Consider the following 71,379-nt stretch of genomic DNA (forward strand, 5'->3'; position numbering starts at 1 on the left):
AAAATGTCATCATTCTTAGTGTCCATTCATCCATTTCTCGCTTTTTCTCCCCCCTCCCCCTTTGCCACTCTCCTACCCACAGTGCCACACTCTCCTTATGAAAGTGCAGTGTGTTGTTATGATCTTTCCTTCTTTCCTTCCTTCCTTCTTTCTTTGCATTAATTTATATTTTTAGCTCCTACTTAAGAGTGACAACATGCACTGTTTCTCTGTCTGTGCCTGGCTTGTTTGATTGAGCATAATTTTCTCGAAGCTCATGCATGCTTCCGTGAAATTTTTGAAACACTCTTGCGTACGTTGCTCATTGGTGACAGATATTATTATCCTTGGATTACAGCCCCGACTAGTGCCTGGACTGTGGTAGGTGCCCAATATTTGTCCTGTGAGTTAATTCATTATGAATGAAATACTGTCAGATTTTGTACTGAATTCACTCTTTCTTCTCTTTTGCTGACATTAATCTGGCTAGGGATTACAGGCAAGTTGTCAGGCTAGAGAAAATTCAAGATTATCAATCACCGTATGAATCTGTCACCTTCTCTTTCTTCCCTCCGCAAGAGGATCCCCAGCTCCATGTGTGCTTTTAATGTCTAAACTCATCCCCACTTCCCTTGCCCTTTGTCTCCCCTCCCAACGTCCCTTAAACTAGTTAATCGCCAGCACAACAAATCGTGGTGATAAAAGGTGATCATAAAAAGGGCTCTGTCAAAAACAAGGCAGAACGATAGAAAACACACAACGAGGACCAGAAGACATAACTATAGAGCGAAGGCACCCCTTGTTCAAAGTACGGCTGATATGCCTATTCCTTCACCTCAGCTTCCCCTAGCACAAATGAAAGGACGTGCCCTTACGTATCTCCAGCCACGTATTTCCAACCTATCCCAGTAAAGGTAGATGCCTTCTACCGATATTTATCTTTCAGCGAGAATGCGTCTTTGGGAAACAAGCAGGCTTCGCATTCTACCAAGCATACTCATTAGATCACTGGTCTCTCAAGCATGGCAATCTGAGAAAGTACACGAGGATGGTGCTCATGAATTGTAACAATGCACTGATTTGGTGGTGCCGTTTACCAGGTTTTAAACGGTTGTCTTGGGCTCCCGGAAGGACACTGGAGAGACGGCAGAAAGGCATTGGTTTGGGGAATAGGATGGAGGATGGAGGAGAACCGGGGCTCATGAGAAGGGCTGTGGGCTGAGGAAGGGCTTGTGCCCGCTAAAGACAGCGTAGGAATCTGTTGGGTGAGGAGGAATGAGGTCAATACAGAATAAAGGGAGGAGCGTGGGTGGGTCACCTCTCCTTGCCACTGCCTCTGGACCTGAATCGACAGGCGGCCTTCCTCTTCTTCCTTCCTAAGTGTTGGACCAGCCGCATGGAGGTCCAGAACAGGCCAGGCCCCCGCTCATCCTAGGGCCGTGCTCCAAAGGATGTCTGGGCAAGAAGTGGGGCCTTGGGGGGAGCCTGTTGAGAGGCTTGGCAGGATTGGAACCACTTTCACAGTCACCGAAGAACCCTTAGGGACCCCGGACACTAAATTTTGATTAGGAGCATGGGGACCCTGACTCCCTGAGGGTGACTATGATGAACCCAGCTCTGAGGTCCCACTCTTTCCTTGTCAGTTGCTTACATGGACGTAGAGATCCGAGAAAGCTGTGCACAGCGTCTCTGTGCCACTCACCCAACCAACACTTAGCATGAGGGCCTGATGTCCAGCCCTTATGACTGGAGGAGAGGAGGTCTCCTTCACCTAGTCAGCGAGGGCAGGCGAAAGTCAAGCTTTTCCATTGAACACACACTTCTGCTAGAGATCCAGCAAGCCTAGAAGGGATCTCAGAGTCCAAGCAGCGAAAAATCCACCCCCACACCCCAAATCACTTTCAGTGACCTTGATTCAAGAGAAGCAGAACAGATGCCCCAGGACAAAATGACATCCAAGGGACACAAGGCCACCTCCCTTCACCCGAATCAAAGAAAACCATGATCTCACAAGCATGGGGAAACCCAGTAGTGTGGTTATGAATTCAGGCAGTCAGCCTGCAATGCTGATAAATATTTCTCACTCACAGGATGAGGGTAGAATATCTCGTTATCTTAAGAATTTCATTGCCACCTGGGTCTCCAGATTTCCGTCTCTCCTAGGACATCCGAAGTTTGTCCTCAGAGCGGAAACACCACCGTACTTGCTCTCCTGACTTATGGTACTGTGAGTGAATGAATGGATGAGTGAATGGGTGCACGAGGTGGTAAAGAATGTGTTAGATCATGGAGATGAACAGTTGGCTCATAGATTGGACTCAGAGAGTCTCAGTGTTAGAGCGTAACTAAAGCGTGCCGTCTCGGTGTATGAGGTCCACACAGAGCATAGAGGTGCTGTGTTTTCTACTAATCCTCAGGACCAGGAAGATATCACGTGGAATGTGCCTAGGCCGTGTGCCCCAGGAGCCTTTCTCTCTCGCAGGCCGAGTCCAAAGAGGCTTCTGTAGGGCCTGATGATTACACGACCTGGAAGACGTTCTTCTAAAATTATACCAAATCGAGCGTTAAAGTGAATATTTGTTTAGAATGAGAAGAACATTTCTAACCTGCTCTAACCCATGACAACAGCAGCCATCACAATTCCCGAAATACGGTTTCTTTGGAAGTGCGTTTATATATGTTCTCAGAAATGCCCCGTTCAAACTGGTACGGTCTCAAATATGACGAAGCAGAATTTCAAGGCAACAGACACCATGGATTTATTGTGAATCCAGACAGGTACTTTGCAAATTTTAAAGCAACACGTGGCCATGTGAACACACAGCGTGGTCTCACAGGAGCAGTTGACTTCCTCTAAACTAGAAATGCACTCAGGTTCCTGTTAAGCCATCAATGTTTATTTTCACATCAAGTTTTCAAACTAAACTAGCTTTCCCAACATTTATTCTCAAAACACGCCTCGTATTAACGTAGTATAACTATCCATGGGCTTCAGAAGTTCTCCTTCCATTGAGTGCGTTTAATTAATTCTCTCCCAAAGAGGGTCACGTTTAGCCGAATGGAGGTTGTTTCTAGAATTCATTTTCACATTCCCGGCCCTGGCCCATCTACTGCTCAAGCCTCCTGGAATGACTTGCCGGTGTGCATGTGTGCTGATGGAACCTGTTGGAGCTAGCCGACGAATAAGCGTGAAGATGAAGCTCGGTTGGTTTGAGACAAATGACTACGTTTTGGGGGTACAGGATGCAGAACAAAGTGCTTGCTTTCCTCGAACTTATATGAGAGTAGATGGGCTACCACGTAGTCAGCCTGGCTCATAGGTGTAGAGTAGCTAGACTGTGAATATGATGAGGCTAGCTGCCGTCCACGTGGGGACAGATGGCTCTAGGAAGAGGATCCAGTCACCATCAGTTTAGAAGACAGCCGGGAGACCCTCCGTTTCAGGAAATCATTCGGCCATTGAGGGAGAGCTACTGTGGTAGATGGAATTTCAGGGAGACAGAGAGTCAAAGAAGGTCTTGCACAAGGCTGACAAAGGTTTAGTGCACGCAGGGATTTCATTCACTCACATGTGGACTAGGCGAAGGTGACCCGTTCACTTTCTGCTTCCTTTTTAGAACCGTTTTTGGAAGGGGTATGGGAATGTGGCGATAAGATAGAAGAAAAAGGGTCTGTCGCTGTAGGGGCACAGGAGGAGACCTAGTTAGCCGTCCTCATGGTTGCTGATCTCTTTCTCCTTTCCTTTATGACGTTTCTGTCAAATAGTTCTTTCTCGCGGTAGTGCACGGGGGGCCCTCGCAGATACTTCTCTTCTGCCCCCTGGTAATCCAGCCCATCAAGTGCTGCGATGGAACAAATGATTGCTTCTGGCAGGAGAACTTCCAGAACAAAATTTACTTTGTCGTCTCTTATGAGAGTCAGCATGGTGTTGTCCATTTGTGTATAGATTTCTTGTAGATGTTTCGTCAAAACATCCAACAGGTCCTCATCTTCCAGGTAGGTTTCAACGCAGAGCCTGTGCCTTGGTGAATTCAGAAATGATGTCAGCCACCTGGACTGTTTCCTGCCCTTCAAGATGTCCAGGAGGTGGTGGTCGGCCCCCCTTCTCTTCACGATGAAGTCCACCAGCTTGCGGTTGTCCCGGTCCCGAGCGGCCCTCATCCTGTCGGGGAGAATCCTCTTGCAGGGCCTCTTCCCGCCCAGGGAGGTCTCCTCCTCAGAGTCTTCCAGGTCGGCATAGTTCACCTTTGGAAAGTCAACCTCCAGCGGGCCCTCTTGGATGGCTTTCCTGAGTGGGTAGCTGACGTCGGCGGCATAATAGTCCAGGAAAGAGCCCACGAAGGAACCCCGGCCGATGGCTTGTGTGTAGTGGGAGATGAGGGAGAAACACCAGTTAACACCTTGCTCGTGCACTTTCCTGGCTCTCTGCAGGAGTCTGTCTTTCTCTCTGCAATCCAGGGGCTTCAGTCTTCAAAGAGGAACTCGGATGCCGCTCCTCTCCTGGCGCAGGTCTGCCTCAATCAAGAGCACCCGTGCGGTCTTCTCCGACGCACTGACACTCTTCACCACAGCCGGCCAGAATGGGTGGTCTTGAAATTTAAACCACACCATCGTTCCTCTTTCAACTGGAGGAGGCTCCTGTGTCAGAGCCATGCTGGCAGGTTGTCCACCTCGTTTACCACCAGCCATTTTAGCCTTGCGGATGGGATTCCTAGACATCGAGTCAGCAGGAGGTCGGCGTTCTTGCAGTCCTTCAGAACAAACTGCCGCTTTTAGCTTCCTAATTCTGTCTGCCAGACAGAGGGAGTCACGCGGCCTCATGGCAGGGGACCTGGAGGGGGCAGGGGACCCGGAAGAAGCCGCCGCCCCTTCCACGCCTGGCTTCGAGGCCCCCTCCCCAGAGTCCTCAGCATTCCTTGAGCGCGCAGAGCACGCGGAGTGAGTAGCCACGGTCTTCGGCCAGGTGTCCTGTGCCTCTGCGTTCAGAGCTATGGGCACAGTGGGGATGACACCCCGTGGCTGGGATGGGGCCACCTGTCCATCATTAGCACATGCACCCTCCTCCAGGACTGTGGGACGCCGGGATGTAACCGTGGAGGCTTGTGCCTTTGCCTTGCCCTCTTTCTCACCCTCGTGACCCGACAGTGTCGGGAAATCGTGGCACGCGCTGGACCTCCGTGATGCCTTTATTGGCCTTTCTGCTGGAGCAGGGGCAGAGGTCGTGTGCACCCGTGATTTGTCACCGCACAGGGCATCCTCACTCTCGGCACCAACTGGCAGTGATCCTGAGGCTTCTCTCTTCCCAGCACTCCTCCGAACGACCCCTTTGCGTTTACCATACTTTTTACGAGGGGGTCTACTTGCTGGCTGTTGTGCTACCTTCTGGGAAGTTGTACTGGTCTGCTGATCATCTGGTATTCTTCCTCGGCCCCGTTTTGTTCTCTCATCCAGCCTCTCCAGTACCACTTTCAGGACTCTTCTGCACTCCTTCTCCTCTCCCGCTGGGGCACCGACCTTCCACTGGGCCCCTGCCAAGGAGCCCATGGCTTCCATTTCAGACTTCGTTAGGGCTGTTTTGTCTGTGCTTTTCTCCTGGGAGCTTGTCCTGGTCTGCTGGTCATCTGGTTTTCTTCCTCGGCCCAGTTTTGTTCTCTCATCCAGCCTCTCCAGTACCACTTTCAGGACTCTTCTGCACCCCCTTTCCTCTCCCGCTGTGGCATTGAACTTCCACTGCGCCCCTGCCGACGAGCCCATGCCTTCCATTTCAGACTTCGTCAGGGCCGTTATGTCTGTGCTTTTCACCTGGGAGCTTGTACTGGTGTGCTGGTCATCTGGTTTTCTTCCTCGGCCCAGTTTTGTTCTCTCATCCAGCCTCTCCAGTACCACTTTCAGGACTCTTCTGCACCCCCTTTCCTCTCCCGCTGTGGCATTGAACTTCCACTGCGCCCCTGCCGAAGAGCCCATGCCTTCCATTTCAGACTTCGTCAGGGCCCTTACGTCTGTGCTTTTCACTTTAATCGTTTCTTCTCCTGAGAGGTGATGATGAGGGGCAGAGGTTTCTGGCTGTCATTCCCACTGCTGACTCAGGTCTTCCCTCAAAACCCCTGCTCTAATACGCCTCCTTTGCCTCCGGACTGCAAAGCGTTCCCAGCTTGCATTGGCTGTCCTCCTCCACCTGGTTCTCCGTGAGATGCTTGCACTCGTGTTTTCAGTGGAAAGACCTGGAGGAGACTGGAATGGGAAAAAGGAAAAGAAGAACCGTATGAGGAAAGGATTCCTTTTGTGAAACTAGAAGCGCCCTGCTCAAGGAGATTGATGAGATAAAACAAGGTATTAAAAGAGTGGGCCTTAGACAGAGGGGAAGATGAGTGTCAAGCATTTGGGGAAAAATATGGAAGGTGCCAGAAGAGTTCTATAACAGCCCGAAGCCACCGTGTAACCTAATTGTAACGACTGCATGCGGAAGAGCATCCGCATGCGGACGTGGGTGTCATGTCAGGGATCCTGTTTCACTCTCCTGGACCCTCTGCGGCTTCTGAGATCCTTGGGCTTCAACCTAGGAAAATGCTTCATTAGTTTTTTGCCTTCCTAGGGTGCCCATGCCTCCCTGTCCACCCCAAGAAGACCGAGGCCATCTCCTACATACCGATGCTGGGAGCCAGCCCCATGTCATGTTCAAGAGCATGACTCAGAATCCAGAGGTCTGTGAGGTCATCTTGATGATTCCTGGCTGTCACTGTTAATAGGGATTTCTGCAGGAACCGGTCATGGGTTGTGACCTGAACCTCTATACTCTGGTGCAAAACTCTTGTCTCCCAACACCAAAGATGTGATGCTCGTTATGAAGACACGTGTGTATAGAGTGAGGTGCAAAGACGATCGTACCCCGAAATGTCAACATTAGATGGCAGCGAGTGAATGGGGAAGTCTTACCGAAGGTCACGTGGACGGAGGCAGGTCCGGTTCTGTGAGCTGGGTCTCTTGTTTCTCACACTCCAATCGCTTGTCCGCACACCCTTTACCCCGCTGCGTGCTTCTGAAGGGCGCTGTTCTTTGTGATCAGGTGGGAACTAGTGCAGATACTCAGGACCTATGTAGTCTTTTCTCAAGCGAATCTGGAAAATTCAAAAGAGGAAGCAACGTGAGCCAATAAAGTGTGGATCTAATGATCCCGTTCCCTTCACCAACTCAGGGATGCATGCCTTTTTGAAACAGAGCTGATATCTGAATCCCATCCATAATGTAGATGCCATTTTTATTTTCCTCCTCTTGCATTCCAAAATATTTCCATGGTATGCTGCTTGGCGTATGCTAGTCTGTTCCTGCGTCACAACAGGGAGAACCACTGCTTTGGGGATCGCGGATGCCATGGACACATGGATTTAACATCAATCGTGTGTTTGTGACCATCTGTGTGAGTGTAACGAAAATGGGGATTTTGAAGTTATTGTGTCTTTCTGATTCTCAAATCGCATTGAATGAGCTTGTGAGAACATGACATGCATAGAAAGATGTGTAGAGGGGCTGGCACCTTACAGATGCTCACTATGAGGACGATGGTGTACGTGCTTCCAACGCACTACCTATGCATCCCTGTGCACGTGCAAGCACGTACTGTGTTACACTATAGTTGCTAACATGAGAGCATAATTGGATATATTTCCTAGTTAGTGCCCATTTCTGCTACGTCATTTCCAAGAGTCTCGTTACGCCAAAATTTTCCTGATATTTCCAAACTCTCATGGAATTTCTGACATTACAGGAATGTGTTCTGCAGAAGCAGCAATTGTTCTACCCGTCCTACTCTTCCTATCTTTCCACCGCCAATACTCCGTTCATATGTCCTAGTTTTCCCTATATGTCGTCCAAATTAGTGTCATGACTGCTTTCTGCACTTTACCTAGTGCACTATTGACTTCACATTCTATGTTCTGTGATGCGAAACTTCTCTCCTTAATAAATGCGTGTATGTATGTCTTTGTTCACGCACACTGGTCGACGTAACAGGAAAGGTGTCACGATGATGAAATACACGTACCTTGGAGACGACAATCAGCACACAGTCTTCCCTGAACGAGGGTGCTCACTCAAGGGTGCTGGGCTCTCAAGCCCAGGGTTCACCTGAGGACACACAACTACAGGAGGAAGGAATAAAAGGTGACTCGACCGCTTCGGGCTCCCCTCAGCTGGACCTGCTAGCCCCACTCAGAAAACAGGTGTGATAGAGCACCTTCAAGCGTGACCACCCACACCCCAAAACACAAGCACGTACTCTTTCTCCCACACGCTCACGCACGCTCACGGCCCCATACACGCAGATGTTAGAAACCCAAGATGCCTGGCGTGGAAGCCAACAATCCACCTCAATGTCTGTACCCGTCCCCCGTGTGCTTGCTTCCAGTAGGAATGCTACTTTGCGTTCCGTTTAGTTCCTCGTTTTGAAAGCACACACGGAAAAATCTAAAATGATCTTCAAAATTACCAAACAATGAGCATAATAAGCATCAGTAGTCCAATCACCCAGGAACTCTTGTTCCAATCACGTGAGTCCATGTGCTCCAGGATTTTTATGCATACAGATATATATTTATAGATATAGTTCTCTGAATCCCTTTACACCATATGCAACAAATATATCTCTATAAGACAGTTACAACACCTTAAGACTTGTACACCCCACGTGGATATGATTCATTACTCACATTTGGCAGCTCTTTTCCAGTGTGAAAACTTTTCAGAAAACACTTTCAACAGATAAAGAACGGCAATCCCAGTGATTTTTCTGATTACAAAAGCTGATGCTTCCTTAACAGACACAACCAGAAGGCAAGTGTGTTAAATCAAAACAGTGCATGTTCCTCTCACCAAACGCTATGGGCCATGGCAAGAAGAGCTTCTATCTAGGGTCTGCTTAGAGTCTTCTGGATAATTTACGTTCTGGTTTTGTCCTAACGGGAATACGACACTCTTCCCTCCCTCTGAAGGGACAGGTAGGTAAGTTAGGCAAGCAGACGCGTAAATAGATGGATGGTAGAAAGGTGGATGGTGTACAGTTAGATACATAGATACATAGAGGCAGAGAGACAGAAATCGACACAGAGGTTGATGGAGATACATAAAGACAGATGGATATAGGGATCGAAAAAGATGTATAATATGCAGTAGATAGAAGGGGGTAGGTAGATGTACGGAAGGATAAGGAATGATTAGAAGGAGACAGATAGATGATAGGTAGGAAAAAGATACATGGATACAGAGGTAGACATATATAAATATACTCGTGTCGAAAACTGACGGTTGAGAGATATAATGAATGGCAAAATAGACTGACAGATGAACAGCTAGACAGATATAGCTAACAACGGAGGTAGAGATAGATAATGATAGGGAGATGATAAACAGGTGATAGAGGCATAGAGATAAACAGAAAGATAGATGCATAGAGATACATAAATACACGTAGATGGCGATAATCAAATATTAAACTTCTCTTACCCCCCAGGAACATGTGAGAACAATAAAATCTCTATAGCAGCAGAATAAGTTTGTAAATTGATGCCAAGTTCTAGGAGGACGTGGTGTGAAAATGCGTCCAGTATTTTAGTCCAACATCAAAGCAAACACTGCCTGCAGAGGGAGAATACCCAGTTGACAATAAAAGAGAAATACTTTCTACATGGAGACTCCACAATCTGTAACGTCAAAGTCAAATTCAGATGACCAAGAAGTAGTGTTTCCAAAGAGAGTAGCGTACTCCTTTGGACCATCCCATTTCTTCTGTTGCATCTGTTCCTTAGCAGAGGAGTGAAAGAACAAGATAACAATGAGCATTGACTTCTCCAGTCAACAACCGTGATTTTGGGAAGGATTACCTTGGAAGCCCTGTCACTTGGGAAGTTCTGTTGCCTGCTTTCCCTAGTGAGGGTTTTATTTACATCTTAGGCGAAAACTAAAGAACAGAATCCTCAGCAAGTTGTCTCAAAGTGGTGCCCCTATCTCGACATGACCCCCATACTGTTCCCCAGAGGCAGGAATTCTCTCATCTTCACGTGATGCCCCCTCTACCATGACCAGATGTGTATTGGATCTTCTGTGCACCTACTGGGTTTGTGATGGCAAACCTACCTAAAGAGACGTATTTCCATAGAAGGATGAGCTGGCATATCCGTTTATAGTATAATAAAGGCACAATTTTGAAAACTTTTTTTTAAATAAAGAAAACACCGTTGTGCCTGTTGTGCCTCTTCTTGCACCTTTCCTTTGCCAGATTCACTCCGCAGCAAGTTTCACGCATTTTTCTTAGAAAGTCTTAGGTTTCATAGGATCGCAGTGCATGGGTGGAGTAACTGGGTGTGAATGAATGCCTTTCCATTTTTCTCTTATTTCGTTCGTTAATTTTATGCATAGCTGTCATGACTACGTGGAGAGTGAGGTTGTTTTGTAGTTAAGGGGTAAGTGTACCCATTACACACGGAAGAATCTTGAATAGCACTCAGTTTTGCTTCCCTCCCCCCTCCACAGGAATAAAAGAAATTAGACTCGTCGCATTCCACATGATGAGCCATGATCCTCAATACAAGTAGCCACATTCAAATGACCACCTCCCGGCCGTCTCCTCGGGAAGCGAACCCCCCGGCCAGGTCCTGGAAAGCCAAGCAAGGCCGCTACCTGGTCACCAGCTAAGACGCACCTGGAGACCCTCAGGGGACCGAGTGTCCTTCTTTATGGTCGGCCGGCAGGCAGGAGGCGCAGACCCGGACGGTCTCTTCCCCGCCAGACAGCTGGCACTTGGCCCACTGCCACAGTCCCAGCGCCCTCACCTGCCGGGCCCCGGTCGCAGACCCCAGGGGACCGACACCCAAGCCAGGACATTTCCTCAGATGTCCACCGGGACCTCCTCGCGCCCACGCCCTCATGCCCCTGGGCCAAGGGGCCTCGCCAACCCGCCAGTGTGTGCCTTACCTGAGGAAACCTCAGGCGACCGGACGCCTCAGGGGATTCCACAACAGCCCGCTGGCTAGGCGGCTCTGAGGGCCTGTGGGCTAGCGCCTGCGCGGTAACAGCCGGCTCGCTGATTGGTGGTGCGTGCGGGAGGTGGGGCCTGCTGAACCACGCCCCCTGCAGGCTCGCCCCCCCCAGCGGCAGGCTGCAGCAGTACCACCGTGCCCTGGCAGCGGGTGGCTTTCTAGGGCCTCTGTCTTCACCCAGGGCTCACTGCCCCAATGGGTGGCTCATGAAGGGAGAAGGGGAACTCCTCTTCCAGCTGATCTTCCCCAGGGCTTCGGGCAGCTGGCGGGGCTTCTGGGACACTGTGCTCTGCTGCCTGTAGGATTTCAACATCTCTCTGCCATCCCGCACTTGCCCTTTGATCCGCAACCAGGCGGCTTCCTGCAAAAGCTTCTCCCGGGCATCCTGGGCACCCGGTGGGAGCCAGGCGTCCGAGACGCCAGTCTTCTGCCGGGTGGCATCAGATCTCTGCTAGAAGGTGGCTGCACGTGGTGCCTGGCTGAGAAACCTCGGCTGGTTCCCAACTTGAGATCGGACTCTTCCAACTCCTCTTCTAGCCTTGAGCCTTCCCTTCGCAGCCGCCCAGCGCTTCTGCAAGACCTCGCCCAGGGAGCTGTGTGCCTTCTTGCACCTCCCAACCCACCCAGAGCAGCTTAGACTCTGCCGTACCCTGAAGTCCGTTCATTTCTTGGCTACTACCCAGAAGGTTGTCCATTTCAACTTATTTTCCAACTGTTCACATAGCTCCCCTCGATTTTCTGTTTTCATGCTTCGAATGACCGGCTGAAGGCTCTGGAGATCAGTCAATAAACGTGCTCAGCTGTATGAGGCTGGCTTCCCCACACAAAGGGAAACAGAAGCAACGGTGTATATGTGTCTGCGTGTGTGCACGTGTGTGCATGTGTGATACGTAAGATTACATGTCATATATGTTTAAGTGGTGTTATTTAATATATATGTATAAATAATGTATATATGTTTTAGGTGTTTTATTTTGAGGAAGTAACACATGCATTGTTGGGGGGGGGGTGGATGAATCCATGAGGATCTTTATACGAACTTCTAACTCCTGTGAAGCCTTGACAAGTTTCAAACAAACATTCCTAATTTCCTTATCCCACATACCCAAACCCTCACAAAACCTCTTAGCTCTTCCCTGGTTATTTGGTCATAAGACGTGCTGGGGAATGGGACTGGCTTCGGAGTTAGACAAACTCGGGCCCTGACAGTAGGTGGTCTGGAGCAGATTTCATCACCTCACAGGTTCTCAGAGTACTTTTCTGAACATAACGATAACCCCATCAAACTTTGAAAATTGTTGGGAGGATTCGATATATGAGGGATCTTCAAAAAGTTCACGCAAGGATTCTTGTTATGTTTTAGTTCTATTTTCCATGAACTCTTTCCTCGTTGACGTATAATTGATTATACAGATATTTGAGGAACTGAGGTTAATATCAATACCTGTGTACAATGTGTGATGATCAAATCAGGATAAATCATTACAAAATGTCATCATTCTTAGTGTCCATTCATCCATTTCTCGCTTTTTCTCCCCCCTCCCCCTTTGCCACTCTCCTACCCACAGTGCCACACTCTCCTTATGAAAGTGCAGTGTGTTGTTATGATCTTTCCTTCTTTCCTTCCTTCCTTCTTTCTTTGCATTAATTTATATTTTTAGCTCCTACTTAAGAGTGACAACATGCACTGTTTCTCTGTCTGTGCCTGGCTTGTTTGATTGAGCATAATTTTCTCGAAGCTCATGCATGCTTCCGTGAAATTTTTGAAACACTCTTGCGTACGTTGCTCATTGGTGACAGATATTATTATCCTTGGATTACAGCCCCGACTAGTGCCTGGACTGTGGTAGGTGCCCAATATTTGTCCTGTGAGTTAATTCATTATGAATGAAATACTGTCAGATTTTGTACTGAATTCACTCTTTCTTCTCTTTTGCTGACATTAATCTGGCTAGGGATTACAGGCAAGTTGTCAGGCTAGAGAAAATTCAAGATTATCAATCACCGTATGAATCTGTCACCTTCTCTTTCTTCCCTCCGCAAGAGGATCCCCAGCTCCATGTGTGCTTTTAATGTCTAAACTCATCCCCACTTCCCTTGCCCTTTGTCTCCCCTCCCAACGTCCCTTAAACTAGTTAATCGCCAGCACAACAAATCGTGGTGATAAAAGGTGATCATAAAAAGGGCTCTGTCAAAAACAAGGCAGAACGATAGAAAACACACAACGAGGACCAGAAGACATAACTATAGAGCGAAGGCACCCCTTGTTCAAAGTACGGCTGATATGCCTATTCCTTCACCTCAGCTTCCCCTAGCACAAATGAAAGGACGTGCCCTTACGTATCTCCAGCCACGTATTTCCAACCTATCCCAGTAAAGGTAGATGCCTTCTACCGATATTTATCTTTCAGCGAGAATGCGTCTTTGGGAAACAAGCAGGCTTCGCATTCTACCAAGCATACTCATTAGATCACTGGTCTCTCAAGCATGGCAATCTGAGAAAGTACACGAGGATGGTGCTCATGAATTGTAACAATGCACTGATTTGGTGGTGCCGTTTACCAGGTTTTAAACGGTTGTCTTGGGCTCCCGGAAGGACACTGGAGAGACGGCAGAAAGGCATTGGTTTGGGGAATAGGATGGAGGATGGAGGAGAACCGGGGCTCATGAGAAGGGCTGTGGGCTGAGGAAGGGCTTGTGCCCGCTAAAGACAGCGTAGGAATCTGTTGGGTGAGGAGGAATGAGGTCAATACAGAATAAAGGGAGGAGCGTGGGTGGGTCACCTCTCCTTGCCACTGCCTCTGGACCTGAATCGACAGGCGGCCTTCCTCTTCTTCCTTCCTAAGTGTTGGACCAGCCGCATGGAGGTCCAGAACAGGCCAGGCCCCCGCTCATCCTAGGGCCGTGCTCCAAAGGATGTCTGGGCAAGAAGTGGGGCCTTGGGGGGAGCCTGTTGAGAGGCTTGGCAGGATTGGAACCACTTTCACAGTCACCGAAGAACCCTTAGGGACCCCGGACACTAAATTTTGATTAGGAGCATGGGGACCCTGACTCCCTGAGGGTGACTATGATGAACCCAGCTCTGAGGTCCCACTCTTTCCTTGTCAGTTGCTTACATGGACGTAGAGATCCGAGAAAGCTGTGCACAGCGTCTCTGTGCCACTCACCCAACCAACACTTAGCATGAGGGCCTGATGTCCAGCCCTTATGACTGGAGGAGAGGAGGTCTCCTTCACCTTGTCAGCGAGGGCAGGGGAAAGTCAAGCTTTTCCATTGAACACACACTTCTGCTAGAGATCCAGCAAGCCTAGAAGGGATCTCAGAGTCCAAGCAGCGAAAAATCCACCCCCACACCCCAAATCACTTTCAGTGACCTTGATTCAAGAGAAGCAGAACAGATGCCCCAGGACAAAATGACATCCAAGGGACACAAGGCCACCTCCCTTCACCCGAATCAAAGAAAACCATGATCTCACAAGCATGGGGAAACCCAGTAGTGTGGTTATGAATTCAGGCAGTCAGCCTGCAATGCTGATAAATATTTCTCACTCACAGGATGAGGGTAGAATATCTCGTTATCTTAAGAATTTCATTGCCACCTGGGTCTCCAGATTTCCGTCTCTCCTAGGACATCCGAAGTTTGTCCTCAGAGCGGAAACACCACCGTACTTGCTCTCCTGACTTATGGTACTGTGAGTGAATGAATGGATGAGTGAATGGGTGCACGAGGTGGTAAAGAATGTGTTAGATCATGGAGATGAACAGTTGGCTCATAGATTGGACTCAGAGAGTCTCAGTGTTAGAGCGTAACTAAAGCGTGCCGTCTCGGTGTATGAGGTCCACACAGAGCATGGAGGTGCTGTGTTTTCTACTAATCCTCAGGACCAGGAAGATATCACGTGGAATGTGCCTAGGCCGTGTGCCCCAGGAGCCTTTCTCTCTCGCAGGCCGAGTCCAAAGAGGCTTCTGTAGGGCCTGATGATTACACGACCTGGAAGACGTTCTTCTAAAATTATACCAAATCGAGCGTTAAAGTGAATATTTGTTTAGAATGAGAAGAACATTTCTAACCTGCTCTAACCCATGACAACAGCAGCCATCACAATTCCCGAAATACGGTTTCTTTGGAAGTGCGTTTATATATGTTCTCAGAAATGCCCCGTTCAAACTGGTACGGTCTCAAATATGACGAAGCAGAATTTCAAGGCAACAGACACCATGGATTTATTGTGAATCCAGACAGGTACTTTGCAAATTTTAAAGCAACACGTGGCCATGTGAACACATAGCGTGGTCTCACAGGAGCAGTTGACTTCCTCTAAACTAGAAATGCACTCAGGTTCCTGTTAAGCCATCAATGTTTATTTTCACATCAAGTTTTCAAACTAAACTAGCTTTCCCAACATTTATTCTCAAAACACGCCTCGTATTAACGTAGTATAACTATTCATGGGCTTCAGAAGTTCTCCTTCCATTGAGTGCGTTTAATTAATTCTCTTCCAAAGAGGGTCACGTTTAGCCGAATGGAGGTTGTTTCTAGAATTCATTTTCACATTCCCGGCCCTGGCCCATCTACTGCTCAAGCCTCCTGGAATGACTTGCCAGTGTGCATGTGTGCTGATGGAACCTGTTGGAGCTAGCCGACGAATAAGCGTGAAGATGAAGCTCGGTTGGTTTGAGACAAATGACTATGTTTTGGGGGTACAGGATGCAGAACAATGTGCTTGCTTTCCTCGAACTTATATGAGAGTAGATGGGCTACCACGTAGTCAGCCTGGCTCATAGGTGTAGAGTAGCTAGACTGTGAATATGATGAGGCTAGCTGCCGTCCACGTGGGGACAGATGGCTCTAGGAAGAGGATCCAGTCACCATCAGTTTAGAAGACAGCCGGGAGACCCTCCGTTTCAGGAAATCATTCGGCCATTGAGGGAGAGCTACTGTGGTAGATGGAATTTCAGGGAGACAGAGAGTCAAAGAAGGTCTTGCACAAGGCTGACAAAGGTTTAGTGCACGCAGGGATTTCATTCACTCACATGTGGACTAGGCGAAGGTGACCCGTTCACTTTCTGCTTCCCTTTTAGAACCGTTTTTGGAAGGGGTATGGGAATGTGGCGATAAGATAGAAGAAAAAGGGTCTGTCGCTGTAGGGGCACAGGAGGAGACCTAGTTAGCCGTCCTCATGGTTGCTGATCTCTTTCTCCTTTCCTTTATGACGTTTCTGTCAAATAGTTCTTTCTCGCGGTAGTGCACGGGGGGCCCTCGCAGATACTTCTCTTCTGCCCCCTGGTAATCCAGCCCATCAAGTGCTGCGATGGAACAAATGATTGCTTCTGGCAGGAGAACTTCCAGAACAAAATTTACTTTGTCGTCTCTTATGAGAGTCAGCATGGTGTTGTCCATTTGTGTATAGATTTCTTGTAGATGTTTCGTCAAAACATCCAACAGGTCCTCATCTTCCAGGTAGGTTTCAACGCAGAGCCTGTGCCTTGGTGAATTCAGAAATGATGTCAGCCACCTGGACTGTTTCCTGCCCTTCAAGATGTCCAGGAGGTGGTGGTCGGCCCCCCTTCTCTTCACGATGAAGTCCACCAGCTTGCGGTTGTCCCGGTCCCGAGCGGCCCTCATCCTGTCGGGGAGAATCCTCTTGCAGGGCCTCTTCCCGCCCAGGGAGGTCTCCTCCTCAGAGTCTTCCAGGTCGGCATAGTTCACCTTTGGAAAGTCAACCTCCAGCGGGCCCTCTTGGATGGCTTTCCTGAGTGGGTAGCTGACGTCGGCGGCATAATAGTCCAGGAAAGAGCCCACGAAGGAACCCCGGCCGATGGCTTGTGTGTAGTGGGAGATGAGGGAGAAACACCAGTTAACACCTTGCTCGTGCACTTTCCTGGCTCTCTGCAGGAGTCTGTCTTTCTCTCTGCAATCCAGGGGCTTCAGTCTTCAAAGAGGAACTCGGATGCCGCTCCTCTCCTGGCGCAGGTCTGCCTCAATCAAGAGCACCCGTGCGGTCTTCTCCGACGCACTGACACTCTTCACCACAGCCGGCCAGAATGGGTGGTCTTGAAATTTAAACCACACCATCGTTCCTCTTTCAACTGGAGGAGGCTCCTGTGTCAGAGCCATGCTGGCAGGTTGTCCACCTCGTTTACCACCAGCCATTTTAGCCTTGCGGATGGGATTCCTAGACATCGAGTCAGCAGGAGGTCGGCGTTCTTGCAGTCCTTCAGAACAAACTGCCGCTTTTAGCTTCCTAATTCTGTCTGCCAGACAGAGGGAGTCACGCGGCCTCATGGCAGGGGACCTGGAGGGGGCAGGGGACCCGGAAGAAGCCGCCGCCCCTTCCACGCCTGGCTTCGAGGCCCCCTCCCCAGAGTCCTCAGCATTCCTTGAGCGCGCAGAGCACGCGGAGTGAGTAGCCACGGTCTTCGGCCAGGTGTCCTGTGCCTCTGCGTTCAGAGCTATGGGCACAGTGGGGATGACACCCCGTGGCTGGGATGGGGCCACCTGTCCATCATTAGCACATGCACCCTCCTCCAGGACTGTGGGACGCCGGGATGTAACCGTGGAGGCTTGTGCCTTTGCCTTGCCCTCTTTCTCACCCTCGTGACCCGACAGTGTCGGGAAATCGTGGCACGCGCTGGACCTCCGTGATGCCTTTATTGGCCTTTCTGCTGGAGCAGGGGCAGAGGTCGTGTGCACCCGTGATTTGTCACCGCACAGGGCATCCTCACTCTCGGCACCAACTGGCAGTGATCCTGAGGCTTCTCTCTTCCCAGCACTCCTCCGAACGACCCCTTTGCGTTTACCATACTTTTTACGAGGGGGTCTACTTGCTGGCTGTTGTGCTACCTTCTGGGAAGTTGTACTGGTCTGCTGATCATCTGGTATTCTTCCTCGGCCCCGTTTTGTTCTCTCATCCAGCCTCTCCAGTACCACTTTCAGGACTCTTCTGCACTCCTTCTCCTCTCCCGCTGGGGCACCGACCTTCCACTGGGCCCCTGCCAAGGAGCCCATGGCTTCCATTTCAGACTTCGTTAGGGCTGTTTTGTCTGTGCTTTTCTCCTGGGAGCTTGTCCTGGTCTGCTGGTCATCTGGTTTTCTTCCTCGGCCCAGTTTTGTTCTCTCATCCAGCCTCTCCAGTACCACTTTCAGGACTCTTCTGCACCCCCTTTCCTCTCCCGCTGTGGCATTGAACTTCCACTGCGCCCCTGCCGACGAGCCCATGCCTTCCATTTCAGACTTCGTCAGGGCCGTTATGTCTGTGCTTTTCACCTGGGAGCTTGTACTGGTGTGCTGGTCATCTGGTTTTCTTCCTCGGCCCAGTTTTGTTCTCTCATCCAGCCTCTCCAGTACCACTTTCAGGACTCTTCTGCACCCCCTTTCCTCTCCCGCTGTGGCATTGAACTTCCACTGCGCCCCTGCCGAAGAGCCCATGCCTTCCATTTCAGACTTCGTCAGGGCCCTTACGTCTGTGCTTTTCACTTTAATCGTTTCTTCTCCTGAGAGGTGATGATGAGGGGCAGAGGTTTCTGGCTGTCATTCCCACTGCTGACTCAGGTCTTCCCTCAAAACCCCTGCTCTAATACGCCTCCTTTGCCTCCGGACTGCAAAGCGTTCCCAGCTTGCATTGGCTGTCCTCCTCCACCTGGTTCTCCGTGAGATGCTTGCACTCGTGTTTTCAGTGGAAAGACCTGGAGGAGACTGGAATGGGAAAAAGGAAAAGAAGAACCGTATGAGGAAAGGATTCCTTTTGTGAAACTAGAAGCGCCCTGCTCAAGGAGATTGATGAGATAAAACAAGGTATTAAAAGAGTGGGCCTTAGACAGAGGGGAAGATGAGTGTCAAGCATTTGGGGAAAAATATGGAAGGTGCCAGAAGAGTTCTATAACAGCCCGAAGCCACCGTGTAACCTAATTGTAACGACTGCATGCGGAAGAGCATCCGCATGCGGACGTGGGTGTCATGTCAGGGATCCTGTTTCACTCTCCTGGACCCTCTGCGGCTTCTGAGATCCTTGGGCTTCAACCTAGGAAAATGCTTCATTAGTTTTTTGCCTTCCTAGGGTGCCCATGCCTCCCTGTCCACCCCAAGAAGACCGAGGCCATCTCCTACATACCGATGCTGGGAGCCAGCCCCATGTCATGTTCAAGAGCATGACTCAGAATCCAGAGGTCTGTGAGGTCATCTTGATGATTCCTGGCTGTCACTGTTAATAGGGATTTCTGCAGGAACCGGTCATGGGTTGTGACCTGAACCTCTATACTCTGGTGCAAAACTCTTGTCTCCCAACACCAAAGATGTGATGCTCGTTATGAAGACACGTGTGTATAGAGTGAGGTGCAAAGACGATCGTACCCCGAAATGTCAACATTAGATGGCAGCGAGTGAATGGGGAAGTCTTACCGAAGGTCACGTGGACGGAGGCAGGTCCGGTTCTGTGAGCTGGGTCTCTTGTTTCTCACACTCCAATCGCTTGTCCGCACACCCTTTACCCCGCTGCGTGCTTCTGAAGGGCGCTGTTCTTTGTGATCAGGTGGGAACTAGTGCAGATACTCAGGACCTATGTAGTCTTTTCTCAAGCGAATCTGGAAAATTCAAAAGAGGAAGCAACGTGAGCCAATAAAGTGTGGATCTAATGATCCCGTTCCCTTCACCAACTCAGGGATGCATGCCTTTTTGAAACAGAGCTGATATCTGAATCCCATCCATAATGTAGATGCCATTTTTATTTTCCTCCTCTTGCATTCCAAAATATTTCCATGGTATGCTGCTTGGCGTATGCTAGTCTGTTCCTGCGTCACAACAGGGAGAACCACTGCTTTGGGGATCGCGGATGCCATGGACACATGGATTTAACATCAATCGTGTGTTTGTGACCATCTGTGTGAGTGTAACGAAAATGGGGATTTTGAAGTTATTGTGTCTTTCTGATTCTCAAATCGCATTGAATGAGCTTGTGAGAACATGACATGCATAGAAAGATGTGTAGAGGGGCTGGCACCTTACAGATGCTCACTATGAGGACGATGGTGTACGTGCTTCCAACGCACTACCTATGCATCCCTGTGCACGTGCAAGCACGTACTGTGTTACACTATAGTTGCTAACATGAGAGCATAATTGGATATATTTCCTAGTTAGTGCCCATTTCTGCTACGTCATTTCCAAGAGTCTCGTTACGCCAAAATTTTCCTGATATTTCCAAACTCTCATGGAATTTCTGACATTACAGGAATGTGTTCTGCAGAAGCAGCAATTGTTCTACCCGTCCTACTCTTCCTATCTTTCCACCGCCAATACTCCGTTCATATGTCCTAGTTTTCCCTATATGTCGTCCAAATTAGTGTCATGACTGCTTTCTGCACTTTACCTAGTGCACTATTGACTTCACATTCTATGTTCTGTGATGCGAAACTTCTCTCCTTAATAAATGCGTGTATGTATGTCTTTGTTCACGCACACTGGTCGACGTAACAGGAAAGGTGTCACGATGATGAAATACACGTACCTTGGAGACGACAATCAGCACACAGTCTTCCCTGAACGAGGGTGCTCACTCAAGGGTGCTGGGCTCTCAAGCCCAGGGTTCACCTGAGGACACACAACTACAGGAGGAAGGAATAAAAGGTGACTCGACCGCTTCGGGCTCCCCTCAGCTGGACCTGCTAGCCCCACTCAGAAAACAGGTGTGATAGAGCACCTTCAAGCGTGACCACCCACACCCCAAAACACAAGCACGTACTCTTTCTCCCACACGCTCACGCACGCTCACGGCCCCATACACGCAGATGTTAGAAACCCAAGATGCCTGGCGTGGAAGCCAACAATCCACCTCAATGTCTGTACCCGTCCCCCGTGTGCTTGCTTCCAGTAGGAATGCTACTTTGCGTTCCGTTTAGTTCCTCGTTTTGAAAGCACACACGGAAAAATCTAAAATGATCTTCAAAATTACCAAACAATGAGCATAATAAGCATCAGTAGTCCAATCACCCAGGAACTCTTGTTCCAATCACGTGAGTCCATGTGCTCCAGGATTTTTATGCATACAGATATATATTTATAGATATAGTTCTCTGAATCCCTTTACACCATATGCAACAAATATATCTCTATAAGACAGTTACAACACCTTAAGACTTGTACACCCCACGTGGATATGATTCATTACTCACATTTGGCAGCTCTTTTCCAGTGTGAAAACTTTTCAGAAAACACTTTCAACAGATAAAGAACGGCAATCCCAGTGATTTTTCTGATTACAAAAGCTGATGCTTCCTTAACAGACACAACCAGAAGGCAAGTGTGTTAAATCAAAACAGTGCATGTTCCTCTCACCAAACGCTATGGGCCATGGCAAGAAGAGCTTCTATCTAGGGTCTGCTTAGAGTCTTCTGGATAATTTACGTTCTGGTTTTGTCCTAACGGGAATACGACACTCTTCCCTCCCTCTGAAGGGACAGGTAGGTAAGTTAGGCAAGCAGACGCGTAAATAGATGGATGGTAGAAAGGTGGATGGTGTACAGTTAGATACATAGATACATAGAGGCAGAGAGACAGAAATCGACACAGAGGTTGATGGAGATACATAAAGACAGATGGATATAGGGATCGAAAAAGATGTATAATATGCAGTAGATAGAAGGGGGTAGGTAGATGTACGGAAGGATAAGGAATGATTAGAAGGAGACAGATAGATGATAGGTAGGAAAAAGATACATGGATACAGAGGTAGACATATATAAATATACTCGTGTCGAAAACTGACGGTTGAGAGATATAATGAATGGCAAAATAGACTGACAGATGAACAGCTAGACAGATATAGCTAACAACGGAGGTAGAGATAGATAATGATAGGGAGATGATAAACAGGTGATAGAGGCATAGAGATAAACAGAAAGATAGATGCATAGAGATACATAAATACACGTAGATGGCGATAATCAAATATTAAACTTCTCTTACCCCCCAGGAACATGTGAGAACAATAAAATCTCTATAGCAGCAGAATAAGTTTGTAAATTGATGCCAAGTTCTAGGAGGACGTGGTGTGAAAATGCGTCCAGTATTTTAGTCCAACATCAAAGCAAACACTGCCTGCAGAGGGAGAATACCCAGTTGACAATAAAAGAGAAATACTTTCTACATGGAGACTCCACAATCTGTAACGTCAAAGTCAAATTCAGATGACCAAGAAGTAGTGTTTCCAAAGAGAGTAGCGTACTCCTTTGGACCATCCCATTTCTTCTGTTGCATCTGTTCCTTAGCAGAGGAGTGAAAGAACAAGATAACAATGAGCATTGACTTCTCCAGTCAACAACCGTGATTTTGGGAAGGATTACCTTGGAAGCCCTGTCACTTGGGAAGTTCTGTTGCCTGCTTTCCCTAGTGAGGGTTTTATTTACATCTTAGGCGAAAACTAAAGAACAGAATCCTCAGCAAGTTGTCTCAAAGTGGTGCCCCTATCTCGACATGAACCCCATACTGTTCCCCAGAGGCAGGAATTCTCTCATCTTCACGTGATGCCCCCTCTACCATGACCAGATGTGTATTGGATCTTCTGTGCACCTACTGGGTTTGTGATGGCAAACCTACCTAAAGAGACGTATTTCCATAGAAGGATGAGCTGGCATATCCGTTTATAGTATAATAAAGGCACAATTTTGAAAACTTTTTTTTAAATAAAGAAAACACCGTTGTGCCTGTTGTGCCTCTTCTTGCACCTTTCCTTTGCCAGATTCACTCCGCAGCAAGTTTCACGCATTTTTCTTAGAAAGTCTTAGGTTTCATAGGATCGCAGTGCATGGGTGGAGTAACTGGGTGTGAATGAATGCCTTTCCATTTTTCTCTTATTTCGTTCGTTAATTTTATGCATAGCTGTCATGACTACGTGGAGAGTGAGGTTGTTTTGTAGTTAAGGGGTAAGTGTACCCATTACACACGGAAGAATCTTGAATAGCACTCAGTTTTGCTTCCCTCCCCCCTCCACAGGAATAAAAGAAATTAGACTCGTCGCATTCCACATGATGAGCCATGATCCTCAATACAAGTAGCCACATTCAAATGACCACCTCCCGGCCGTCTCCTCGGGAAGCGAACCCCCCGGGCAGGTCCTGGAAAGCCAAGCAAGGCCGCTACCTGGTCACCAGCTAAGACGCACCTGGAGACCCTCAGGGGACCGAGTGTCCTTCTTTATGGTCGGCCGGCAGGCAGGAGGCGCAGACCCGGACGGTCTCTTCCCCGCCAGACAGCTGGCACGTGGCCCGCTGCCACAGTCCCAGCGCCCTCGCCTGCCGGGCCCCGGTCGCAGACCCCAGGGGACCGACACCCAAGCCAGGACATTTCCTCAGATGTCCACCGGGACCTCCTCGCGCCCACGCCCTCATGTCCCTGGGCCGAGGGGCCTCGCCAACCCGCCATTGTGTGCCTTACCTGAGGAACCCTCAGGCGACCGGACGCCTCAGGGGATTCCACAACCGCCCGCTGGCTAGGCGGCTCTGAGGGCCTGTGTGCTAGCGCCTGCGCGGTAACAGCCGGCTCGCTGATTGGTGGTGCGTGCGGGAGGTGGGGCCTGCTGAACCACGCCCCCTGCAGGCTCGCCCCCCCCAGCGGCAGGCTGCAGCAGTACCACCGTGCCCTGGCAGCGGGTGGCTTTCTAGGGCCTCTGTCTTCACCCAGGGCTCACTGCCCCAATGGGTGGCTCATTAAGGGAGAAGGGGAACTCCTCTTCCAGTTGATCTTCCCCAGGGCTTCGGGCAGCTGGCGGGGCTTCTGGGACACTGTGCTCTTCTGCCTGTAGGATTTCAACATCTCTCTGCCATCCCGCACTTGCCCTTTGATCCGCAACCAGGCGGCTTCCTGCAAAAGCTTCTCCCGGTAATCCTGGGCACCCGGTGGGAGCCAGGCGTCCGAGACGCCAGTCTTCTGCCGGGTGGCATCAGATCTCTGCTAGAAGGTGGCTGCACGTGGTGCCTGGCTGAGAAACCTCGGCTGGTTCCCAACTTGAGATTGGACTCTTCCAACTCCTCTTCTAGCCTTGAGCCTTCCCTTCGCAGCCGCCCAGCGCTTCTGCAAGACCTCGCCCAGGGAGGTGTGTGCCTTCTTGCACCTCCCAACCCACCCAGAGCAGTTTAGACTCTGCCGTACCCTGAAGTCCGTTCATTTCTTGGCTACTACCCAGAAGGTTGTCCATTTCAACTTATTTTCCAACTGTTCACATAGCTCCCCTCGATTTTCTGTTTTCATGCTTCGAATGACCGGCTGAAGGCTCTGGAGATCAGTCAATAAACGTGCTCAGCTGTATGAGGCTGGCTTCCCCACACAAAGGGAAACAGAAGCAACGGTGTATATGTGTCTGCGTGTGTGCACGTGTGTGCATGTGTGATACGTAAGATTACATGTCATATATGTTTATGTGGTGTTATTTAATATATATGTATAAATAATGTATATATGTTTTAGGTGTTTTATTTTGAGGAAGTAACACATGCATTGTGGGGGGGGGTTGGATGAATCCATGAGGATCTTTATACGAACTTCTAACTCCTGTGAAGCCTTGACAAGTTTCAAACAAACATTCCTAATTTCCTTATCCCACATACCCAAACCCTCACAAAACCTCTTAGCTCTTCCCTGGTTATTTGGTCATAAGACGTGCTGGGGAATGGGACTGGCTTCGGAGTTAGACAAACTCGGGCCCTGACAGTAGGTGGTCTGGAGCAGATTTCATCACCTCACAGGTTCTCAGAGTACTTTTCTGAACATAACGATAACCCCATCAAACTTTGAAAATTGTTGGGAGGATTCGATATATGAGGGATCTTCAAAAAGTTCACGCAAGGATTCTTGTTATGTTTTAGTTCTATTTTCCATGAACTCTTTCCTCGTTGACGTATAATTGATTATACAGATATTTGAGGAACTGAGGTTAATATCAATACCTGTGTACAATGTGTGATGATCAAATCAGGATAGATCATTACAAAATGTCATCATTCTTAGTGTCCATTCATCCATTTCTCGCTTTTTCTCCCCCCCTCCCCCTTTGCCACTCTTCTACCCACAGTGCCACACTCTCCTTATGAAAGTGCAGTGTGTTGTTATGATCTTTCCTTCTTTCCTTCCTTCCTTCTTTCTTTGCATTAATTTATATTTTTAGCTCCTACTTAAGAGTGACAACATGCACTGTTTCTCTGTCTGTGCCTGGCTTGTTTGATTGAGCATAATTTTCTCGAAGCTCATGCATGCTTCCGTGAAATTTTTGAAACACTCTTGCGTACGTTGCTCATTGGTGACAGATATTATTATCCTTGGATTACAGCCCCGACTAGTGCCTGGACTGTGGTAGGTGCCCAATATTTGTCCTGTGAGTTAATTCATTATGAATGAAATACTGTCAGATTTTGTACTGAATTCACTCTTTCTTCTCTTTTGCTGACATTAATCTGGCTAGGGATTACAGGCAAGTTGTCAGGCTAGAGAAAATTCAAGATTATCAATCACCGTATGAATCTGTCACCTTCTCTTTCTTCCCTCCGCAAGAGGATCCCCAGCTCCATGTGTGCTTTTAATGTCTAAACTCATCCCCACTTCCCTTGCCCTTTGTCTCCCCTCCCAACGTCCCTTAAACTAGTTAATCGCCAGCACAACAAATCGTGGTGATAAAAGGTGATCATAAAAAGGGCTCTGTCAAAAACAAGGCAGAACGATAGAAAACACACAACGAGGACCAGAAGACATAACTATAGAGCGAAGGCACCCCTTGTTCAAAGTACGGCTGATATGCCTATTCCTTCACCTCAGCTTCCCCTAGCACAAATGAAAGGACGTGCCCTTACGTATCTCCAGCCACGTATTTCCAACCTATCCCAGTAAAGGTAGATGCCTTCTACCGATATTTATCTTTCAGCGAGAATGCGTCTTTGGGAAACAAGCAGGCTTCGCATTCTACCAAGCATACTCATTAGATCACTGGTCTCTCAAGCATGGCAATCTGAGAAAGTACACGAGGATGGTGCTCATGAATTGTAACAATGCACTGATTTGGTGGTGCCGTTTACCAGGTTTTAAACGGTTGTCTTGGGCTCCCGGAAGGACACTGGAGAGACGGCAGAAAGGCATTGGTTTGGGGAATAGGATGGAGGATGGAGGAGAACCGGGGCTCATGAGAAGGGCTGTGGGCTGAGGAAGGGCTTGTGCCCACTAAAGACAGCGTAGGAATCTGTTGGGTGAGGAGGAATGAGGTCAATACAGAATAAAGGGAGGAGCGTGGGTGGGTCACCTCTCCTTGCCACTGCCTCTGGACCTGAATCGACAGGCGGCCTTCCTCTTCTTCCTTCCTAAGTGTTGGACCAGCCGCATGGAGGTCCAGAACAGGCCAGGCCCCCGCTCATCCTAGGGCCGTGCTCCAAAGGATGTCTGGGCAAGAAGTGGGGCCTTGGGGGGAGCCTGTTGAGAGGCTTGGCAGGATTGGAACCACTTTCACAGTCACCGAAGAACCCTTAGGGACCCCGGACACTAAATTTTGATTAGGAGCATGGGGACCCTGACTCCCTGAGGGTGACTATGATGAACCCAGCTCTGAGGTCCCACTCTTTCCTTGTCAGTTGCTTACATGGACGTAGAGATCCGAGAAAGCTGTGCACAGCGTCTCTGTGCCACTCACCCAACCAACACTTAGCATGAGGGCCTGATGTCCAGCCCTTATGACTGGAGGAGAGGAGGTCTCCTTCACCTAGTCAGCGAGGGCAGGCGAAAGTCAAGCTTTTCCATTGAACACACACTTCTGCTAGAGATCCAGCAAGCCTAGAAGGGATCTCAGAGTCCAAGCAGCGAAAAATCCACCCCCACACCCCAAATCACTTTCAGTGACCTTGATTCAAGAGAAGCAGAACAGATGCCCCAGGACAAAATGACATCCAAGGGACACAAGGCCACCTCCCTTCACCCGAATCAAAGAAAACCATGATGTCACAAGCATGGGGAAACCCAGTAGTGTGGTTATGAATTCAGGCAGTCAGCCTGCAATGCTGATAAATATTTCTCACTCACAGGATGAGGGTAGAATATCTCGTTATCTTAAGAATTTCATTGCCACCTGGGTCTCCAGATTTCCGTCTCTCCTAGGACATCCGAAGTTTGTCCTCAGAGCGGAAACACCACCGTACTTGCTCTCCTGACTTATGGTACTGTGAGTGAATGAATGGATGAGTGAATGGGTGCACGAGGTGGTAAAGAATGTGTTAGATCATGGAGATGAACAGTTGGCTCATAGATTGGACTCAGAGAGTCTCAGTGTTAGAGCGTAACTAAAGCGTGCCGTCTCGGTGTATGAGGTCCACACAGAGCATGGAGGTGCTGTGTTTTCTACTAATCCTCAGGACCAGGAAGATATCACGTGGAATGTGCCTAGGCCGTGTGCCCCAGGAGCCTTTCTCTCTCGCAGGCCGAGTCCAAAGAGGCTTCTGTAGGGCCTGATGATTACACGACCTGGAAGACGTTCTTCTAAAATTATACCAAATCGAGCGTTAAAGTGAATATTTGTTTAGAATGAGAAGAACATTTCTAACCTGCTCTAACCCATGACAACAGCAGCCATCACAATTCCCGAAATACGGTTTCTTTGGAAGTGCGTTTATATATGTTCTCAGAAATGCCCCGTTCAAACTGGTACGGTCTCAAATATGACGAAGCAGAATTTCAAGGCAACAGACACCATGGATTTATTGTGAATCCAGACAGGTACTTTGCAAATTTTAAAGCAACACGTGGCCATGTGAACACACAGCGTGGTCTCACAGGAGCAGTTGACTTCCTCTAAACTAGAAATGCACTCAGGTTCCTGTTAAGCCATCAATGTTTATTTTCACATCAAGTTTTCAAACTAAACTAGCTTTCCCAACATTTATTCTCAAAACACGCCTCGTATTAACGTAGTATAACTATTCATGGGCTTCAGAAGTTCTCCTTCCATTGAGTGCGTTTAATTAATTCTCTTCCAAAGAGGGTCACGTTTAGCCGAATGGAGGTTGTTTCTAGAATTCATTTTCACATTCCCGGCCCTGGCCCATCTACTGCTCAAGCCTCCTGGAATGACTTGCCGGTGTGCATGTGTGCTGATGGAACCTGTTGGAGCTAGCCGACGAATAAGCGTGAAGATGAAGCTCGGTTGGTTTGAGACAAATGACTACGTTTTGGGGGTACAGGATGCAGAACAAAGTGCTTGCTTTCCTCGAACTTATATGAGAGTAGATGGGCTACCACGTAGTCAGCCTGGCTCATAGGTGTAGAGTAGCTAGACTGTGAATATGATGAGGCTAGCTGCCGTCCACGTGGGGACAGATGGCTCTAGGAAGAGGATCCAGTCACCATCAGTTTAGAAGACAGCCGGGAGACCCTCCGTTTCAGGAAATCATTCGGCCATTGAGGGAGAGCTACTGTGGTAGATGGAATTTCAGGGAGACAGAGAGTCAAAGAAGGTCTTGCACAAGGCTGACAAAGGTTTAGTGCACGCAGGGATTTCATTCACTCACATGTGGACTAGGCGAATGTGACCCGTTCACTTTCTGCTTCCCTTTTAGAACCGTTTTTGGAAGGGGTATGGGAATGTGGCGATAAGATAGAAGAAAAAGGGTCTGTCGCTGTAGGGGCACAGGAGGAGACCTAGTTAGCCGTCCTCATGGTTGCTGATCTCTTTCTCCTTTCCTTTATGACGTTTCTGTCAAATAGTTCTTTCTCGCGGTAGTGCACGGGGGGCCCTCGCAGATACTTCTCTTCTGCCCCCTGGTAATCCAGCCCATCAAGTGCTGCGATGGAACAAATGATTGCTTCTGGCAGGAGAACTTCCAGAACAAAATTTACTTTGTCGTCTCTTATGAGAGTCAGCATGGTGTTGTCCATTTGTGTATAGATTTCTTGTAGATGTTTCGTCAAAACATCCAACAGGTCCTCATCTTCCAGGTACGTTTCAACGCAGAGCCTGTGCCTTGGTGAATTCAGAAATGATGTCAGCCACCTGGACTGTTTCCTGCCCTTCAAGATGTCCAGGAGGTGGTGGTCGGCCCCCCTTCTCTTCACGATGAAGTCCACCAGCTTGCGGTTGTCCCGGTCCCGAGCGGCCCTCATCCTGTCGGGGAGAATCCTCTTGCAGGGCCTCTTCCCGCCCAGGGAGGTCTCCTCCTCAGAGTCTTCCAGGTCGGCATAGTTCACCTTTGGAAAGTCAACCTCCAGCGGGCCCTCTTGGATGGCTTTCCTGAGTGGGTAGCTGACGTCGGCGGCATAATAGTCCAGGAAAGAGCCCACGAAGGAACCCCGGCCGATGGCTTGTGTGTAGTGGGAGATGAGGGAGAAACACCAGTTAACACCTTGCTCGTGCACTTTCCTGGCTCTCTGCAGGAGTCTGTCTTTCTCTCTGCAATCCAGGGGCTTCAGTCTTCGAAGAGGAACTCGGATGCCGCTCCTCTCCTGGCGCAGGTCTGCCTCAATCAAGAGCACCCGTGCGGTCTTCTCCGACGCACTGACACTCTTCACCACAGCCGGCCAGAATGGGTGGTCTTGAAATTTAAACCACACCATCGTTCCTCTTTCAACTGGAGGAGGCTCCTGTGTCAGAGCCATGCTGGCAGGTTGTCCACCTCGTTTACCACCAGCCATTTTAGCCTTGCGGATGGGATTCCTAGACATCGAGTCAGCAGGAGGTAGGCGTTCTTGCAGTCCTTCAGAACAAACTGCCGCTTTTAGCTTCCTAATTCTGTCTGCCAGACAGAGGGAGTCACGCGGCCTCATGGCAGGGGACCTGGAGGGGGCAGGGGACCCGGAAGAAGCCGCCGCCCCTTCCACGCCTGGCTTCGAGGCCCCCTCCCCAGAGTCCTCAGCATTCCTTGAGCGCGCAGAGCACGCGGAGTGAGTAGCCACGGTCTTCGGCCAGGTGTCCTGTGCCTCTGCGTTCAGAGCTATGGGCACAGTGGGGATGACACCCCGTGGCTGGGATGGGGCCACCTGTCCATCATTAGCACATGCACCCTCCTCCAGGACTGTGGGACGCCGGGATGTAACCGTGGAGGCTTGTGCCTTTGCCTTGCCCTCTTTCTCACCCTCGTGTCCCGACAGTGTCGGGAAATCGTGGCTCGCGCTGGACCTCCGTGATGCCTTTATTGGCCTTTCTGCTGGAGCAGGGGCAGAGGTCGTGTGCACCCGTGATTTGTCACCGCACAGGGCATCCTCACTCTCGGCACCAACTGGCAGTGATCCTGAGGCTTCTCTCTTCCCAGCACTCCTCCGAACGACCCCTTTGCGTTTACCATACTTTTTACGAGGGGGTCTACTTGCCGGCTGTTGAGCTACCTTCTGGGAAGTTGTACTGGTCTGCTGATCATCTGGTATTCTTCCTCGGCCCCGTTTTGTTCTCTCATCCAGCCTCTCCAGTACCACTTTCAGGACTCTTCTGCACTCCTTCTCCTCTCCCGCTGGGGCACCGACCTTCCACTGGGCCCCTGCCAAGGAGCCCATGGCTTCCATTTCAGACTTCGTTAGGGCTGTTTTGTCTGTGCTTTTCTCCTGGGAGCTTGTCCTGGTCTGCTGGTCATCTGGTTTTCTTCCTCGGCCCAGTTTTGTTCTCTCATCCAGCCTCTCCAGTACCACTTTCAGGACTCTTCTGCACCCCCTTTCCTCTCCCGCTGTGGCATTGAACTTCCACTGCGCCCCTGCCGAAGAGCCCATGCCTTCCATTTCAGACTTCGTCAGGGCCGTTATGTCTGTGCTTTTCACCTGGGAGCTTGTACTGGTCTGCTGGTCATCTGGTTTTCTTCCTCGGCCCAGTTTTGTTCTCTCATCCAGCCTCTCCAGTACCACTTTCAGGACTCTTCTGCACCCCCTTTCCTCTCCCGCTGTGGCATTGAACTTCCACTGCGCCCCTGCCGAAGAGCCCATGCCTTCCATTTCAGACTTCGTCAGGGCCCTTACGTCTGTGCTTTTCACTTTAATCGTTTCTTCTCCTGAGAGGTGATGATGAGGGGCAGAGGTTTCTGGCTGTCATTCCCACTGCTGACTCAGGTCTTCCCTCAAAACCCCTGCTCTAATACGCCTCCTTTGCCTCCGGACTGCAAAGCGTTCCCAGCTTGCATTGGCTGTCCTCCTCCACCTGGTTCTCCGTGAGATGCTTGCACTCGTGTTTTCAGTGGAAAGACCTGGAGGAGACTGGAATGGGAAAAAGGAAAAGAAGAACCGTATGAGGAAAGGATTCCTTTTGTGAAACTAGAAGCGCCCTGCTCAAGGAGATTGATGAGATAAAACAAGGTATTAAAAGAGTGGGCCTTAGACAGAGGGGAAGATGAGTGTCAAGCATTTGGGGAAAAATATGGAAGGTGCCAGAAGAGTTCTATAACAGCCCGAAGCCACCGTGTAACCTAATTGTAACGACTGCATGCGGAAGAGCATCCGCATGCGGACGTGGGTGTCATGTCAGGGATCCTGTTTCACTCTCCTGGACCCTCTGCGGCTTCTGAGATCCTTGGGCTTCAACCTAGGAAAATGCTTCATTAGTTTTTTGCCTTCCTAGGATGCCCATGCCTCCCTGTCCACCCCAAGAAGACCGAGGCCATCTCCTACATACCGATGCTGGGAGCCAGCCCCATGTCATGTTCAAGAGCATGACTCAGAATCCAGAGGTCTGTGAGGTCATCTTGATGATTCCTGGCTGCCACTGTTAATAGGGATTTCTGCAGGAACCGGTCATGGGTTGTGACCTGAACCTCTATACTCTGGTGCAAAACTCTTGTCTCCCAACACCAAAGATGTGATGCTCGTTATGAAGACACGTGTGTATAGAGTGAGGTGCAAAGACGATCGTACCCCGAAATGTCAACATTAGATGGCAGCGAGTGAATGGGGAAGTCTTACCGAAGGTCACGTGGATGGAGGCAGGTCCGGTTCTGTGAGCTGGGTCTCTTGTTTCTCACACTCCAATCGCTTGTCCGCACACCCTTTACCCCGCTGCGTGCTTCTGAAGGGCGCTGTTCTTTGTGATCAGGTGGGAACTAGTGCAGATACTCAGGACCTATGTAGTCTTTTCTCAAGCGAATCTGGAAAATTCAAAAGAGGAAGCAACGTGAGCCAATAAAGTGTGGATCTAATGATCCCGTTCCCTTCACCAACTCAGGGATGCATGCCTTTTTGAAACAGAGCTGATATCTGAATCCCATCCATAATGTAGATGCCATTTTTATTTTCCTCCTCTTGCATTCCAAAATATTTCCATGGTATGCTGCTTGGCGTATGCTAGTCTGTTCCTGCGTCACAACAGGGAGAACCACTGCTTTGGGGATCGCGGATGCCATGGACACATGGATTTAACATCAATCGTGTGTTTGTGACCATCTGTGTGAGTGTAACGAAAATGGGGATTTTGAAGTTATTGTGTCTTTCTGATTCTCAAATCGCATTGAATGAGCTTGTGAGAACATGACATGCATAGAAAGATGTGTAGAGGGGCTGGCACCTTACAGATGCTCACTATGAGGACGATGGTGTACGTGCTTCCAACGCACTACCTATGCATCCCTGTGCACGTGCAAGCACGTACTGTGTTACACTATAGTTGCTAACATGAGAGCATAATTGGATATATTTCCTAGTTAGTGCCCATTTCTGCTACGTCATTTCCAAGAGTCTCGTTACGCCAAAATTTTCCTGATATTTCCAAACTCTCATGGAATTTCTGACATTACAGGAATGTGTTCTGCAGAAGCAGCAATTGTTCTACCCGTCCTACTCTTCCTATCTTTCCACCACCAATACTCCGTTCATATGTCCTAGTTTTCCCTATATGTCGTCCAAATTAGTGTCATGACTGCTTTCTGCACTTTACCTAGTGCACTATTGACTTCACATTCTATGTTCTGTGATGCGAAACTTCTCTCCTTAATAAATGCGTGTATGTATGTCTTTGTTCACGCACACTGGTCGACGTAACAGGAAAGGTGTCACGATGATGAAATACACGTACCTTGGAGACGACAATCAGCACACAGTCTTCCCTGAACGAGGGTGCTCACTCAAGGGTGCTGGGCTCTCAAGCCCAGGGTTCACCTGAGGACACACAACTACAGGAGGAAGGAATAAAAGGTGACTCGACCGCTTCGGGCTCCCCTCAGCTGGACCTGCTAGCCCCACTCAGAAAACAGGTGTGATAGAGCACCTTCAAGCGTGACCACCCACACCCCAAAACACAAGCACGTACTCTTTCTCCCACACGCTCACGCACGCTCACGGCCCCATACACGCAGATGTTAGAAACCCAAGATGCCTGGCGTGGAAGCCAACAATCCACCTCAATGTCTGTACCCGTCCCCCGTGTGCTTGCTTCCAGTAGGAATGCTACTTTGCGTTCCGTTTAGTTCCTCGTTTTGAAAGCACACACGGAAAAATCTAAAATGATCTTCAAAATTACCAAACAATGAGCATAATAAGCATCAGTAGTCCAATCACCCAGGAACTCTTGTTCCAATCACGTGAGTCCATGTGCTCCAGGATTTTTATGCATACAGATATATATTTATAGATATAGTTCTCTGAATCCCTTTACACCATATGCAACAAATATATCTCTATAAGACAGTTACAACACCTTAAGACTTGTACACCCCACGTGGATATGATGCATTACTCACATTTGGCAGCTCTTTTACAGTGTGAAAACTTTTCAGAAAACACTTTCAACAGATAAAGAACGGCAATCCCAGTGATTTTTCTGATTACAAAAGCTGATGCTTCCTTAACAGACACAACCAGAAGGCAAGTGTGTTAAATCAAAACAGTGCATGTTCCTCTCACCAAACGCTATGGGCCATGGCAAGAAGAGCTTCTATCTAGGGTCTGCTTAGAGTCTTCTGGATAATTTACGTTCTGGTTTTGTCCTAACGGGAATACGACACTCTTCCCTCCCTCTGAAGGGACAGGTAGGTAAGTTAGGCAAGCAGACGCGTAAATAGATGGATGGTAGAAAGGTGGATGGTGTACAGTTAGATACATAGATACATAGAGGCAGGGAGACAGAAATCGACACAGAGGTTGATGGAGATACATAAAGACAGATGGATATAGGGATCGAAAAAGATGTATAATATGCAGTAGATAGAAGGGGGTAGGTAGATGTACGGAAGGATAAGGAATGATTAGAAGGAGACAGATAGATGATAGGTAGGAAAAAGATACATGGATACAGAGGTAGACATATATAAATATACTCGTGTCGAAAACTGACGGTTGAGAGATATAATGAATGGCAAAATAGACTGACAGATGAACAGCTAGACAGATATAGCTAACAACGGAGGTAGAGATAGATAATGATAGGGAGATGATAAACAGGTGATAGAGGCATAGAGATAAACAGAAAGATAGATGCATAGAGATACATAAATACACGTAGATGGCGATAATCAAATATTAAACTTCTCTTACCCCCCAGGAACATGTGAGAACAATAAAATCTCTATAGCAGCAGAATAAGTTTGTAAATTGATGCCAAGTTCTAGGAGGACGTGGTGTGAAAATGCGTCCAGTATTTTAGTCCAACATCAAAGCAAACACTGCCTGCAGAGGGAGAATACCCAGTTGACAATAAAAGAGAAATACTTTCTACATGGAGACTCCACAATCTGTAACGTCAAAGTCAAATTCAGATGACCAAGAAGTAGTGTTTCCAAAGAGAGTAGCGTACTCCTTTGGACCATCCCATTTCTTCTGTTGCATCTGTTCCTTAGCAGAGGAGTGAAAGAACAAGATAACAATGAGCATTGACTTCTCCAGTCAACAACCGTGATTTTGGGAAGGATTACCTTGGAAGCCCTGTCACTTGGGAAGTTCTGTTGCCTGCTTTCCCTAGTGAGGGTTTTATTTACATCTTAGGCGAAAACTAAAGAACAGAATCCTGAGCAAGTTGTCTCAAAGTGGTGCCCCTATCTCGACATGACCCCCATACTGTTCCCCAGAGGCAGGAATTCTCTCATCTTCACGTGATGCCCCCTCTACCATGACCAGATGTGTATTGGATCTTCTGTGCACCTACTGGGTTTGTGATGGCAAACCTACCTAAAGAGACGTATTTCCATAGAAGGATGAGCTGGCATATCCGTTTATAGTATAATAAAGGCACAATTTTGAAAACTTTTTTTTAAATAAAGAAAACACCGTTGTGCCTCTTCTTGCACCTTTCCTTTGCCAGATTCACTCCGCAGCAAGTTTCACGCATTTTTCTTAGAAAGTCTTAGGTTTCATAGGATCGCAGTGCATGGGTGGAGTAACTGGGTGTGAATGAATGCCTTTCCATTTTTCTCTTATTTCGTTCGTTAATTTTATGCATAGCTGTCATGACTACGTGGAGAGTGAGTTTGTTTTGTAGTTAAGGGGTAAGTGTACCCATTACACACGGAAGAATCTTGAATAGCACTCAGTTTTGCTTCCCTCCCCCCTCCACAGGAATAAAAGAAATTAGACTCGTCGCATTCCACATGATGAGCCATGATCCTCAATACAAGTAGCCACATTCAAATGACCACCTCCCGGCCGTCTCCTCGGGAAGCGAACCCCCCGGCCAGGTCCTGGAAAGCCAAGCAAGGCCGCTACCTGGTCACCAGCTAAGACGCACCTGGAGACCCTCAGGGGACCGAGTGTCCTTCTTTATGGTCGGCCGGCAGGCAGGAGGCGCAGACCCGGACGGTCTCTTCCCCGCCAGACAGCTGGCACGTGGCCCGCTGCCACAGTCCCAGCGCCCTCACCTGCCGGGCCCCGGTCGCAGACCCCAGGGGACCGACACCCAAGCCAGGACATTTCCTCAGATGTCCACCGGGACCTCCTCGCGCCCACGCCCTCATGCCCCTGGGCCAAGGGGCCTCGCCAACCCGCCAGTGTGCGCCTTACCTGAGGAAACCTCAGGCGACCGGACGCCTCAGGGGATTCCACAACAGCCCGCTGGCTAGGCGGCTCTGAGGGCCTGTGGGCTAGCGCCTGCGCGGTAACAGCCGGCTCGCTGATTGGTGGTGCGTGCGGGAGGTGGGGCCTGCTGAACCACGCCCCCTGCAGGCTCGCCCCCCCCAGCGGCAGGCTGCAGCAGTACCACCGTGCCCTGGCAGCGGGTGGCTTTCTAGGGCCTCTGTCTTCACCCAGGGCTCACTGCCCCAATGGGTGGCTCATGAAGGGAGAAGGGGAACTCCTCTTCCAGCTGATCTTCCCCAGGGCTTCGGGCAGCTGGCGGGGCTTCTGGGACACTGTGCTCTGCTGCCTGTAGGATTTCAACATCTCTCTGCCATCCCGCACTTGCCCTTTGATCCGCAACCAGGCGGCTTCCTGCAAAAGCTTCTCCCAGGCATCCTGGGCACCCGGTGGGAGCCAGGCATCCGAGACGCCAGTCTTCTGCCGGGTGGCATCAGATCTCTGCTAGAAGGTGGCTGCACGTGGTGCCTGGCTGAGAAACCTCGGCTGGTTCCCAACTTGAGATCGGACTCTTCCAACTCCTCTTCTAGCCTTGAGCCTTCCCTTCGCAGCCGCCCAGCGCTTCTGCAAGACCTCGCCCAGGGAGGTGTGTGCCTTCTTGCACCTCCCAACCCACCCAGAGCAGCGTAGACTCTGCCGTACCCTGAAGTCCGTTCATTTCTTGGCTACTACCCAGAAGGTTGTCCATTTCAACTTATTTTCCAACTGTTCACATAGCTCCCCTCGATTTTCTGTTTTCATGCTTCGAATGACCGGCTGAAGGCTCTGGAGATCAGTCAATAAACGTGCTCAGCTGTATGAGGCTGGCTTCCCCACACAAAGGGAAACAGAAGCAACGGTGTATATGTGTCTGCGTGTGTGCACGTGTGTGCATGTGTGATACGTAAGATTACATGTCATATATGTTTAAGTGGTGTTATTTAATATATATGTATAAATAATGTATATATGTTTTAGGTGTTTTATTTTGAGGAATTAACACATGCATTGTGGGGGGGGGTGTGTATGAATCCATGAGGATCTTTATACGAACTTCTGACTCCTGTGAAGCCTTGACAAGTTTCAAACAAACATTCCTAATTTCCTTATCCCACATACCCAAACCCTCACAAAACCTCTTAGCTCTTCCCTGGTTATTTGGTCATAAGACGTGCTGGGGAATGGGACTGGCTTCGGAGTTAGACAAACTCGGGCCGTGACAGTAGGTGGTCTGGAGCAGATTTCATCACCTCACAGGTTCTCAGAGTACTTTTCTGAACATAACGATAACCCCATCAAACTTTGAAAATTGTTGGGAGGATTCGATATATGAGGGATCTTCAAAAAGTTCACGCAAGGATTCTTGTTATGTTTTAGTTCTATTTTCCATGAACTCTTTCCTCGTTGACGTATAATTGATTATACAGATATTTGAGGAACTGAGGTTAATATCAATACCTGTGTACAATGTGTGATGATCAAATCAGGATAGATCATTACAAAATGTCATCATTCTTAGTGTCCATTCATCCATTTCTCGCTTTTTCTCCCCCCCTCCCCCTTTGCCACTCTCCTACCCACAGTGCCACACTCTCCTTATGAAAGTGCAGTGTGTTGTTATGATCTTTCCTTCTTTCCTTCCTTCCTTCTTTCTTTGCATTAATTTATATTTTTAGCTCCTACTTAAGAGTGACAACATGCACTGTTTCTCTGTCTGTGCCTGGCTTGTTTGATTGAGCATAATTTTCTCGAAGCTCATGCATGCTTCCGTGAAATTTTTGAAACACTCTTGCGTACGTTGCTCATTGGTGACAGATATTATTATCCTTGGATTACAGCCCCGACTAGTGCCTGGACTGTGGTAGGTGCCCAATATTTGTCCTGTGAGTTAATTCATTATGAATGAAATACTGTCAGATTTTGTACTGAATTCACTCTTTCTTCTCTTTTGCTGACATTAATCTGGCTAGGGATTACAGGCAAGTTGTCAGGCTAGAGAAAATTCAAGATTATCAATCACCGTATGAATCTGTCACCTTCTCTTTCTTCCCTCCGCAAGAGGATCCCCAGCTCCATGTGTGCTTTTAATGTCTAAACTCATCCCCACTTCCCTTGCCCTTTGTCTCCCCTCCCAACGTCCCTTAAACTAGTTAATCGCCAGCACAACAAATCGTGGTGATAAAAGGTGATCATAAAAAGGGCTCTGTCAAAAACAAGGCAGAACGATAGAAAACACACAACGAGGACCAGAAGACATAACTATAGAGCGAAGGCACCCCTTGTTCAAAGTACGGCTGATATGCCTATTCCTTCACCTCAGCTTCCCCTAGCACAAATGAAAGGACGTGCCCTTACGTATCTCCAGCCACGTATTTCCAACCTATCCCAGTAAAGGTAGATGCCTTCTACCGATATTTATCTTTCAGCGAGAATGCGTCTTTGGGAAACAAGCAGGCTTCGCATTCTACCAAGCATACTCATTAGATCACTGGTCTCTCAAGCATGGCAATCTGAGAAAGTACACGAGGATGGTGCTCATGAATTGTAACAATGCACTGATTTGGTGGTGCCGTTTACCAGGTTTTAAACGGTTGTCTTGGGCTCCCGGAAGGACACTGGAGAGATGGAAGAAAGGCATTGGTTTGGGGAATAGGATGGAGGATGGAGGATGGAGGATGGAGGAGAACCGGGGCTCATGAGAAGGGCTGTGGGCTGAGGAAGGGCTTGTGCCCGCTAAAGACAGCGTAGGAATCTGTTGGGTGAGGAGGAATGAGGTCAATACAGAATAAAGGGAGGAGCGTGGGTGGGTCACCTCTCCTTGCCACTGCCTCTGGACCTGAATCGACAGGCGGCCTTCCTCTTCTTCCTTCCTAAGTGTTGGACCAGCCGCATGGAGGTCCAGAACAGGCCAGGCCCCCGCTCATCCTAGGGCCGTGCTCCAAAGGATGTCTGGGCAAGAAGTGGGGCCTTGGGGGGAGCCTGTTGAGAGGCTTGGCAGGATTGGAACCACTTTCACAGTCACCGAAGAACCCTTAGGGACCCCGGACACTAAATTTTGATTAGGAGCATGGGGACCCTGACTCCCTGAGGGTGACTATGATGAACCCAGCTCTGAGGTCCCACTCTTTCCTTGTCAGTTGCTTACATGGACGTAGAGATCCGAGAAAGCTGTGCACAGCGTCTCTGTGCCACTCACCCAACCAACACTTAGCATGAGGGCCTGATGTCCAGCCCTTATGACTGGAGGAGAGGAGGTCTCCTTCACCTTGTCAGCGAGGGCAGGGGAAAGTCAAGCTTTTCCATTGAACACACACTTCTGCTAGAGATCCAGCAAGCCTAGAAGGGATCTCAGAGTCCAAGCAGCGAAAAATCCACCCCCACACCCCAAATCACTTTCAGTGACCTTGATTCAAGAGAAGCAGAACAGATGCCCCAGGACAAAATGACATCCAAGGGACACAAGGCCACCTCCCTTCACCCGAATCAAAGAAAACCATGATCTCACAAGCATGGGGAAACCCAGTAGTGTGGTTATGAATTCAGGCAGTCAGCCTGCAATGCTGATAAATATTTCTCACTCACAGGATGAGGGTAGAATATCTCGTTATCTTAAGAATTTCATTGCCACCTGGGTCTCCAGATTTCCGTCTCTCCTAGGACATCCGAAGTTTGTCCTCAGAGCGGAAACACCACCGTACTTGCTCTCCTGACTTATGGTACTGTGAGTGAATGAATGGATGAGTGAATGGGTGCACGAGGTGGTAAAGAATGTGTTAGATCATGGAGATGAACAGTTGGCTCATAGATTGGACTCAGAGAGTCTCAGTGTTAGAGCGTAACTAAAGCGTGCCGTCTCGGTGTATGAGGTCCACACAGAGCATGGAGGTGCTGTGTTTTCTACTAATCCTCAGGACCAGGAAGATATCACGTGGAATGTGCCTAGGCCGTGTGCCCCAGGAGCCTTTCTCTCTCGCAGGCCGAGTCCAAAGAGGCTTCTGTAGGGCCTGATGATTACACGACCTGGAAGACGTTCTTCTAAAATTATACCAAATCGAGCGTTAAAGTGAATATTTGTTTAGAATGAGAAGAACATTTCTAACCTGCTCTAACCCATGACAACAGCAGCCATCACAATTCCCGAAATACGGTTTCTTTGGAAGTGCGTTTATATATGTTCTCAGAAATGCCCCGTTCAAACTGGTACGGTCTCAAATATGACGAAGCAGAATTTCAAGGCAACAGACACCATGGATTTATTGTGAATCCAGACAGGTACTTTGCAAATTTTAAAGCAACACGTGGCCATGTGAACACATAGCGTGGTCTCACAGGAGCAGTTGACTTCCTCTAAACTAGAAATGCACTCAGGTTCCTGTTAAGCCATCAATGTTTATTTTCACATCAAGTTTTCAAACTAAACTAGCTTTCCCAACATTTATTCTCAAAACACGCCTCGTATTAACGTAGTATAACTATTCATGGGCTTCAGAAGTTCTCCTTCCATTGAGTGCGTTTAATTAATTCTCTTCCAAAGAGGGTCACGTTTAGCCGAATGGAGGTTGTTTCTAGAATTCATTTTCACATTCCCGGCCCTGGCCCATCTACTGCTCAAGCCTCCTGGAATGACTTGCCAGTGTGCATGTGTGCTGATGGAACCTGTTGGAGCTAGCCGACGAATAAGCGTGAAGATGAAGCTCGGTTGGTTTGAGACAAATGACTATGTTTTGGGGGTACAGGATGCAGAACAATGTGCTTGCTTTCCTCGAACTTATATGAGAGTAGATGGGCTACCACGTAGTCAGCCTGGCTCATAGGTGTAGAGTAGCTAGACTGTGAATATGATGAGGCTAGCTGCCGTCCACGTGGGGACAGATGGCTCTAGGAAGAGGATCCAGTCACCATCAGTTTAGAAGACAGCCGGGAGACCCTCCGTTTCAGGAAATCATTCGGCCATTGAGGGAGAGCTACTGTGGTAGATGGAATTTCAGGGAGACAGAGAGTCAAAGAAGGTCTTGCACAAGGCTGACAAAGGTTTAGTGCACGCAGGGATTTCATTCACTCACATGTGGACTAGGCGAAGGTGACCCGTTCACTTTCTGCTTCCCTTTTAGAACCGTTTTTGGAAGGGGTATGGGAATGTGGCGATAAGATAGAAGAAAAAGGGTCTGTCGCTGTAGGGGCACAGGAGGAGACCTAGTTAGCCGTCCTCATGGTTGCTGATCTCTTTCTCCTTTCCTTTATGACGTTTCTGTCAAATAGTTCTTTCTCGCGGTAGTGCACGGGGGGCCCTCGCAGATACTTCTCTTCTGCCCCCTGGTAATCCAGCCCATCAAGTGCTGCGATGGAACAAATGATTGCTTCTGGCAGGAGAACTTCCAGAACAAAATTTACTTTGTCGTCTCTTATGAGAGTCAGCATGGTGTTGTCCATTTGTGTATAGATTTCTTGTAGATGTTTCGTCAAAACATCCAACAGGTCCTCATCTTCCAGGTACGTTTCAACGCAGAGCCTGTGCCTTGGTGAATTCAGAAATGATGTCAGCCACCTGGACTGTTTCCTGCCCTTCAAGATGTCCAGGAGGTGGTGGTCGGCCCCCCTTCTCTTCACGATGAAGTCCACCAGCTTGCGGTTGTCCCGGTCCCGAGCGGCCCTCATCCTGTCGGGGAGAATCCTCTTGCAGGGCCTCTTCCCGCCCAGGGAGGTCTCCTCCTCAGAGTCTTCCAGGTCGGCATAGTTCACCTTTGGAAAGTCAACCTCCAGCGGGCCCTCTTGGATGGCTTTCCTGAGTGGGTAGCTGACGTCGGCGGCATAATAGTCCAGGAAAGAGCCCACGAAGGAACCCCGGCCGATGGCTTGTGTGTAGTGGGAGATGAGGGAGAAACACCAGTTAACACCTTGCTCGTGCACTTTCCTGGCTCTCTGCAGGAGTCTGTCTTTCTCTCTGCAATCCAGGGGCTTCAGTCTTCGAAGAGGAACTCGGATGCCGCTCCTCTCCTGGCGCAGGTCTGCCTCAATCAAGAGCACCCGTGCGGTCTTCTCCGACGCGCTGACACTCTTCACCACGGCTGGCCAGAATGGGTGGTCTTGAAATTTAAATCACACCATCGTTCCTCTTTCAACTGGAGGAGGCTCCTGTGTCAGAGCCATGCTGGCAGGTTGTCCACCTCGTTTACCGCCATCCATTTTAGCCTTGCGGATGGGATTCCTAGACATCGAGTCAGCAGGAGGTCGGTGTTCTTGCAGTCCTTTTGAAGAAACTGCCGCTTGTAGCTTCCTAATTCGGTCTGCCAGACAGAGGGATTCACGCGGCCTCATGGCAGGGGACCTGGAGGGGGCAGGGGACCCGGAAGAAGCGGCCGCCCCTTCCACGCCTGGCTTCGAGGCCCCCTCTCCACGGTCCTCAGCATTCCCTGAGAGGGCAGAGCACGCGGAGTGAGTAGCCACGGTCTTCGGCCAGGTGTCCTGTGCCTCTGCGTTCAGAGCTATGGGCACACTGGGGATGAGACCCAGTGGCTGGGATGGGGCCACCTGTCCATCATTAGCACATGCACCCTCCTCCAGGACTGTGGGACGCCGGGACGCAGCCGTGGAGGCTTGTGCCTTTGCCTTGCCCTCTTTCTCTCCCTCGTGTCCCGACAGTGTCGGGAAATCGTGGCACGCGCTGGACCTCCGTGATGCCTTTATTGGCCTTTCTGCTGGAGCAGGGGCAGAGGTCGTGTGCACCCGTGATTTGTCACCGCACAGGGCATCCTCACTCTCTGCACCAACTGGCAGTGATCCTGAGGCTTCTCTCTTCCCGGCACTCCTCCGAACGACCCCTTTGCGTTTGCCATACTTTTTACGAGGGGGTCTACTTGCCGGCTGTTGAGCTACCTTCTGGGAGGGCGTACTGGTCTCCTGGTCATCTGGTATTCTTCCTCGGCCCAGTTTTCTTCTCTCATCCAGCTTCTCCAGTTTCACTTTCAGGACTCTTCTGCACCCCCTTTCCTCTCCCGCTGTGGCATTGAACTTCCACTGCGCCCCTGCCGAAGAGCCCATGCTTTCCATTTCAGACTTCGTCAGGGCCGTTATGTCTGTGCTTTTCACCTGGGAGCTTGTACTGGTCTGCTGGTCATCTGGTTTTCTTCCTCGGCCCAGTATTGTTCTCTCATCCAGCTTCTCCAGTACCACCTTCAGGACTCTTCTGCACCCCCTTTCCTCTCCCGCTGTGGCATTGATCTTCCACTGCGCCCCTGCCGAGGAGACCATGCCTTCCATTTCAGACTTCGTCAGGGCCATTATGTCTGTGTTTTTCACTTGAATCTTTTCATCTCCTGAGAGGTGATGAAGAGGGGCAGAGGTTTCTGGATGTCCTTCCCACTGCTGACTCAGGTCTTCCCTCAAAACCCCTGCTCTAAAACGCCTCCTTTGACTCCGGACTGCAAAGCGTTCCCAGCTTGCATGGGTTGTCCTCCTCCACCTGGTTCTCCCCGAGATGCTTGCACTCGTGTTTTCAGTGGAAAGAACTGGAGGAGACTGGAATTGGGAAAAGGAAAAGAAGAACCGTATCGGGAAAGAATTCCTTTTGTGAAACTAGAAACGCCCTGCTCAAGGTGATTGATGAGATAAAACAAGGTATTAAAATAGCGGGCCTTAGACAGAGGGGAAGATGAATGGTAAGCATTTGGGGAAAAATACGGAAGGTGCTAGAGGAGTTCTGTAACAGTCCAAAGCCACCGTGTTACTTCATTGTAATGACTGCATGTGGAAGAGCATCCACATGGGGACGTGGGTGTCATGTCACGGATCCCATTTCTGCGCCTTCTGGGATCCTCGGGCTTCAACCTAGGAGAATGCTTCATTCGTTCTTTGCCTGCCTAGGGTGCCCATGCTGCCCTGTCCACCCCAAGAAGCCCGAGGCCATCTCCTACATACCGATGCTGGGAGCCAGCCCTATGTCATGTTCAAGAGCATGAACTCAGAATCCAGAGGTCTGTGAGGTCATCCTGATGATTCCTGGCTGTCATGGTTAGTAGGGATTGCTGCAGGCACGAGTCATTGGCTGCGACCTGCACCTCTATAGTGTGGTGCAAAACTCTTGTCTTCCAGCACCAAAGCTGTGATGCTCGTTATGAAGACACGTATGCATAGAGTGAGGTGCAAAGACGATCGCACCCCCAAATGTCAACACGAGATGGTTGCGAGTGAATGGGGAAGTCTTACCGAACGTCACGTGGATGGAGGCAGGTCCGGTTCTGTGAGCTGGATCTCTTGTTTCTCACACTCCAACCGCTTCTCCGCACACCCTTTACCCCGCTGCATGCTTCTGAAGGGCACTGTTCTTCAGAGATCAGGTGGCACCTAGTATAGATACCCAGGACCTATGTACTATGTTCTCATGCTAATCTGGAAAATTCAAAAGAGGAAGCAACGTGAGCCAATTAAGTCGGGATAAAATGATCCCGTTCCCTTCCCCAACTCTAGGATGCATGCCTTTTTGAAACAGAGCTGATATCTGAATCTCATCCATAATGTACATGCCTTCTTTATTTTCCTCCTCTTGCATTCCAAAATATTTCCACGGTATGCTGCATGGCATATGCTAGTCTCTTCACGCGGCAGAACCGGGGGAACCACTGCTTTGGGGATCGCGTATGCCTTAGACACATGGATTTAACATCAGTCATGTGTTTGTGACCATCTGTGTGTGTGTAACGAAAATAGGGTTTTTGACGTCATTGTGTTTTTCTGATTCTCAAATCGCATTGAATGAGCTTGCGAGAACAAGACATGCATAGAAAGATGTTTAGGGGGGATGGCACCTTACTGTGAAGATGATGGTGTACGTGCTTCCAGTACACTACCTATGCATCCCTGTGCACGTGCGAGCACATACTGTATTACACGATAGCTGGTATCATGAGAGCATAATTGGATATATTTCCTAGTGAGTGTCCATTCTCTGACGTCATTTCAGTGAATCTCGCTACGCCATACTTTTGCTGATATTTCCAAACTCTCATGGAATTTCCGACTTTATAGGAATGTGTTCTGCAGAAGCTGCGATTGTTCTATCCGTCCTACTCTTCCTATCTTTCCATCCCAAATACTCCGTTCACATGTCCTAGTTTTCTCTATACGTCGTCCAAATAAGTGTCATGACTGATTTCTGCACGTTACCTGGTGCGGTATTGACTTCACATTCTATGTTTTGTGATGCAAAACTTCTCTCTTTAATGAATGCACATATGTATGTCTTTGTTCACGCACACTGGTCGACGTAACAGGAAATGGGTCATGATGATGAAATACACGTACCTTGGAGACAATCTGCACACAGTCTTCCCCGAACGAGGGTGCGCGCTCGCACAGGTTGGCGCCCTCTTCTTTAGAGTACTCAAGGGTGCTGGGTTCTCAAGCCCAGGGGTCACCTGAGGACACAACTACAGGAGGAAGGAATAACAGGAGACTCGGCCACTTCGTTCTCCCCTCAGCTGGACCTGCCAGCCCCTCTTAGAAAACAGGTGTGATCGAGCACCGTCAAGCGTGACCACCCACACCCCAAAACACAAGCACGCACTCTTTCTCCCACACGCTCACACACACTCACGGCCCCATACAAGCAGATGTTAGAAACCCAGGATGCCTGGCGTGGAAGCCTATGATCCAGCTCACTGTCTGTACACGTCCCCCCTGTACTTGCTTCCAGTATGAATGCTAGTTTGAGTTCCGTTTAGTTCCTCGTTTTGAAAGTATACATGGAAAAATCTAAAATAATCTTCAAAATTACCAAATACTGAGCATAGTAAGCATCAGTAATCCAATCACCCAGGAATTCTTGTTGCAATCACGTGAGTCCATGGGCTCCAGGATTTTTATACATACAGATATATATTTATAGATATAGTTCTCTGAATCCCTTTACACCATATGCAACAAACATATTTCTATAAGACAGTTACAACCCCTTAAGAATTGTAGAGCCCACTAGGATATTATTCATTACTCACATTTGGCTGCTCTTTTCCAGTGTGAAATCTTTTCAGAGAACATTTTCAACAGATACAGAACGGCAATCCCAGTGATTTTTCTGATTACAAAAGCTGATGCTTCCTTAACAGACACAATCAGAAGGGAAGTGTGTTAAATCAAAACAGCACATGTTCCTCTCACCAAACGCTATGGGCCATGGCCCGAAGAGCTTCTATCAAAGGTCTGCATAGAATCTTCCAGATAATTTACATTCCTATTTTGTTCTAATGGCAATACAACTCTCTTCCCTATCTCTGGAGAGACAGGTAGGTAAGGTAGGCAGGCAGACAGGTAAATGGGTGGATGGTAGATAGGCCGATGGTGTACAGTTAATTACATAGATACATAGAGGCAGGGAGACAGAAATCGACACATAGGTCGATGGAGATACATAAAGAGAGATGGATATAGAGATCGAAAAAGATGGATAATATGCAATAGATAGAAGGGGTAGTTAGATGTACGGAATGATGAGGAATGATTAGAAGGAGACAGATAGATGAGAGGTAGGGACGAAGATACATGGATACAGAGGTAGACATATATAAATATACTCGTGTCGAAAATTGACGGTTGAGAGATATAAAGAATGGCAAAATAGACTGACAGGTGATCAGCTAGACAGATATAACTAACAACGGAGGTAGAGATAGATAAAGATAGGGAGATGATAAACAGGTGATAGAGGGATATAGATAAACAGATAGATAGATGCATAGAGATACATGAATATACGTAGACGGCGATAACCAACTATTAATCTTCTCTTACCCACCAGGAGCATGTGAGAAAAATTGAACATCGATAACAGCAGAATAAGTTTGTAAATTGATGCCAAGGTCTAGGAGGGCGTGGTGTGAAAATGCGTCCAGTATTTTAGTCTGACATCAAAGCAAACACTGCCTGCAGAGGGAGAATACCCAGTTGACAATAAAAGAGAAATACTTTCTACATGGAGACTCCACAATCTGTAATGTCAGAGTCAATTTCAGATCACCAGGAAGTAGCATTTGCAAAGAGAGTAGCGTACTCCTTTGGACCATCCCCTTTCTTCTGTTGCATCTGTTCCTTAGCAGAGGAGAGAAAGAACAAGATAACAATGAGCATTGACTTCTCCAGTCGACAACCGTGATTTTGGGAAGGATTACCTTGGAAGCCCTGTCACTTGGGAACTTCTGTTGCCCGCTTTCCCTAGCGAGGGAATTATTTACATCTTAGTCGAAAACTAAAGAACACATCCTCAGCAAGTTGTCTCAAAGTGGTGCCCCTAGGTCGACATGACCCCCACACCGTTCCCCAGAGGCAGGAATTCTCTCATCTTCACCCGATGGCCCCTCTACCATGACTACCTGTGTATTGGAGCTTCTGTGCACCTACTGGGTTTGTGATAGCAAACCTTCCTCAAGACACGTATTTCCATAAACGGATGACCTGGCAGATCCCTTTATTGTAATAAGGGCACAATTTTAAAAAAATAAAAGTATTTTAAATAAAGAAAAAACCTTCATGCCTCTTCTTGCACCTTTCCTTTGCCAGATTCACTCCGCAGCAAGTTTCACGCATTTTTCTTAGAAAGTCTTAGGTTTCATAGGATCGCAGTGCATGGGTGGAGTAACTGGGTGTGAATGAATGCCTTTCCATTTTTCTCTTCTTTTGTTCGTTAATTTTATGCATAGCGGTCATGCCTACGTGGAGAGTGGGGTTGTTATGTACTTAAGGGGTAACTGTACCCATTACAAACTGAAGAATCTTGATTGGCCCTCAGTTTATTTTCCCTCCCCCAGCCCCACAGGAATAAAAGAAATTAGACGCGTCGCCTTCCATATGATGAGCCATGATCCTCAATACACGTAGCCACATTCAAATGACCACCTCCCGGCCGTCTCCACGGGAAGCAAACCCGCCGCCCAGGTCCTGGACCTCCAGGCGAGGCCACTGCCCGGTCGCCGGCCCGGACGCCCCTGGTGACCGTCAGGGGCCCGAGTGTCCATCCTGACGGGTGGCCGGCAGGGCAGGAGGGGCATACGTGGACGGTCCCTTCCCCGCCAGACCGCACACACGTGGCCCACTGCCACCCTCCCAACGCGCTCGCCTGCCGGGCCCGGGTCGCACACCCCAGGGGACCGACGCCCAAGCCAGGATGTCTCCTCAGATGTCTGCTGGGCCCTCCCCGCACCCACGCCCTCATGCTCCTGGGCCGCAGGGCCAAGCCGACCCGCCAGAGGGCGCCTAACCTGAGGAACCCTCAGGCAACCGCACGCCTCAGGGGATTCCGTGACGCCTGTTGGCGACGCGGCTCTGAGGGCCTGTGGGTGAGCGCCCTCGCGGCAACAGACGGCCTCGCTGATTGGCGGTGCGTGCAGAAGGCGGGGCTGTGCGGAACCACGCCCCCTGCAGGCACGCCCCCCAGGGGCGGGCAGCCCAGTGTCGCCCTGCCCTGGCGGCAGGCGGCTTTCCAGGGCCTCTGTCGTCACCCAGGGCTCATTGTCCCAGTGGGTGGCTCATGAAGGGAGCAGGGGAACTCCTCTTCCAGCTGATCTTCCCCAGGGCTTCGGGCAGCTGGCGGGGCTTCTGGGGCACTGTGCTCTGCTGCCTGTAGGATTTCAACATCTCTCTGCCATCCCGCACTTGCCCTTTGATCCGCAACCAAGCGGCTTCCTGCAAAAGCTTCTCCCGGGCATCCTGGGCACCTGGTGGGAGGCGGGCGTCCGAGACGCCAATCTTCTGCCGGGTGGCATCAGATCTCTGCTTTGAGGTGGCTGCACGCATTGCCTGGCTGAGAAACCTCGGCTGGGTCCCAACTTGAGATCGGACTCTTCCAACTCCTGTTCTGGCCTTGAGCCTTCCCTTCGCAGCCACCCAGCGTTCCCGGAAGAGCTCGCCCAGGGTGGTGTGTGCCGTCTTTCACCTCCCAACCCGCCCAGAGCAGCTTAGACTCTGCCGTACCCTGAAGTCCGTTCATTTCTTGGCTACTACCCAGAAAGTTGTCCATTTCAAGTTCTTTTCCAGCTGTTCCCATAGCTCCCCTCGATTTTCTGTTTTCATGCTTCGAATGACCGGCTGAAGGCTCTGGAGATCAGTGAATAAACGTGCTCAGCTGTATTAGGCTGGCTTCCCCATAGAAAGGGAAACAGAAGCAACGGGGTATATGTGTCTGTGTGTGTGCACGTGTGTGCATGTGTGATATGTAATATTTCATGTCGTATATGTTTAAGTGGTGTTATTTAATATTTATGTATAAATAATGCATATATGTTTTAGGTGATTTCTATTAAGGAATCAACTCACACATTGTGGGGGCTAGCAAGCTGAAATATATAGGGAAGGCTGGCCATTCAGGAAAGGGTTGATATCGCAGTGTTGATTTTCCAATAGTGTTTATATAACAAGCCGGCAGGCTAGTAACTGAATTGGGTGTTGAAGTTGCATTCTTGAGTTAGAAATGGTGTCGTCAAGAAATGGTGCAGGGTAAACTGAATATCCACATGTAAAAGAATGAACGTGGATCCTTATCTGACACCATATAGAAACATCAACTCAAAATGGATTAAAAACCTCAACATAAGACCTGAAATCATAAAACTCTTAATGGAAAATAGAGGGGGAAATGTTGTCCATGTTAGCCTTGGCAATAATTTTTTGAATGTCACATCAGAAGTTTAGGAAACAAAAACAAAAATAAACAAGTGGGACTCCATCAACCATAATGGCTTCGGCATAGCCAAAGAAACAATTAACAAAATGAAGAGACAATCTACAGATTGGAAGAAAATATTTGTGAAGCATATATCTGAGAAGGGTCAGTATCCAAAATATACACGGAACTCACAACTCAATAGCAAAAAACCAAGTAGCCCAATTAACAAATGTGTGTTGGATCTGAACAGATCTTTCTCCACAAAAGATATACAAATGGCCAAAAGGTATATTAAAGGTGCTCAACATCAGTAATAATCGGGGAAATGAAAATCAAAATCACAATCGGATCTCACTTCATGTCTGTCGGGATGGCTATTCCCCAAACGTCAAGAGGTAACGGGTGATGGCAAGGATGTGAAGAAAGGGGAAACCTTGTACACTGTTGGTGGGAATGTAAGTTGGTACAATTATGATGGATAACAGTGTGAAGGTTCCTCAGAAAATCAAATCAAAACCAGAACTACCATATGATCCAGCAATCCCTCTGTTGCGCACATACCCAAAGGAAATTCAATCAGTGCCTCACAGAGATATCTCTAGTCCCAATTAGTGTTAACTCATTGTTCCTACAGGAAACCTGCGTTTCTAATTGAGGAGAATATTTTTTTTTCATATTCCTGGCATCAAATATTTATTCTAGCCATCTTTTCTTGCTCCTCATCGTGTGATTCCCTAAGTACTACCACCCATCCACAAGACTAGCTCACTACTGCACCAAGAAATGAGAAATGTGGAGAAGGATGTGACTTTACTCTTCCTGTCTTCAGCCAGTTATTCTAGTTTATGGAGGTAGGTGTAATTAAACCTTACCTTGGTAACTCCACTTACTATATCCATAGTACTAAGTCAACATTCCCTAAAGAAACAGGAACCTAGAGTTGACTAGAATGTGTTTTTCAACTTCCCATATTCAGCAAGGTTTTACCAGTAATTTCTAGTTGACTCTTCATATTTGCCTAGGTACCACTAAATATCTAGAATAGTGGCACCTTATTTCAATAAGAAATGAGAAGTAGTGTTGAAAAGAATGTGTTTTTCCACATAGTGGCTTCATCTATTTATCTCCAGTTAATTATTCACCTGGGCAAAGTAGATGTCTATTGCATGAGCTAATATTTCTAACACAAATTAAGAATTTTGAGTTAAAAAAATGGTTATGCAACTTCCTGGAATAAACCGGTTTTAGGTTTATATCAGCATCGATTCCTTTGTCTGGATGTTTCTAGCTATCTCTAGCATCAACTATATGAATTACGTATTTACCAACAGATGTTGGTAGTTAAGACTTTATCATCCCAACAAAAATAAGTAATAAAAAGATAAGGATGGGTTTCCCCTGCTTTGTGGAGTATGCATAAGGCAAATGTACTTCACAGGGCCTGGTTTTCCAAAGCCTTGCAGTTTCAAATATTAACCTTACCAAGAACTGGAAATTTTCCCCAGGCTATATAGTCTCTGTTGTGAGATCAAGAATTGTAACACAGCAAGGTTGCTGGCTCAAAGACAGACAGGTTACTGATTGATATGTAGAGATACTGTGAAATTGCTATAAGAAGACCGTGTTTGCTAAAATCAAGCTTTTGTTGCAAATTGCATTATGGAATGACACCTTGCTTGTCTTACTGAAAGTTACGAGCTTCTATTGTTAAACTTGTTTAACTATACTTAGCAAAAACCCCACCTATGTACTCTTCCTGTAACTTCCTGGTCTGGAGAATAAATGCATGAAGAGAACCCCAACTCGTGGTTGATTTCCCAAATGGAAGGAATACTTGGTTCTTGAGGGTTCTGGGAGATTAACCACTTTTCGGGGCTTCTCACTGCTCAGAAAAGATGGGCTTTGAGTAATCGTTGGCAGCTCCCTCACCCAGGGGAAAAGGGGTGACAAATCTGTGGGAGGCAAAGCAACACTGCTTGGCATCCCATATTTATTCAATTTATCCCCCAGTTAGCCCTCACAACTTTTTTCCTAGGTAACACTCAGCATCATCTCTTCTTCTAATTTTTTTCTTTTTTATTCCAATGAGAACTAATGATTAAGAGTGGAAAAGAACATGACTTTTAGGTTCAGGCTTCCCTTGTTATTGTAATGTTTGCTGGCTGTTTTTTTTTTTTTTTTTTTTTTAACACGTTTCATAGAAAAACCCAGTAAACTAGAGCTAATTTATTAGTTCAACAGCAACAACAAAATTAATCTGCAAAGAATATTTTTCTACTCCTTGCATTTCACTTCTTATTCATATTGTCTGCATTTACTACTGACTTGGGAAGCATGACTTGCTTTTAGTACTAATTCATTTTCCCAACAATAAATAAGAAGTGTTAAGAAGAACGATTTTTCAATTCCTGTCTTCAACTAGTTTTTCTAGTTACTGTTATTTATTCCTAGTAAACTAATTACCTGGATACAGCCAGTTAGGGAAGTTGACAGGTAGGTAGATAGACAGGTAGATAGAGAGATCTATAGACAGAGCTAACACACTATCAAACAAGAATTAATAATTTATACTTGAGAAAAATCTAATATTTCTTCTTTTTTCCTTTACCTAGTTATTCTAATTGTCTCCAGTTATGCCTTGTTAACTACTTACATATTTACAACATCTCTGTAGAGTATTAACTCGTTGTTTTAATAAGAAATAACAACTGAGACTTGAGAAATGTGTGTTTTCTGCTTCCATTCTCCTATTTATTCTATTTGCTTCTGTTCATCTCTAGTTAGCTAGTTTTGCAAGGAGCAGTACCCATCTGTAATACTCCCTCAGTTCAACAAAATGCGAGAATTTGGAGTTGAATAGAATGTGATATTCAGCTTTCTGTCTTCAACTAGTTTGTTTAGTAGTTATCAGTTGTACTAAGTCAATATTATGAAAACATAAGAATTTAGATCAGACAAGACTGTTTATTATTTTCAAAAGCCTAGGTATAAACCTGTTTTAGAAATTATGTCTAATAAATTAGTTTAAGTACTGCTTGATTGTGTTAATCACTAACACATTATTTCAGGCAGATAGAAGAAGCTAGAGTTGAGAGCACGGTGCTGTTTTCTACTCCCTCCCTTGAAATAGTTAACTACAGATAAATTATTAGTGAGAAACCATTAATTATATAGAGGAACAAAACTATATTTCAACATGAGATAAACAGTTAGAGTTAAAGGTTTTGAGCCCTTTTCCTCCTGTTGTCCTTCTTATCTCTACTTACTGCTAGCAAACTGGTTACATAGGTACTACTTCATATCTGCAGTACTTGTTTTTCTGAGAAAAAAATGTAAAATGTTAGATTTTAGAAGAAACTCATTTTAAATTTACTCACTTAAAATATTAATGCTGGTTACCTCACTTTTTTTTTCAGTATGACTAGCTATCTACATACAACTAGTCTCTATATAACCAATGCCTTACATCAGCAAGATATAAGAATAGAACCAACTATTTCTCTAGGTGTTTCTAGTTATCTCTAGTAAAATTGTGACCTCGCTAGTGATGGTGCAGTCCTCACAATCTAATCACTTCTTAAAGGCCTCACGTCTCAATTACCATTATAGGATTTCCCACCCTCCTAATGGAGATCAAGTCTCCAACACATGAACTTTTAGGGTACATATTCAGCCCACAGCATCATACTTACTTTTATAGCCAACTAATTATTCCTAAAGGAAATAAGGATTTAGAATCGAGAAGGATGATTTTCATCATCCTAGCACCAAATACTTATGGATATTTCTTTTTATTTCTATCCATATATTACCTAGGTACCATTACACATCTACAGGACTTCCTCATTGTTCCATCAAGAAATGAGAAATTTGAGGGGCCTGCCCATTGCTCACTTGGGAGAGTGTGGTGCTGAAAGCACCAGGGCCATGGGTTCGGATCCCTATATAGGGATGGCCAGTTGGCTCACTTGGGAGAGTGTGGAACTCACAACACCAAGTCAGGGGTTAGGATCCCCTTACCAGTCATCTTAAAAAAAAAAAAAAAAAGAAAGAAGAAATTTGAGTTGTAAATTCAAATTTCAAATTTACGAGGTAAGAATTTTGAGGGTAAAAGAGTGGTTGTTGTTAACTATACAATAGTTAACAATGGCTGTTGTTAACTGTACAGTAGTTAACAATGGCTGTTGTTAACTATAATCACCATGCTGTGCATTAGATCTCCAGAACTTATTCATATTGAATAACTGAGACTTTGTACCCTTTGAGTATAGTTAACAATACTGTCCTGTATACTTTAAACTTGCTGAGAGCATAGATCTTTACTGTTCTGTGTATGCTGTTGTAGTTGGATGCAGCACTCTATAAATGTCAATTATATCCAGTTGATTGCTGGTGTTGTTGAGTTCAGCTATGTCCTTCCCAGTTTTCTGCCTGCTGGGTCTGGACACCTCTAATACAGGCGTTTAAAGTCTCCATCTAAGATAGTGGATTCATCTCTGTCTCCCTACAGTTCTATCAGTCTTTGCCATGTAATGTGATACGTGGTCAAGTGCTTACACATTAAGGATTGTTATGTCTACTTGGAGCACTGAACCCCTTTATCCTTACGTAATGCCCTTCTTTATCCCTACGTAATGCCCTTCTTTATCCCTGATAACTTTCCTTGATTGGCAGTCTGCTCTGTCTGAAATTAAAATTGCTGCTCCTGCTTTCTTTTGATGAGTGTTAGCATTGTATATTTTTCTCCATTCATTCACTTTTAATCAATACATTTCTTTATATTTAAACTGGATTTCTTGGAGACAAAATATAATTGCATCTTGTTTTGTGATCATCTCTGACGATGTCTGAATTTAATTGGTGTATTTAGTCCATTCATATATAAGGCGTATTTGGTGTACTTAGTCCGTTCATATTACTGATAGAGGTGGATAAATATCTACCGTATCTGTTAGTTTTCTATTTGTTGGCCCTGTTCTTTGTTCTTAGTTTCGTCTTCCACTATTAACTGCCTTTTGTGGTTTATATGATTCCATTATCTGTCCTCTCTTAGTATATTTCTTGTACTTCCTTTGCTACCTTTTTTAGTGTATGCCCTAGAGTTGGTAATACACACTTACAACTAACGCAAGTCCACTTTCAATGACTCTGTACCACTTCATGGCGTGTGTGAGCACTGTGTATAATTATAGAATACTAAATCTTCCAACCTGTTCCACAGCCATGCACTTCACTTATGTATAAGCAGATATAGGCAAAATACATACGTATAACAGATTTTCCATGCATATGATATGAACAAATCATGCATAATTGCCTACATTTAGCTATTATTCTGGACAAAGTATTATCTGTCAGTTATTGTAAGAATTAGGAAAATAAAAGGTTTTATTTCACCTTCACTTATTCCTTCTTTGATAGTCTTCCTATCTTTATGTACATCTGTGTTTTTGACCTGTATCATATTCCTTCTGTCTAAAGGACTTTTAACACGTCTTTCAAGGCAGGATACTGGCAACAAATTCCCTTAATTTCTATTCTCTGAGAAGGCCTTTATTTAGCCTCCATATCTGGAGGATAATTTTGCAGGGTAAAGAATTCTAGGTTTGGCTTTCTTCTCTGAACAATTTAAACATTTCACCCTACTCTCTTCTTGCTTGTCTGCTTTCTGAGGATAAGTTGGATGTAGTTCTTATCCTTGTTCTTGTACAGGTAAGGTTTTCCCCCGCTTCCGTCTTGCTTCTGGATTTTTTTTTAAACTTTAATTTTCTGTACTTTGACCATGATGTACCTAGGTGTAGCTTTCTGTGCACTTAACATGCTTGGTATTCTCTGACCTTCCTGGATATGTAGTTTGGTGCCTGACTTTAATTTGTGAAAATTCTCAGTCCTTACATTTTCAGTTTCTGTTCCTTTTTTTTTTTCTTTTTTTCTTTTATTTTGGGTGGGGGGCAGTTGTCTGGTTTGGGGATTCGAACCAGTGACCTGGAGACCGGGGACAGGGAGCGACGGCAGGGGGCGGAGAGATGCAAGGACAGGGGAAGCCCAAGAGACTCAGGGACCCGAACTGCCCCAAGCGCGCCCTTCCCACCCGTTCCCCTGTCCTGGCCAGTGTCTGCCGGCTCGGCTCCAGCAGGTCCTGTCCCTCTCTTCGGTCCAGCTTAAACGCCCCAGCAGGTGACGTCGCCGCACGCCGTGCCCGCCCCACTCCCACGGCCACACCGGTCTGCGCCCCTTTGGCTCGTGCAGGCTCCGCCCCTCACCGCCTTGCAGCCTCTGCCCCCCTTGGGGACGTTGGGCTCTCTAGCCCCGCCCCCCGGCGCGCAGCACAGCCCCGCCCACTCCCACCACTGTGACGCACGCGTGACGCCACCATGACGCCAGCGCGGCTGCTCCCCAGGCGCTCGCGCTGCCCCCGCCCTGCTGCTAGGCGGCCGTTGCTAGGCTTGTGTAGACAGGTCCGGGCCGCCCGCAGGCCTTCGCCTCCCGCCTCCCGGTGCCTGCTGCGCCCGCCATGGACGACTCTGCGGTTGTGTCGGACCCGGAGCAGGCCGCCCTGCCGTGCCAATACATCCCGCCCAGGAACGTCTTGGGTATGCGGCGGCCGGCGGCAGGCGGGTCACCTCCCGGGCCCTGCTCCCCGCGTTTCGTCCCGCTCCTTCCCCCGCACTCGTTCCCCGTGTCCCCACTGCGCTCTCCCCCAGGTTTCCGGCCCATACCCCTGACCGCCTTGTGCCCCGTGTCTGGCCAGGCTCCACTGACAATCTCTTGAAAGAGGAAATCTTCAAGTACATGACCCAGAGGCGGAGGAGGCTTTCGCCCTCTAACTCGTCTGCCTCCTCCTATCGGTTCTCCGGTGAGACCCAGCCCCAGAGGCCCGCCTGGCCGCCCATGGGATGGGAACGGGGCATGGGCGATGGGGAGGATGGGTCGGGAGTGTGTGGCAAGGGCGTTGGCCGACTGGGGCACTGGAGAGAAGGGAAGAAAGCCTGGGGGGGGGCACATGGACTGTTCCCCCTCCCCCATTCAGACTTGGATTCAGAACTCGAGGGCTCTTCGGATATGTACAATTTGCCCAAGAAAGAGGATACCTCACTTGACCAGAGCAAGGGTAAGGAAGGGATGGGGTGGGCACCCTGATACCTGCAGCCCACTCCGTCGGGGACTCCGGTCTCAGAGAGAACCTGAGGCCCCAACACCCACCACCTCTCAGCAGCCCGAAATTGGATTCAGATTAGGTCCAATGGGCCAGGCAGGGGACACCGATGCTTCCTCTGCTAACCATGGCCACCTTCCTAAGGCTGTAATGACGAGAACTATGAGGAGAGTTACCTGACCGCCAGGACTTCCAGGGAGGCCGATTCTGTGGGTACATCCAAGGACTTCCACCAGCCGGTGACTTTGCTCTCAAATGCTGACACCTTCAACCACCAGGCGAGCTGGCTGTCAGGCATCCTGTACTTTGATCCGACCTGAGGGGACCATAGCTGGGTTTGGGCAAATACAGTGCAGGAGGGGGGACACTGGGTGCACCCTTCATTCTCCAGGGAGAGCTAGGGTCAGCAGACACCTGTTTGGTCAGGGCCCTACTTTAGGGAGCCGTGAGAACTATTTGACTAGAGTGCATGGGACGGCACATGGCCTGGACCCTGGTCTGAGATCTAGGCTCATGCTCTTTCTGAGAATCCTTAGGGTAGAAAGGAGGGTGCTGGGGCACAGGCAGCCAGGACAGTCACTGAGCGAGTGGCAAGGCCCCACAGTCAAAAGGCCGGCAACCCAGGAGGTTCTGGAAGGGGCAGGTCCCTGGCCTTTAAGTAATAGTCTGAGTGGGCTGGCCAAGGAAGTTCGGACTGAGGGATATGATAGGGCCATGGTGATCCCACCAACCAGTTCTGTCACCCTGACTTCCTTCTGCAGATTCAAGATGACAGTCTTTTATCTTCTTCCGAAGAGGACAGCAAGGATAGGTGGGTAGTGGAGAGGCCCAGGGACGGGGCTGGTTCTGGGCCGAGGCTCTACTGGGCCACTTGCTCCCATCTTTTGCCTCAGGGAACACCCCGTGTACGGCTTGGACAGTGCCTACCAGAGCGTCGCACACTACAGCTACATTTCCAGCATCTCCAAAAGCTCCCAGGACCTGTCCTATTATCCTACATCCTCATCCTCCTCCTCTTTATCCTCATCTTCATGTTCCTGCCCTTCATGTCTCACCCGATACACCATCCAGCCAGGAAAGCAGGCCCTTAGGGTCCCGCTCTGGGGCCAGCTGCTGCTTTTCCTGCTCTTAAATGCCATCCTACTCTTTGTTTACTACTACTGGGAGCTTCAAGAGGGCAACCCCTTCTGGATGGAGCCCTGAGGGTTTTTGGCTTCAGAGCCAGCTCTTCTCAGAAGTCCTGGCTGACTTCTTCAGCAGTGTTTGATGGGGGTGGGGTGGGGGTTTTTCGTGTGTTCTAGCTTTGGGAGGCTGGGCCTAACCCGAGGCAGTGTCTGTTCTCCCTGCCTTGTCCTGCCAGGGAGGCAGCAGACTCAGGCCCTCCAGTGTATGGTGGTCCTGGGCTTGCCTTCCTCTGGAGCCTCCTGGCCCTGGTTGCGTGTGACCCTTAAGGCCTGGGAAGGAAAGAACTCATTCCCGAGGAGAATACGGTTGTTGTCATGCATGCCTCTTGTTCATTGACACCTTGTTGGCCAAAGGCCACCCTGACTTTGTTTTCATGGACACACAATAAAAAGACCATTTATTTGTAATGTATTGGCTCTTCGTGCTGGGGGAGGGGTTGGGCTCCCATGGCATGGGGCCTCTGGTCTTGGATCTCAAGGATCACTATCTGGCTTTGCATTTCTGTTTTGGTCTTGGGTTGGGGATCAAATGCTACCCATAGATATGTTTGTGTTTTGTTTGTAGGTTTTATTCCTTAACTCATTCCCCAAAGCATTTACAATGTGCATAGGTTACATGCAAATACTATGCCATTTATATAAGGGACTTGAGCATCAGTGGATTTGGGTATGGGGGTGGGGTGGGGTGGGGGTGGGAGGTGTCCTGGAACCAATCCCCCCAGATACTGAGGGATGCCTACTTACAAAAATTACTATAATTCAACAAAGTGTGTGGAGAGAACCCAGTTGGAAATGCAGCATACAGGTAGTCTGGTGTTTTAACCAGGAAAAGCCAAAGCCAACCTCAGCATCCAAGGGCACATAGCTGGTGGAGCACTCCTGAGCTCCTGGAATTGCTGCTTATTTAATGACACAGGAGAAAAAGCTTCAAACACTCTGAAGTTCCCCAAAGTGTCCATGAATCCATTGACCATCCACAGGCGTGCACCTGCTCACCCATACACACGCCATGCCCTTCTTGTTTATCCAGTTAGATGCACCATCCAGCCCTATAAACACTCCCTTAACAACCCCTTTAGTTCCTTTGCCTCTCTCTCCCTCCAGTGCCCTTGTGTGTCTACAGCCCCCTGCCTCTCTGAACTCCACAGGACTAGCCTGCTTCCCAGCTGTGCTTGAAGAGCTGAATGTTGTCGGGGGCCATCTCTCCCTAGCGCGGGCCTGCTGAAATTTGGTGGCCAATTCCCTGGTATTATACTCCTCGTCCCTCTCTCCAGAAGTACTCTTTCACCCCTTCTTCTCTCCTCAAACTTCCAACATCCCTGGTGATGACCTTGCCCCATAGTTCACTGAGAAAACACGTGCAACTGGCTGAGAATCACGTCATCCTCCCACCATCAAACCTACTCACTGTCTGTGCCTGTGTCCCTATTCTCTGCTCTGGCCCGCTGGCAATGGATGAACTGCCTCTGCCCCTACAAGGCCAATTCATGCACTTATCCCACCTTCCATCCTTTATCTCACTTTCTTAGAAGGCCCTTTTGTCCTCACATCCCCTTCTAGTGACAAGCTTGGTGCTTGCGCCCCTTTACTATGGGTATGTATATCAAAACATCATTTTGTGCACCTTAACTTTATACAATAAATAAATAAACTCATAAACTCACTGCTAAAGTCATCTACACAGTCTTTCCCTGCTCTCCCTACTCCATCCGCTTCACAGGGACCATTTGAACTCCTGGGAGTGTGGAGGGGATGAAGATGCATTAGGGACAGAAAAGGCACATGGGACACTTGGGACACATGATGACATCCTTAGGCTCACAGAGTCCTGCCCTTCAGAGCAGAAAGGCAGTGGAAATTTTTCTTCATAGTAAAGATAGGGAAACTGACGCCAAAAAGGAAATGGACTTGCCCTATATCCCACAGTGATGGGGCTGCATAGCCAGGACTGAAACATGTTCACTTCCCTATTTCTCAACGATGCCTTCAATTATCACAGTGATTTCTTTTGTATTCTCTATGTTTTTGTCGCAAAAGTAATAACATGAATTCTTATATGCAAAAAGTTCAAGCTGTCAGGATTTATATGGAGTAAAATATAAAAGTGTGCCCTCTTGCAGGCCCACAAAGGACATTTCTCTTCCCAGTGCGACCCACTGTCAGTGATGTCAGTGTCAAGTCACACTGCACCGAACCACCTCTCAAGAGTTTGCTGCACTTTCAGAGACTCTCATTTGCCCTGAGGGTGAACTTGCCTTGGGCTAGTCAGCAGCAAACCTCAGGGAGCATAAGATCCACTTAGGGAATGTATGAAAAACCACCGGATTACATACTTTAAGAGCCAGGGTTTTATGTGATGTGAGTTTTATCTTGGACAAAGGTCACAACAGGCTTTGGGGGGTGTCACCGAGGACCAAGCTATTGAATCAGAGGTGGCAGAGTCCACATTTTACTCCATATACATCTCGACAGCTTGGACTCTTTTACGTGTAATTTCTCATGTTATTACTTGTGGGATAAAAACATGTATCCTGCCCAGAGAGCATTTCTCCTGGCTCCCAGCAACGGAGCCCAACGCGCAGGCACAGAAGCCTTAGTGACACCGCGGTTCCTTGGCCTCTCCACAGCACCAACTCCACACACAGAACTTTTCTCATGAACAGCCTGGGCCGCCCCTCTCAGGCAGAGGGTTCGCTCCACCAGGCCCACCACGTCTTCACTGCTCCTGGAAGGGGTCATTGGGGCACTTTTGTCTTGAGGCACCTAACTAGGTCCCAGCAAGACTCCTCAGTTTAGATGTGCCCCTCCCTCCAGGCCCTATGATCTCTCCCTCCTCCTAAATTGCACCCCATTCCCATGGTGGTCTAAGCTCGGAGCCTGGGACTAATTCCTCACACCTCCTTCTCTTCCTCAGTTCCTACATCTACTCTGTCACCAAGGTCTGTCCATTCACCTTCAACTGATCCTCCCAATCCTCCCACTTCTCTTCATCTCTGTGGTCACACCCCAAGTCCAAGCTGCCACCATCTCTAGCCTAAACAACAGGCTGCATTGGCCACCCACCTGATCCTCCTATGGCCTCTTATTGCCTCTGTCCTTTCTCTCAAAAGCAGCCAAAGAGATCCTTTAAAAAGTAAATCTCAGGCTGCGGCAGCTGGCGCCGAGTAGCTGAGGTGGAAAAGGTGGCCACTGGGCCTTAGGCAGCTGGGAAACTTGTGGACCTTCCTCTTGCCATCTCTTAAGGGAGGACCGCTGCTGGTGGCTGGTCGTGGGGGCTGACCGCCACTTTGCCCTCGGCAGGAGAGGCTGCCTCATTTACAGGCAACAGCTTTGAAGTATGGAGCAGGAAAAGAACTGTTTCTTAGCTGAAAAAGCGAGTCTCTAAACAGGGAACATGGCGCCAGAGCTGCTGTGGATGCAGACAGGATCCCGGAGGCCGGGGCCACGCTGACGGCGGCCAGCTGCCCTATTCATGATTTGAGGTTTCAGGCCGGCATAAAAGAAGATTCCTGGGAGTGCCTGAGCCGCGCCGCGGGACCGAGCGAGCAGCCCGAGGAGGCGGGAACCGAGAACGGGGAAGGTGACAAACCAGAGGCAGAGAGTGAGCACCCAACCTGGCACAGCCCTGTGAGTGACCCCCGACCCGGCCCTGCTCAGGGGGCTGACGCCCACCCGGCTTCTGCCTGCATCACCCGGCCACTCACCGCCCCAGGGCTGCCTCCATTTTCTCAGGTCGTGGCAGCTCCGGCCCGGCTCAGCCGAGCCTGTCCTCCTCGCCCAGCTCGGCTCCTCACTGAGCCTTCCCACTTGCTTGCCCTGGCGTGGGGCTTCCCGGGGCCTGTGGGCTGGCCTCCCCTCCCACTCCCTGTGAGGTTCTCTGGCAGGGCTGGTGGCGTGGGGCATCCCCGGCCAGCGTCGGGAGGGCAAGGAAGTATGGAAGGGGGGACTCTCACTCCACCACACCCTGGACTCCGTCCCCCAGAAGGGAAGTGTGTTAAATCAAAACAGTACATGTTCCTCTCACTAAACACTTTGGGCCATGGCCCGAAGATCTTCCATCAAGGGTCTGCATAGAGTCTTATCATAGAGATGATAAACAGGTGATAGCGGGATATACATAAACAGATAGATAGATGCATAGAGATACACGAATACACTTAGATGGCGATAACCAACTATTTTTTTTTTCAATTTCACATACAGTATTTTATTTTTACATATTTTCAGAATAATAAAACCCTTCAAATTTAGATATTTGGATATTGAATATAAGTCAGCAATTGCAAGTACAAACCCACTTAGAACGTTCATGGCCAAATAGAATTAAAAGATAATATGAATCTTTCCATGAACTTTTTGAAACCCCTCGTATGTACTAGGTAGTTAACACTACTGATATCTACAATTTCTTTTATTATTTATTTATTTATTTATTTATTTTAAAAAATTTTATTATGTCGATATACATTGTGGCTGATTATTGTTGCCCATCACCAAAACCTCCCTCCCTTCTCCCTCCCCCCTCCCCCCCCCAACAATGTCCTTTCTGTTTGCTTGTCGTATCAACTTCAAGTAATTGTGGTTGTTATATCTTCTTCTGCCCACCCCCCGGTTTTTTTTTTTTTTTTTGTGTGTGTGTGTGTGTGTGTGTGTGTGTGTGTGAATTATATATTAATTTTTAGCTCCCACCAATAAGTGAGAACATGTGGTATTTCTCTTTCTGTGCCTGACTTGTTTCACTTAATATAATTCTCTCAAGGTCCATCCATGTTGTTGCAAATAGCAGTATTTCATTCGTTTTTATAGCTGAGTAGTATTCCATTGTGTAGATGTACCACATTTTCCGTATCCACTCATCTGATGATGGACATTTGGGCTGGTTCCAACTCTTGGCTATTGTAAAGAGTGCTGCGATGAACATTGGGGAACAGGTATACCTTCGACTTGATGATTTCCATTCCTCTGGGTATATTCCCAACAGTGGGATAGCTGGGTCGTATGGTACATCTATCTGCAATTGTTTGAGGAACCTCCATACCATTTTCCATAGAGGCTGCACCTTTTTGCAGTCCCACCAACAATGTTTGAGAGTTCCCTTTTCTCCGCAACCTTGCCAGCATTTATCGTTCAGAGTCTTTTGGATTTTAGCCATCCTAACTGGGGTTAGATGGTATCTCAGTGTGGTTGTGATTTGCATTTCCTGGACGCTGAGTGATGTTGAGCATTTTTTCATATGTCTGTTGGGCATTTGTATATCTTCCTTAGAGAAATGCCTGCTTAGCTCTTTTGCCCATTTTTTAATTGGGTTGCTTGTTTTTTTCTTGTAAAGTTGTTTGACTTCCTTATGTATTCTGGATATTAATCCTTTGTCAGATGTATATTTTGCAAATATTTTCTCCCACTCTGTTGGTTGTCTTTTAACTCTGTTAGTTGTTTCTTTTGCTGTACAGAAGCTTTTTAGTTTGATATAATCCCATTTGTTTATTTTTCCTTTGGTTGCCCGTGCTTTTGGGGTCGTATTCATGAAGTCTGTGTCCAGTCCTATTTCCTGAAGTGTTTCTCCTATGTTTTCTTTAAGAAGTTTTATTGTTTCAGGGTGTATATTTAAATCCTTAATCCATTTTGAGTTGATTTTAGTATACGGTGAGAGGTATGGATCTAGTTTCATTCTCCTGCATATGGATATCCAGTTATCCCAGCAGCATTTGCTGAAGAGGCTGTCCCTTCCCCAGTGAATAGGCTTGGTGCCTTTGTCAAAGATCAGATGGCAGTAAGTGTGTGGGTTGATTTCTGGATTCTCTATTGTATTCCATTGATCAGTGTGTCTGTATTTATTCGAGTACCATACTGTTTTGGTTATTATAGCTTTGTAGTATAGCTTAAAGTCTGGTAGTGTTATGTCTCCAGCTTTATTTTTTTTTTTGCTCAGCATTGCTTTGGCTATGCATGGTCTTTTGTTATTCCATATAAATGTCTGGATAGTTTTTTCCTTTTCTGAGAAAAATGTCTTTGGAATTTTGATGGGGATTGCATTGAATTTGTATATCACTTTGGGTAGTGTGGACATTTTGGTGGTGGGTTTGTCATATATGGCTTTAATTATGTTGAGATACTTTCCCTCTATACCTAACTTATAGAGGGTCTTGGTCATGAATGAGTGGTGAACTTTATCAAATGCTTTTTCAGCATCTATAGAGATGATCATATGGTCCTTGTGTTTGACTTTATTAATATGGTGTATCACATTTATTGATTTGCGTATGTTGAACCAACCTTGCATCCCTGGGATGAATCCCACTTGATCGTGGTGAATAATTTTACGTATGTGTTGCTGTATTCTGTTTACTAGTATTTTAGTGAGGATTTTTGCATCTATATTCATCAAGGATAGTGGCCTGTAGTTTTCTTATTTGGTTCTATCTTTACCTCTTTTGGTATCAGGATGATGTTTGCTTCATAGAATGAGTTTGGGAGATTTGCGTCTGTTTCAATCTTTTGGAATAGTTTGTGAAGAATCGATGTCAATTCCTGTTTGAATGTTTGGTAAAATTCTGCTGTGAATCCATCTGATCCTGGGCTTTTCTTTGTTGGGAGCCTTCTGATAACAGCTTCAATCTCCTTTATTGTTATTGGTCTGTTCAAATTTTCTACGTCTTCATGGTTCAGTTTTGGGAGCTTGTGTGTGTCCAGAAATTTATCCATTTCCTCCAGATTTTCAAATTTATTGGCTTATAGTTGTTTGTAGTAGTCTTGAATGATTCCTTGTATTTCAGATGAGTCAGTTGTAATATCGCCTTTTTCATTTCTAATTTTTGTTATTTGAGTCTTCTCTCTTCTTTTTTTGTTAGCCATGCTAATGGTTTGTCAATTTTATTTATCTTTTCAAAAAACCAACTTTTTGATTCATTGATCTTTTGAATTGTTTTTTGGGTTTCAATTTCATTCGGTTCTGCTCTGTTCTTAATGATTTCTTTCCATCTGCTGACTTTACGTTTGGATTGTTCTTTTTTTTCTAGTTCTTTAAGGTGAAGTGTTAGGTTGTTCACTTGCCATCTTTCCATTCTTCTGAGGTGAGCATTTAATGCAATAAATTTCCCCCTTAATACTGCTTTTGCAGTATCCCACAGGTTTTGGTATGATGTATCATTATTTTCATTAGTTTCAATAAATTTTTTGATTTCCTGCTTGATTTCTTCTTGGACCTATATGTCATTAAGTAGAATGCTGTTTAATTTCCATGTGTTTGTATAGTTTCCACAGTTTCATGTGTTATTAATTTCTAGTTTTAATCCATTGTGGTCTGAGAAAATGCATGGGATAATTCCAATTTTTTGGAATTTATTGAGACTTGATTTGTGACCTAATATGTGATCTATCCTGGAGAATGATCCATGTGCTGATGAGAAGATTGAATATTCTGAGGTTGTTGGATGGAATGTTCTGTAGATATCTGCCAATTTCAATTGGTGTAGAGTATTGTTTAGATCTTGTGTTTCTCTACTGACTCTTTCCCTAGATGATCTGTCTAATATTGACAGTGGGGTGTTCAGGTCCCCTGCTATTATGGTATTAGTGTCTATTTCCTTCTTTAGGTCTAATAGAGTTTGTTTTACAAATCTGGCTGCTCCAACATTGGGTGCGTACATATTTATGATTGTTATGTCTTCTTGATGGATCAGCGCTTTTATCATTAAGTAGTGTCCCTCATTGTCTCTTTTTATGGTTTTTAGTTTAAAGTCTATTTTGTCAGATATAAGAATAGCTACTCCAGCTCGTTGTTCTTTTCTATTTGCATGGTAAATCTTTTTCCATCCTTTCACTCTTAGTCTATGTGAATCTTTATGGGTGAGGTGGGTCTCTTGTAGGCAGCATAAAGTTGGGTCCTCCTTTTTGATCCAGTCAGCCAGTCTGTGTCTTTTGATTGGGGAATTTAAGCCTTTTACATTAAGAGTTGTTATTGAAAGGTGTTGATTTATTCCTAGCATTTTATTGGTTGTTTGTTTGTCTTAGGTGTCTCTTGTTCCTTGCTTTCTGATTTACTGTTTGGTTTCTGTGTTTGTTGGTTCCTTAGGTTGTAGATAGCGTTTTTGTTTGCTTGTTTTCTCTTCATGAATGCCATTTTTATTATACTAGAAGGTTTTGATTTTTCTTGGGTTTTTATGGCACTGGTAGTTATTTTTCAGGAACCAAACCCAGTACTCCCTTGAGGATTTCTTGTAAGGGTGGTCGTGTGGTAGTGAACTCCCGCAGTTTTTGTTTGTCTGAGAAATATACTATTTGCCCTTCATTTCGGATGGATAGCCTTGCAGGGTAACGTATTCTTGGCTGGCAATCTTTGTCTTTTAGTATTTTGAATATATCATCCCATTCCTTTCTAGCTTTAGGGTTTGTGATGAAAAGTCTGATGTTAGCCTGATTGGGGCTCCCTTATAGGTGATTTGACGCTTCTCTCTTGCCGCTTTTAAGATTCTCACTTTGTCTCTGAGTTTTGCCAATTTGACTATAACATGTGTTGGAGAAGGCCTTTTTGGGTTGAATACATTTGGAGATCATTGAGCTTCCTCGATCTGAAGATCTGTGATTTTTCCTATACCTGGGAAGTTTTCTGCCACTATTTTGTTGAATATGTTTTCCATGGAATCTCCATTTTCCTCCCCTTCTGGAATACCCAAGACTCGGATATTTGAGCGCCTAAGGTTGTCTGATATCTCTCTCAGATTTTCTTCAATGTCTTTGATTCTTTTTTCTTTCTTTTTGTCTGCTTGTGTTATTTCAAACAGTCCATCTTCAAGTTCAGAGGTTCTCTCTTCAACTTCGACAAGCCTGCTGTTTAAACTCTCCATTGTGTTTTTTATTTCGCTGAATAACTTCTTCAGTTTAGCAAGTTCTGCTACATTTTTTTTAGGACATCGATTTCCTTGTACATTTCCTCTTTCAGGTCCTGTATACTTTTCCTCATTTCATCATGATGTCTTGCTGGGTTTTCTTGTATCTCATTCAGTTTCCTTAGAATTATCACTCGAAATTCCTTGTCAGTCATTTCAAGGGCTTCTTGTTCTATAGGATCTAGAGTTTGAGATTTATTAACTTTTGGTGGTGTACTTTCTTAATTTTTTGTATTTCTGGTATCTTTTTTTTGATGTTTATTCATTGTGGCAGGGGGTTTCACAGTCCACCAGTTTGAGACTATTGACTAACTAAGATGTTGCTGTGGTTGCCAATTTGGTATGGCTTCCTCCGTGACTGCTCAGCTGGCCTTTAGTGCCTTGTGTGTGTGGTTGCCTCGGGTCTAGGGACTCTCTGGGAGCCACCTTTCGGGTCAGCTTGGACTCTCCTGGGCTGGTGGATCACGTACCACAGGGTGTGTGATCTCTGTTGAGCTTTCACTTCCTGTGCAGGACCTCTCCCTGTTCTGTGTACTCTGGCCCGGGCTGTTGGATTTTGCAGTGGCGACCCCACAGGGTGTGTGGTTTCTGTCGAGTCTCCGCCTCCCTTGCCGCATGTCTCCCCGCTCTGTGCCCACTGGGCTGGGCTGCGACGTGTCTTCTGCAACCCTTGTCTATCAGCTGGGCCTTCAAGACCCTGCTCAGCACCACCTCTCCCAGGAAGTCTACCAGGTTTCTGCTAGGCACAGACGACCGGTCACTCTGGGTGCCTTTGTAGCACTGTGTAGATCTTTCTTGGGACTTATCACCTTCCTCCTGGTATCGCGGTTATTTGTGTACTTGTCTTATCTCCCACACCAGAGCGTGAGCTCCTCGGGGGAGGAGCCCGCAGCACACGGTTCACCTTTGTATCCCCCCGGCCCGAAGAAGTCCAGTGCCCGCCTGCAGACAGCTCTCTGTCAGGTTTAAGTGGACTTGGGAACTCTCCTACCCCACTGTGCACAACCAGAAATTGGTTAGGCGTTTTTCCAAACTAGTGGCCTCAGAGATGGTATCTGCCTCCCAGTAACAGGAAGTTTACCAGTGGCCGGATTCCAGGGTGTGGTGGAGTGACAGTCAGCCCCGCCTGTACTTCCTTGCCCTCCCGTCACTGGCCGGGGATGCCCCACGCCACCAGCCCTGCCAGATAACCGCCGAGGGAGTGGGAGGGGAGGCTGGCCCGCAGGCGCCGGGAAGCCCCACGCCAGGAGAAGCAAGTGGGAAGGCTCAGTGAGGAGCCAAGCCGGGCTGGAGCTGCCACTACCTGAGAAAATGGAGGCAACCCCGGGGTGATGATTGGCCCGGTGATGCAGGCAGTAGCCGGGTGGGCATCAGCCCCCTGAGCAGGACCGGGTCGGGGGTCATTCACAGGGCTGTGTCAGGTCGGGCGCTCACTCTCTGCCTCTGGTTTGTCGCCTTCCCTGTTCTCGGTTCCCGCTGCCTCAGCCTGCTTGCTCGGTCCCGCGGCGTGGCTCAGGCGCTCCCAGGTATCTTCTTTTATGCCGGCCTGACACCTTGAATCCTGAATAGGGCAGCTGGCCGCCGTCAGCGTGGCCCTGGCCTCTGGGATCCTGTCTGCATCCACAGCAGCCCTGGCGCCATGTTCCCTGTTTAGAGACCTGCTTTTGCAGCTACGAAACAGTTCTTTTCCTGTTCCATACTTCAAAGCTGTTGCCTGTAAATGAGGCAGCCTCTCCTGCCGAGGGCAAAGTGGCAGTAGCCCCCACGACTAGCCACCAGCAGTGGTCCTCCCTTAAGAGATGGTGAGAGGAAGGTCCACAAGTTTCCCGGCTGCCTGAGGCCCAGTGGCCGCCTTTTCCACCTCAGCTACTCGGCGCCTACCGCCCCAGCCACCGACATCTTGAAACTGCCCCCGATAGCCAACTATTAATCTTCTCTGACCCACCAGGAGCATGTGAGAAAAATTGAACATCGATAACAGCAGAATAAGTTTGTAAATTGATGCCAAGGTCTAGGAGGGCGTGGTTTGAAAATGCGTCCAGTATTTTAGTCTGACATCAAAGCAAACACTGCCTGCAGAGGGAGAATACCCAGTTGACAATAAAAGAGAAATGCTTTCTACATGGAGACTCCACAATCTGTAATGTCAGAGTCAATTTCAGATCACCAGGAAGTAGCATTTGCAAAGAGAGTAGCGTAATCCTTTGGACCATCCCCTTTCTTCTGTTGCATCTGTTCCTTAGCAGAGGAGTGAAAGAACAAGATAACAATGAGCATTGACTTCTCTAGTCGACAACCTTGACTTTGGGAAGGATTACCTTGGAAACCCTGTCACTTTGGAAGTTCTGTTGCCCGCTTTCCCTAGCGAGGGAATTATTTACATCTTAGGTGAAAACTAAAGAACACAATCCTCAGCAAGTTGTCTCAAATTGGTGCCCCTATGTCGACATGACCCCCACACCGTTCCCCAGAGGCAGGAATTCTCTCATCTTCACCCAATGGCCCCTCTACCATGACTACCTGTGTATTGGAGCTTCTGTGCACCTACTGGGTTTGTGATAGCAAACCTTCCTCAAGACACGTATTTCCATAAAAGGATGACCTGGCAGATCCCTTTATTGTAATAAAGGCACAATTTTGAAAAAATAAAAGTATTTTAAATCAAGAAAAAACCTTCGTGCCTCTTCTTGCACCTTTCCTTTGCCAGATTCACTCCGCAGCAAGTTTCACGCATTTTTCTTAGAAAGTCTTAGGTTTCATAGGATCGCAGTGCATGGGTGGAATAACTGGTTGCGAATGAATCCCTTTCCATTTTTATCTTATTTTATTCATTAATTTTATGCATAGCGGTCATGCCTACGTGGAGAGTGGGTTCCTTATGTACTTAAAGGGTAACTGTACCCATTACAAACTGAAGAATGTTGATTGGCCCTCAGTTTACCCCCCACACAGGAATAAAAGAAATTAGACTCGTCGCCTTCCATATGATGAGCCATAATCCTCAATACAAGTAGCCACATTCAAATGACCGCCTCCCGGCCGTCTCCACCTGAAGCGAACCTGCCACCCAGGTCCTGGACAGCCCGGCGAGGCCGCTGCCCGGTCGCCAGCCCTGACACCCCTGGTGACTGTCAGGGGACCGAGTGTCCGTCCTTACGGGTGGCCGGCAGGGAAGGAGGGGCAGACATGGATGGTCCCTTTCCCCACGAGACCGCACGCATGTGGCCCGATGCCACCCTCCCAGCGCCCTCGCCTGCCGGGCCTGGGTCAGAGACCCCAGGTGACCCACGCGCAAGCCAGAACTTCTCCTCAGATGTCTGCTTGACCCTCCGCATGCCCAAACCCTCATGCCTCTGGGCCATGGGGCCACGCCGACCCTCCAGCGGTCGCGTCACCTGAGGAACCTTCGGGCCATCTGACACCTCTGGGGATTTTCCGACGCCCGCTGGAATCTCCGACGCCCGCTGGCCACGCGGCTCTGAGGGCCTGTCAGCCAGCGCCCGTGCAGCAGCAGACGGCCTCGCTGATTGGTGGTGCATCCGGGAGGCGGGGCCTGCGGAACCACGCCCCCTGCAGGCACACCCCCAAATGGCGGGCCTCGCAGTACCGCCCTGCCCTGGCAGCGGGCGGCTTTCCAGGGCCTCTGTCGTCATCCAGGGCTCACTGTCCCAATGGGTGGCTCATGAAGGCATCAGGGGAAATCTTCTTCCAGTTGATCTTCCCCAGGGCTTTGGCCAGCTGGCGGGGCTTCTGGGGCACTGTGCTCTGCTGCCTGTAGGATTTCAACATCTCTCTGCCATCCCGCACTTGCCCTTTGATCCGCAACCAGGCGACTTCCTGCAAAAGCTTCTCCCGGGCATCCTGGGCACCCGGTGGGAGCCGGGCGTCCTTCGAGACGCCAATCTTCTGCCGGGTGGCATCAGATCTCTCCTGGAAGGTGGCTGCACGCATTGCCTGGCTGAGAAACCTCGGCTGGGTCCCAACGTGAGATCGGACTCTTCCAACTCCTGTTCTGGCCTTGAGCCTTCCCTTCGCAGCCACCCAGCGATTCCGGAAGAGTCCACCCAGGGAGGTGTGTGCCATCTTGCTCCTCCCAACCAGCCCAGAGCAGCTTAGACTCTGCCGTACCCTGAAGTCCGTTCATTTCTTGGCTACTACCCAGAAAGTTGTCCATTTCAACTTCTTTTCCAACTGTTCCCATAGCTCCCCTCGATTTTCTGTTTTCATGCTTCGAATGACCGGCTGAAGGCTCTGGAGATCAGTGAATAAACGTGCTCAGCTGTATTAGGCTGGCTTCCCCACAGAAAGGGAAACAGAAGCAACGGTGTATATGTGTCTGCGTGTGTGCACGTGTGTGCATGTGATATGTAATATTACATGTCCTATATGTTTAAGTGGTGTTATTTAATATATATGAAATAAATAACGTATATATGTTTTAGGTGATTTATTTTAAGGAAGTAACACACGCATTGTGGGGGAGGGTATGAATGCATGAGGATCTTTATAGAAACCTCTAACTCCTGTGAAGCCTTGACA

General features: G+C 48.0%; 2 protein-coding genes across 2 annotated transcripts; one reads left to right on the plus strand and one right to left on the minus strand.

Annotated features, from left to right (window-relative positions):
• Positions 1-41,160: 41,160 nt before the first annotated feature.
• LOC134368454 (PWWP domain-containing DNA repair factor 4-like) lies at positions 41,161-48,166 on the minus strand. Its single transcript, XM_063084925.1, has 5 exons — positions 47,879-48,166; positions 45,265-45,389; positions 44,170-44,307; positions 42,141-42,940; positions 41,161-42,032 (listed from the first exon to the last, which is right to left on the minus strand). The coding sequence occupies exons 1-5, from the start codon at positions 48,164-48,166 to the stop codon at positions 41,161-41,163; spliced, it is 2,223 nt and encodes a 740-aa protein (XP_062940995.1).
• A 7,963-nt stretch (positions 48,167-56,129) lies between these two features.
• On the plus strand, positions 56,130-57,974 carry LOC134367475 (emerin-like). The gene is made up of 6 exons (XM_063084227.1): positions 56,130-56,208; positions 56,367-56,471; positions 56,646-56,726; positions 56,916-57,049; positions 57,533-57,582; positions 57,665-57,974. The coding sequence occupies exons 1-6, from the start codon at positions 56,130-56,132 to the stop codon at positions 57,972-57,974; spliced, it is 759 nt and encodes a 252-aa protein (XP_062940297.1).
• Positions 57,975-71,379: the final 13,405 nt, after the last annotated feature.

This window comes from Cynocephalus volans, chromosome X (genome assembly GCF_027409185.1).
Source record: "Cynocephalus volans isolate mCynVol1 chromosome X, mCynVol1.pri, whole genome shotgun sequence".
In the NCBI taxonomy this organism is placed as follows: domain Eukaryota; kingdom Metazoa; phylum Chordata; class Mammalia; order Dermoptera; family Cynocephalidae; genus Cynocephalus; species Cynocephalus volans.

Excerpts from the sequence above, each read along its gene's own strand:
- LOC134368454 (XM_063084925.1), bottom strand. The coding sequence starts at position 48,166 with ATGAGGGCGTGGGTGCGGGGAGGGCCCAGCAGACATCTGAGGAGACAT. Across the intron at positions 44,308-45,264 it reads GTGTGCAGATTGTCTCCAAG|GTGCCACCTGATCTCTGAAG; the intron begins GTACGTGTATTT and ends TATCTATACTAG. Across the intron at positions 42,033-42,140 it reads CAAGGCTAAAATGGATGGCG|CCGTGGTGAAGAGTGTCAGC; the intron begins GTAAACGAGGTG and ends CATTCTGGCCAG.
- LOC134367475 (XM_063084227.1), top strand. The coding sequence starts at position 56,130 with ATGGACGACTCTGCGGTTGTGTCGGACCCGGAGCAGGCCGCCCTGCCG. Across the intron at positions 56,209-56,366 it reads CCCGCCCAGGAACGTCTTGG|GCTCCACTGACAATCTCTTG; the intron begins GTATGCGGCGGC and ends GTGTCTGGCCAG. Across the intron at positions 56,472-56,645 it reads CTCCTCCTATCGGTTCTCCG|ACTTGGATTCAGAACTCGAG; the intron begins GTGAGACCCAGC and ends TCCCCCATTCAG.